General features: G+C 43.5%; 2 protein-coding genes and 1 long non-coding RNA gene across 26 annotated transcripts; 2 read left to right on the plus strand and 1 right to left on the minus strand.

Annotated features, from left to right (window-relative positions):
- Positions 1-2023: 2023 nt before the first annotated feature.
- On the minus strand, positions 2024-54249 carry LOC130372962 (uncharacterized). 21 transcript variants are annotated; one of them, XM_056579130.1, is made up of 13 exons: positions 53542-54249; positions 52777-52834; positions 52454-52504; positions 52331-52348; positions 52010-52071; positions 51843-51923; positions 51070-51282; positions 50230-50287; positions 49908-49958; positions 49793-49836; positions 49471-49534; positions 49299-49384; positions 48456-49098 (listed from the first exon to the last, which is right to left on the minus strand). In XM_056579130.1, exons 1-11 carry the CDS (start codon positions 53673-53675, stop codon positions 49474-49476), a joined length of 831 nt encoding a protein of 276 aa, XP_056435105.1. In that variant the 5' UTR covers positions 53676-54249; the 3' UTR covers positions 48456-49098; positions 49299-49384; positions 49471-49473. The 21 variants fall into 21 exon arrangements, 7 of the variants coding, with proteins under 7 accessions (XP_056435104.1, XP_056435106.1, XP_056435107.1 ...); XM_056579134.1 differs by lacking the exon at positions 49793-49836; XM_056579129.1 differs by lacking the exons at positions 48456-49098; positions 49793-49836 and adding an exon at positions 2024-2197 and having other exon boundaries at positions 49299-49534.
- LOC130372951 (uncharacterized) lies at positions 16203-31161 on the plus strand. Of its 4 annotated transcripts, none has more exons than XR_008893434.1 (6): positions 16203-23503; positions 23787-25118; positions 25706-28497; positions 28652-29617; positions 29805-30319; positions 30734-31161. XR_008893434.1 is itself a non-coding variant. In XM_056579114.1 (6 exons), exons 3-6 carry the CDS (start codon positions 28655-28657, stop codon positions 30736-30738), a joined length of 1230 nt encoding a protein of 409 aa, XP_056435089.1. In that variant the 5' UTR covers positions 16203-23503; positions 23787-25118; positions 25706-28654; the 3' UTR covers positions 30739-31161. The 4 variants fall into 4 exon arrangements, 1 of the variants encoding a protein (XP_056435089.1); XR_008893435.1 differs by having other exon boundaries at positions 16203-16464; positions 16748-23503; positions 25706-29617; XM_056579114.1 differs by having other exon boundaries at positions 25706-29617; positions 29805-29970; positions 30224-30319.
- Positions 44242-46464, plus strand: LOC130372964 (uncharacterized). Its single transcript, XR_008893452.1, has 7 exons — positions 44242-44322; positions 44449-44520; positions 44679-44723; positions 44965-45006; positions 45176-45208; positions 45333-45568; positions 46207-46464. It is a non-coding gene; the product is annotated as an uncharacterized LOC130372964 (long non-coding RNA).
- Positions 54250-72089: the final 17840 nt, after the last annotated feature.

The following is a 72089-nucleotide window of genomic DNA, read 5'->3' on the forward strand; positions in this document are numbered from 1 at the left end:
AAATTTAACTTTTTACGCTCCTACGCATGACGATTAGCCGCGTTGCCCAATCAGCGTTGAGCTTGACCCGACGTCACTGGCAGAGAGTAGTGTGCTTGGACAGAAGCATACGGCCGACATCTTTCTTTATTCTGTGTGGAAATAGTAACATAGTTGCGCCATTAAATGCGTTTATGGAAACATTTTTAGCGAGAAATGTGCATTTTACTTTCATAATGTTCGCTCGGTGAATGTAAAGGATGTTTGGTTTGATAGTTATGACGAAGAGGGAACGCTCCGTTCACTTGCATGGACAGAGTCTCTGGTTGCTAAGCAACCTCAACGTCTTGGCGGACTATATATCTGCTGATCAACACTACGAATGCTGGAAACACACCAGACACACCATGTGAAGTTATTTAACCCGATTATTGTTATTTATATCCGAGATTATTTAATCTAACCCGATCTAAACTCTATCACCCAAACACGGCGGCGTTTGGGTTTCCTACCTCGGACTCCAGCGCAGCCACGGCCGACAACTTTCTTTATTCTGGGTGGAAATAGTAACATAGTTACGCCATTAAATGCGTTTATGGAAACATTTTAAGCGAGAAATGTGCATTTTACTTTCGTAATGTTCGCTCGGTGAATGTGAAGGATGTTTGGTTTGATAGTTATGACGAAGAGGGAACGCTCCGTTCACTTGCATGGACATGGACTCATCTAGGCGCGTAGGAGCGTAGGCGCGTAGCTGCGTAGGACCATATTTGACACAAAATGGTCAAGCAACATTTTAGCTGCGTTACGCGCGTAAATCTTACGCGGGTTACGCGTTTGGTGTGTTCGTACCATTACTCGCAAATGATGATGATTGGCTCATGAGCCGATTTCGTTTCCCCAGGCCAGTATTACTGGAGCTGTGCGCAGAGCTGCGGCCGGCCCTAGAGCGCCACACAGCCATGAGCCAGGGGTTGTCCGTGCCCACACAGGTGCTGACAACGCTGGGGTTCCTGGCAACAGGGGCCTTCCAGCGGGAGCTGGCCGATCGGTCAGGAGTGTGCCAGTCCACCCTGAGCCGAGCCATGCCAGCTGTGTGGGACGGAATCATCCGAATGTCATCCAGGTACATCAAATTCCCATACAATGCTGTTGAACAGGCCAACATTAAAGCGCAATTTGCAGCAACAGCCGGTTTCCCTAATGTAATCGGAGCTGTTGACTGCACACATATTGCCATAAAGCGCCATCACAGGATGAATTTGTTTACGTCAACAGGAAACACTTTCATTCTATCAATGTCCAAGTCACATGTGATGCGCAAATGCAGCTTAACATCGTGGCAAGGTGGCCTGGTTCAACGCACGATTCATTCATTCTGACCAACAGCATGGTTGGGAACAGGCTGGAGGCTGGCACTGTGCGCGATGGATGGCTTCTGGGTGAGTAAATGCTTTATTCGTGTAATTGTCCCGTATGTATAAACCAGCGTAATGCACATCTGGGGCTTGTGCACATCCAAATATCATGTTTCTCTGACGTGTTCAGAATTCACGTCAGTAAAAGCGGGCGTAAAGTTAGAAATGACGCCCGCGGTGCACTTCTGCATTCATTCATTGTGTGGTTTTTACGTTGTGTATTGTATTCTGCCTTCATCTGACCCCAGGGGACCGTGGCTACCCCCTAAGAACGTGGCTGATGACCCCTCTTACAAACCCCAACACCGACCAAGAGAGGAGGTATAATGTGGCGTCCTCCACAATGTGGCACACCGCCATGGCATACCACTGCCAGAGCAGCACAACCCCCCACTGGAGGAACCGGATGCCGGACCCGTCAACTGCAACCAACCCCGAGGAGCCATACGGGCCCGGCAGAATGTGATTTCAAGCGTATTTATGTGTATTTATTGTATTTATTGACGCGCTTATGTCACTGAGTACATTAATAAGCCGATCAAGGCGATCATTAATGCCACCGATGGCTCTGACGATTTCTGCCTGTGACTCCAGCACAGCTCGGGTGAGGACACGGCCGGTCGGGTGGTCAGCAGATGAATTTGAGGCGCCGCGTGCAGCGGAGCCGGTGGAGAAACCGGAGTCAGCGGTGACGCTGGAGAGGCCGGGGCCGACGGAGGAGACGCCGGGGCTGGAGACGCCGGGGCCGACGGAGGAGACGCCGGGGCCGACGGAGCAATCCGTGCCCTCTCCTTGCTTGTCTATTCAAAAATAAAAAATGTAAGTTAATAAACACGAGTCAAAGTCTTTAATATCCTGGCATCTTTACGCACGACTTATGTGTATTGCAAGCAGCCAATTGTATGACCAGTATAATTACAGCATTTATGACTTCAGCATATTTACCTTGGGGATGATCGGTGTCCCCTTCATGGGCTCCCACCACTCCGGTGAGAGCTGTGTCACCGATCAAAGCGGCCACTCTCAAATCGAAGGGGGAGAGTTCCCCCACTCCCGTCCCCCCACCTGTTGCGGTCACGCTTCGGCGGTGGGCAGAAACCCTCCGCTTCACCTCCACCTTGAGGTCTGACCACTTTTTTTTAATTTCAGAGTGTGTGCGCTGCTGAGACCCCACTGCATTGACGGCCACGCAAACACGCTCCCACTCACTTCTCTTTTTTTTTGCATTTATCCCTGTTGACAGGGTTCCAAATAGCATAGGCTTGCGCATTTCTACCTCGTGGAGTAAAATCTCGAGCTCGGACTCCGTGAAGTTTCGTTTTTTGCCTCTGTTCATGGTGCCAGGTGATCGGATTAAGAGGTGAATCTCAGGTCCAGAGGCCTATTTAAATAAAATTGCATATTTAAATGAGGGCGTGGACAGGGAGGAGTTTGGCACCTCGGCATGTGCGCTCAATTCCGCGTTGATTGAGATGTACAAAAGAAACGTGCTTGGATCCATGCGTTCGCACACTTTGATACATCTGAATTTATTTGTGCGTAAAACAGTTTCTGGGTTTTGGCATACGCCAAGTTTCAGCATGAAATCCACGCAAGTCTTAGTACATGAGGCCCCTGGGGTCTCATTTATAACCGTTGCGTACGCACAAAACAGGGCTGAAATTGGCGTACGTGACTTTCCACGGCAAGGTTGTGATCTATAAAAAACCAACTTGACGGGAAAATGTGCGCAGCCCTAAGCAAACTCTGACCCATGCGTACGCATGGTTTGGAGGAAAAGGAGAATTTGCGACACAGATGGTGTGGTCACGGTGGTGAACTGAAGTCAGACTGAAGAATTGTAGAGTGAGAAGAACGATTATGTTTTATCATCGCCCTTCATAAATTTAATTTCAACCCGTATCATGCGTTAAATCGATGTAATCTGAATAATTTAAGTCAACTGCATTATTTCTCAGTTATAACTCCAGAAACATCTCCTTAGAATAGAAATAAAACGGCGCGACTGCATGGAATAAAGCTTCCGTCCAACATGTGTCAACAACATAATATTTTTATGTGACACTGTAAACACATAATCAAATGTCAATTAAATCCAAAGTGTGGAAAACCAAGCCACACTCCTCATCACAATCGTTGTCCGTTACTCTTGATGCTTTTCATGACAAATCAGGCATTAAAAAGGGGTTATGTTCAAGAACATTTTACGTGGATGATTACAAACTGATTATCCAAGGTGTTCTCGGTCAGTCTTATTACCGTAACCCTATAAATGCAGAGGTGAGCGCCATGGTTAATGCTGCACCATATGGCACTTCTGGCGGACCATGCAAATGACAGGATTCGGAGGGAGATGGTCTTTAGGGACCATAACGATTTATTGTTAGGCTACATAAAAATATGTAACTTTATGTCAGACCACTTCTTTTTTAATTCTGGGACTGTGCGCTACTGCGCTCCTTGCTACTGACAGAGTTCACTGCTGCAGCAACATGTTGCCACTCACTCTGCTTTTTGTTGTTGGCGATCCCAATCCCGTGACCGCCGAACAAAACTACTTTTCGGGCCTCCATCTCACCCACAAGTGTCTCCACTTCAACCTTTTTGCTTTTCTCAGTACTTCTGCCATTGTTTCCGACAAGACATAATACTTGCATCTGAGTCTGTTTTATATGCAGATCGAATTCATGAGGTCATTTGCATTGACCATTTATGGTTAAAAAGGGGCGTCTACAGGGCGGAACGTGAAGCTGATTCAGCTGCGCACACTTGTAGGCAGTCTGTGATTTATAAAGCAAAGATTGCGTACGGTGTGCGTACGCAGGGTTTTATAAATCTGAATATTTTTTGGCGCACGCAAAACTTGGCTTCTGGGCGTACGCACATTTTTAGTAACGATCCCACGCACAGTTTTATAAATGAGACCCCTGGGCTTAAGAGGGGGAAAGTAAAAACTAGAGAGATTAAGGTCTCACGGTGTCTTTTGTTGTTAAGGGTGGGTGAGGCCCTGGACCCAAGGCAATTTGCATACAGGGCTAGAAGAGGGGTGGAGGATGCCCAGATTACACTACTAAATCTCCTGTACAGTCATCTAGATGGTCCGGGCACACACGCCAGGCTTTTGTTTTTAGATTTTTCTTCTGCTTTTAATACTATCCAGCCACATGTTTTAGTCAGTAAACTACTATCAGAATTTAATCTTCAGAGTAATCTTGTGAGCTGGATTATGGATTTCCTAATTAACAGAACACAACGAGTAAAGGTAAATGGTTGTCTCTCAGAAAGGTGTGTCTCCTCCACTGGCTCTGCCCAGGGTTGTGTACTTTCCCCTCTAGTCAGTCCCTCCAGAAAAACGCGATTATGCGATCGCATAATTCAACGCATAATCAGCCTAAGTCCGCATATTCATGCGGGGGCCACATTTTTTCAAATATGCTGCACTTTCACCGCATAAACTGCCAATTTCCGCGAAAAAAAGCAGCCATTTCCCCCTGTTGCCATGGGAACGTTATGAAGTGACGTAAATACGCGACGTGAACGTCATCGCAAACCCCGCGACGAAGGCAAGATGAATCGGCCTCATTTGCCAACAAAGATAAGTGCAAAAGACTGTGCAGAGTAGTGGTGGATTCAATGATTAGTTTCCGTGACCCAGTTCGCGTGATTCAGTTCGCCACGAGGAGTCATTCGCGAATCGTTCGTTCGTTCGTTCGTTCAGTCGAGTTTCCGGTGAATCGAATGGTGAACGAGACGACCGAACGAACGAGAGAGACGAACCGGTTCGGGTCATTCGTTCTAAGGACCGGTTCATTTGAACCGGTTCGCGAACGAACGAGCCAACACTAGTGCAGAGCAGTTTCCCGGATTGTTACAAGACAGTGGGGGCAAATTATTTTGCACTCCGTGCAACTGCGTGTTGGACCACAGGCGGAAGTCGACGCTGGAAAACCACTTTGCCGCAGCCAAACATGCAAGGATGGTTAAAGAGATGGACGTTGAGGGAGAGGGGATGGAGGATGAGGAATGATTGGCTAGTGTTAGAGGCTGCAGTTAATTTTCATTTTCACAGTGGACTGTTGTAGTTTCATTCAATGAGTTGATTCAACTTTACAGTTGTAAGATTGCACTTTTTTGTTACTCTTCTGAAAAGCTTCCTCTGTAAAACAGGAACATTTATTTATTCATATTTTATTTATTCATTTTTACAGAAGTTTTAGCAGATTCTCTTTGGAAAGCTACAGAAGTTGTACTCAATGTTTTGTAAGTTTGAGCCATGTTTTAAGGTCTCAAATAAAACAAGACTAGAACTTAAATATTCCAATTTACAATTAGGGCATTTAGCAAATGCTTTTATCCAAAGCGACTTACATCGTTTAATACACACATTGACACACAGACGGCAGAGACAACCATGCAAGGCGACAGCCAGCTCGTCAGGTCAAATTGTAAATTGTAAATATTCAGAGCACTTTCTGTGATGTAGTATGCTTGTTTTTCGTAGAAAGTAATAAGAAATGACTCTTTACATTAAGGTAATAGCCTAGTGAGAACAGGGTGTTGGGGAAATCACTTTTTTCCCCACTTTTTCAAACCCCAATTTTCCCGCATTCCCGCATTTTTTCACGAGTTCCCACAATTTCATTGCATAAAATTGCATAAATATGCCGCATAATTCATCGCAGTTTTTAAGAAAACGTGCCGTTAACTTATATTAGCCTGTGTCTATCTCTTTGTCGTGTGTCCTTGTGTATATTGTGTTTTTTATGTGTACCTGACTGCAAGACAAGTTTCCCTTTTGGGACAATAAAGTTAACTGAACTGAACTGCCTCGCTCCCCAACAGTAAAGGTACAGTTGGGGCTACATTCTTGAGAACAGAAAGACAACTAAGGGGGGAACCAGAGTGGCAAACAGCATACACAGCCCAAGTCCACGAGATGGTTGAGAAGGGCGCAGCCATAAAACTCAATAATGATGTAATCGGCAAGTGGACAGTAACAGTGTGGTATGTAAGCCATTTGGTGGCGGCAAACCCTCAGTGACGACTCCAGTCCGGCTTGTGTTAAACAGCAGACAGAAGTGCAGGGGAGTGAGCATGAATGATCTGCTAAGGGGGCCAGATGTTCTTAACCCGATCAGAGCTGTGCTGCTGAGGTTCAGAATAGTGTGTATGCTGCGCTTGGAGACATCAAGAAGATGCATAATTCAGTGTAGCAGAGCGAGAGATGCATCTCCACAGATTCCTTTGGAGGGACAATCCAGACGAGGAGATGGGTCAATATGCCATCACAAGAGCAAACATTGGAGACAGACAAGCCGGTTGCTTTGCACAGGTAGCTATGGGAGGGACAGCAAGATTGGCCATCTTTGCTTACATGGAAGAGGAGCGCAGAGTCCTTGAAAAGGACAGTTATGCGTGGATGACATTCAAACTTCCCATAACAGCCTGGAGCAACTAGACAACATCACTGAAGGGGTTGAAAAAATTCTGAGAGCTGGAGGCTTCTTTCTGAAACCGTGGGTCCTGTCAGGCCAAAGTTGGAGGCCAGAGGCTGCAGCAAAGGTCCTGACATCAAGAGTGGAAGGGATGGAGAAGAAGAAAACCTTCATCCCCCCAAACCAAATGAGGGTTGAAGACAACAAAGCCTTGGTTATTGGTTAAAAGGTGGAGGATGACAAGCTCTACATGATGACCTCAATCAACTTTTCCAAAGGGAAAAAGAAGATGAGCGTAGGCAACGATCTTCTCAGAATGGAGGTAAAACCTGGAACGCCTAACCCGCTGACAAGAAGGGACCTGTTACTCCAAGTAGCTGGACTCTATAACCCCATCGGTTTGGTATCACCTGTGAAACAGAAGGGTGCTATCCTTGTTAGGAGAGCATTCCAGGAGGCAGGAGGAGGGAAGTTGACACTTGAGACCTGGGATGAACCACTATCAGACAGCCTCAAAGAAGAATTCCATTCCAACCCGGTATCACGCGATTGCGTGCTCCTGCGCACGAACGTTAATCTATTGAAACGTGTTCCCGAGCACGATAGTCCGACTTTTTGCGTGTCACACAAAACGAAATGTAAACCAATGCATTCTGAATGGGAGTGTTCTAAGACAATTAACGTGCTCCACAAAACGGTACGAGAGAGAGAGAAAGAGAGAGCGGGAGGGACAGAGAGAGAGAGAGAGAGCGAGAGAGAGGCTTCAGAAAGGGTGTGCGCAGATAGTACAGTGCACCCTAGTTATGTTTATGCCAAAACCTATATATATAATTAGGCTGTGGAAATTGCAATAAGTTAAGAACACAACTTCGCACGTTGAGCACACAGCCGTGTGACTCGTTTATTTTGTAAAAAAGAAAACCGGAAAACAAAGCGTGCTGAAGGTAAACAAATCCAGCATGGTCTGTGACGTCATGAGACGCACGTAATCCTTAGGGACCGCGATCCCTGAACCACCAAGAACGTAAATGACATGCAGTAAACAACAACACAATTGAAAGAACAACACATAACGAAATACTGTAGGTGAATTATGTTACGGTCACTACAAGGCTATAATTATATTATTTAGCGTGTAATGAGACAATCTATAGCCAAATTGTCGAAGATGCCCGAGAATCTTCGGGGATATCAGCATGGGAAATCGGCGAATCACACCCATGAAGGGGGGGGGGGGGGGGGGGGGGGACACACGTTATTTGAAGGGGGGGGCACGCTCGACAACGAGAGTTGGTTTTTATTGAACGCTCGACAACGAGAGTTGGTTTTTATTGAACGAGACTTCAACACGGAACAGCTGCACGAAACGATGGTCACGTCACTCTCGATGACGGTGTCGACAATAATGAACACACGAACAATGTTAATAGAACAACACACAACCACATAAAATCCCGAACCCATTAACCCCACTTAATCCTAACAACAAAACAAGTTAACAAAAGCCACATTTGTCAACTGAGAACCCCAATTCCCAGAATCCCCCGCGGCTCCGGAACACGGCGTAGCTTATATTAATCTTTATTATCTGAATGGGAAATGCAATATTTTAGGACAGATACACCATTAAACGCGTTTCTAATGACATTTCTAGCGAGAAATGTACATTTTCCTTACATAATCTTCAGTCAGTGAATGTGTATGATCTTTATTAATCTTTATTATCTGAATGGGAAATGCAATATTTTAGGACAGATACACCATTAAACGCGTTTCTAATGACTTTTCTAGCAAGAAATGTACATTTTCCTTACATAATCTTCAGTCAGTGAATGTGTATGATCTTTATTAATCTTTATTATCTGAATGGGAAATGCAATATTTTAGGACCGATTCACCGTTAAACGTGTTTCTAATAACATTTCTAGCGAGAAATATACTTTTTACTTGCATAATCTTCAGTCAGTGATTGTGTCTGATCTTTAGTTGTATAGTTATTAGGATTTGATCGGCTCGCTCGCATGTTTCAACGACGTCAGGTTGCTTTCGCTAAACTAGCAGCTCTCGTGCTTCCTGCGTTTGTGTTATTAAACTGTTACTTTATGTAACTTTTAATGATATCATCTTGTTAGAAACACGTATATCTGAGAGCCAACCCAGTCGCCAAAAGCATACGTTGACAGTGTACTTTTCGTGAACACTGGATTACGTCGCATTTCAACATAAAATAGCGTCAAATATTATTACTTACAAAACGTTGGCCAAAATCGCCAATAATATCATTTTTTATTTGGGATGCTTCTAGGACATTTTGGGTGGATTTTGAACGGTATGTGGGGGGCACGTTTTTTGCAGGACCTGGCAACCCTGCGCTGTTGCCCGAGATCTGGATCCACCCCGGCGTGGTGCCGTCTCCTTTTGACCTTTTGACCCCAGACTTCTGGGGGAATAGCTGTATCAATTCATTAGTCAATCAGAAGCATGTAAATATCTTCCCGGTGGCGTAAGAGGACGAACAAGGTGTCCTTCAAAATCTACGCTTGCAGGAGATTGCAACGAAGCCACACATAAGCATATTCGAACATGTTTAATGGTAGTAATTAGCTGTCGAAATTGGAGGCCTTAATCAATACTGAGCAGCTATTGATTTGCTTCCCGATAAAGATTTGTCACAAATTATATGTTATTTAGCATCTACACGTTGAGCTGAGTCCAATGACACCAAGAACGACACTCTAGCTAATGGTAACATGTATTTTACATGCTACACCTAGGTCTAGGACATGATCTCGGTGTAGCAAGAGGCCGAGCTTGATCTCATTGGACTCAGCTTAACGTGTAGATGCTAATTAACATGTAATTTGTCAAAAATCTCCATCGGGAAGCAAATCTATAGCTGGTCATTATTGATAAAGGCCTCCAAAATCGACAGCTAATTACTACCCCGAAACATATTCAAATATGATCATGTGTGGCACTGTTGCAATCGTCTCGAAACGTAGATGTCAAAGGACACCTTGTTTGCTCTGTTGCACCACCGGGAAGATATTTTCATACTTCTAATGGATTGATTCATATTTTAAGGTTCTCGGAGTGACACTTTAAGTGGCTGCAGCAGAAGTGTTGAGACGAAAGATGATATCAAGAGATTTATAGAATATTCACATTCACATTATGATTCTTCGTCGTAACATCCGACCAAACATCCTTTACATTCACAGAGCGAAGATTATGAAAGTCCAGGCTCAGCAAGTGCTCCATCTCGTTGCACCTGCACCCAGCGGCTCGCTTGCAAGATTTTGGCCTGAAGTTCTTCCCAGACCTACACCCTAGCCATCCAACATGCATATCTGAGAATCAGGCCTCTCTTTAATAATGACAAAAAGTTATGAGAGAAACACACATTAACTTTTTGTTATCTCATAAGCGGCGTGGTGCCGGCTCCTTTTGACCTTTTGACCCCCGACTTCAAAAACGTGGCCACAGGCCAGCTGTGTCTACACACCTTTAGCCACAAATGTACACCTCCATCCCACAAAAAATGGGGACTAGAAACTAACCGCTTTCTTATGTACATTTACTGTACTGTTGGAGGTCACGCCCCTTTGCCGACCTTTTCGAGATAGCTAGGGATGCTAAAATGTTTAGGCAGGAAGGGGGGGCCCTTCCTGCCCGAGACTTGGCCCGGTCAGACCCTTAGAGAAAAAAAGTTTTCCCAAATGGAGTGTCATTTGGACAAAGCCCCTCAGAAGCGTAGCCTGCAAGACCTGATAGTTCAGAATGTGGTGGAAAAACAGTTTTTGAGATAGGAAGGTCCTACCGCCCTGAAATTTTAATACCTTATTCTAGGGCCTAACTGGGACCTCCGCACCGAAACTTGGCCCGGTCGGACCCCGAGGGCAGGAAGGGGGGGCCTGCCCTCCAAACTTTTTTTCTAGATGTTGAAGGACACCTTGTTCGTCCTCTTACGCCACCGGGAACATATTTACATGCTTCTGATTGACTAATGAATTGATTCAGCTATTCCCCCAGAAGTCTGGAGTCAAAAGGTCAAAAGGAGACGGCACCACGCCGGGGTGGATCCAGATCTCGGGCAACAGCGCAGGGTTGCAAGGTCCTGCAAAAAACGTGCCCCCCACATACCGTTCAAAATCCACCCAAAATGTCCTAGAAGCATCCCAAATAAAAAATGATATTATTGGCCATTTTGGCCAACGTTTTGAAAGTAATAATATTTGAGGGAATATTTTTTTGTTGTTGTTTTAGCAGCGAAATGCACCGTGTGCGTGTGTGTGTGTGTGTGTTTGTCTGTGTCTGTGTGTCTGTGCGTGCGTGTGTGTGCTTGTGCGTGCTTGTGTGTGTGTGTGTCTGTGCGTGTGCGTGCGTGTGTGTGTGTGTATAACACGCTATTTTATGTTGAAATGCGACGTAATCCAGTGTTCACGAAAAGTACACTGTCAACGTATGCTTTTGGCGACTGGGTTGGCTCTCAGATATACGTGTTTCTAACAAGATGATATCATTAAAAGTTACATAAAGTAACAGTTTAATAACACAAACGCAGGAAGCACGTGAGCTGCTAGTTTAGCGAAAGCAACCTGACGTCGTTGAAACATGCGAGCGAGCCGATCAAATCCTAATAACTATAAAACTAAAGATCAGACACAATCACTGACTGAAGATTATGCAAGTAAAAAGTATATTTCTCGCTAGAAATGTTATTAGAAACACGTTTAACGGTGAATCGGTCCTAAAATATTGCATTTCCCATTCAGATAATAAAGATTAATAAAGATCATACACATTCACTGACTGAAGATTATGTAAGGAAAATGTACATTTCTCGCTAGAAAAGTCATTAGAAACGCGTTTAATGGTGTATCTGTCCTAAAATATTGCATTTCCCATTCAGATAATAAAGATGAATAAAGATCATACACATTCACTGACTGAAGATTATGTAAGGAAAATGTACATTTCTCGCTAGAAATGTCATTAGAAACGCGTTTAATGGTGTATCTGTCCTAAAATATTGCATTTCCCATTCAGATAATAAAGATTAATATAAGCTACGCCGTGTTCCGGAGCCGCGGGGGATTCTGGGAATTGGGGTTCTCAGTTGACAAATGGGGCTTTTGTTAACTTGTTTTGTTGTTAGGATTAAGTGGGGTTGATGGGTTCGGGATTTTATGTGGTTGTGTGTTGTTCTATTAACATTGTTCGTGTGTTCATTATTGTCGACACCGTCACCGAGAGTGACGTGACCATCGTTTCGTGCAGCTGTTCCGTGTTGAAGTCTCGTTCAATAAAAACCAACTCTCGTTGTCGAGCGTTCAATAAAAACCAACTCTCGTTGTCGAGCGTGCCCCCCCCCAGGGGCGGACTGGCCGTCGGGCATACCGGGCATTTGCCCGGTGGGCCGAGGTGCAATATGGGCCGATAGTCCCGATTTTTTTTAATTTTTTTTATTTTTTTCATATAATGGTCTGACCGGCTGGCCCACGAAAGTAGTTCATCAGCGGCCCTATTGACACTGGGCTGGCCCAATCACATCCCCTGGGCTGACCCAACACCAACCCCTTTCAATTTGGACCTGCCTACATAATGCATTAGGACGGTAAACAAACTCAGCGTGGCCCATGGCCTTGACATTCTTGACACGCGCACGCTAGTCTGCGGCCCATTGGCTGTCTTCTGTACTGACTAGGGGCTCGTCCAATCATATCACAAAACACCTTCTACCTTTAGCTTGGTCGGTGCACAGAAACGCACGTTTCGTGAGAATCCTCCAGTCCAAAATGGAGAGAAAGAGAAAAGGGGGTGCAGAGAAACTGCGAGACAAGAAGAGGCTTGCTCTTCAAGCCAATGCTGCCAAATGTGGCAAAATATCAGAAATGTTTGCCACGGCAGGGCCATCCTCAGCTCCCGTGGATGACAGTGATGCTGGTGGCGATACGATACAACGACCTACGGTAAGCTTACTGATCATGAATTAAAACGTCTCTAAAATATGATTGACTTAGGACCTATGTTCTATGGCCAAGTTCGTTTGCATTGTAAATACAAGACAAGTCTGTAGCTGTTGCTAGCCCTCAGCCTACTCTACTCTGAAACAGCCAGCCGTTAGCCTACACTCTAATGTTGTGTGTTTGAGTGGTGGGCTAGCCCGTTAGCCTATTGGTGCGCGGTCCAGATACCGAATTATGATAGCCCTATACTCCGTCCAGGGGTATTTTTCGGTAATATTATAAATGAGATTCACACTGTCATAATTTAGCCTTGCACATATCCAGTCTATGGTAGCCTGTGAAGTGCTAATGTTAATGCATTGCGCCCTAACGTCATGCCATGCATTATTCAGAATGTACAGTCCCGTGCGTGAAGTTGACAAGCATTTGCAGTTAAGCATAGCCTCCGTGTACTTTTGAAGTTAAATTGAAAAAATAGTCTAATGGTGGTCGCTGGGACAAAACCAGTTGAAAACACCTGTGCTAGAGAATAGCTTCTAACGCCAAATGCCAACCCTATGTTTGTGGGATGAGTCGTAGGCTCCCTTTTGACTGGGTAAGTTCACAATTTAGTGGGTACTACTCTTGATACAGTAGAGTAACATCTGATCCATCATTTATTCTCTTCTCTATTCTTTGTCTTTGTCTTCTATTTTTCGTCTTTGTCTTCTATTAAACGCAGGTACACACCCAGTCGGATGAACTCTACCCATTACTGTGATGGACGTGGAGTATACTTTTTTTGTTAATAAATAACACCTTTTGGAAGTGTATAATGCGTCCACTCTCACTGATTGATTTTAACTCATTGCATGGCTTAAGGTATGTGGAAAATAGTTGCACAGTTGGAGTCAGGCTTTTAGCTAGGATTTTTTGTACAGCACTTGATAGTTTTTAGGTAATATTACAATTACACTGATTTATTTATATGTTTAGTAATTTAATACATAATAACAGTGAGTGTAACTGAAACTAGGCAACAAGGTACAAAATTCAAGTAACAACTTTAACAAAAAGAAACAACTTTCTACACAACTTTAAAGTGTATGATGTATATTGTATTGTATTGAATTTAGATTAACTAAGACCACCACCTTAACACACAAACTCTTGTTGAACTCATAAAGTAGTAGGTTCAGTGACGTGCGGTCCCAGACAGCAATGGGGCGTCGAAAACGGGTTGATTGTTGGTTAAAATAGTCGGTTTCCGTCAGACGACTAAAATTCACCGTTGAATCAACGTGGTGGATAGTCGTTATTTCGACGGTCGGAGAATGTCGAAAATACTACGTTGTTTCAACGATGATTTGCGTGCTAATTTTCAACGTCATTTACCACACGTCGAAATGGCGTTGAATTGAGGTTGTAACGCATATTAGCAATTTTCCTGATATTTCGATTGTCATTTTGTAATGAGATCAATTAATGCTTATCCTTGTAGATAATCTGCAGGTATGGCCATTGAATGTCGCAGCTACAACTATTTCTGGCAGGAAAACTGGTCTATATACTTTTAGCAAGCTCACACAAACAGTTTTCACAAATGCAATAAAGATCACTGGTTAAGAAAACCCCATTACAACAGTAGCATTTGAGAGGGGTTAAAACACAGAAGCTGCAATTTAGAAATCCTAGTAAAGCGATGTAAACACCATGAGATCTACTCACGATTCACATTAGTTCAGATCCAAAGTTAGTCATAAGATAAGCCCCAAAGCCCACTTACCTTATTGATTTCCACGCCCCTATTCTTTGAAATAATTACTCAAGAGTTTGGCTTGACAAAGATTAAGGTTTTAGTACCCATTTGATTGTGTTTTTTGAAAACTGTTAAGGAATAAACAAACTACATTAATGGAAATGTGTTGCAAGGTTGTAATAACACAGAAAAACAAGTTAACTTGAAATAAACAAACATACATGTAATGGAGCGGGAGAGGGAATACAGTAACCAGGGGTCAGCAACCTTTTCAACATTCAGTGCCAGTTTGACATTTTCTCGTTAATATGCCATAAGAAACAATGTATTAAATATTAAGCTGAATTATGACACAGCGACCAAAAATATTTCCAACACATTAAATGTTTGTTATCTCAAACATCTCAAAGCACTACTTTCAGAAACTTATTCAAAAAACCATTTGCACTGAGAAGTGTAAATGTGGAAACGTCCGCATCAATATCTTTAAAGACATGTACAGCTTTACAAAAAATATGTGAAGGCCATGCTTACATATACAGGCCACAACTATTTTTGATATCATTTCAGAACACTGCTTTCAGTGACTAATTTAAACATCTTTGCACTGGTAGGAAATGCCCAAAAAACAGAATAAAGTGGGGGAAATAAATCTGTAGTAATGATTATGCTGCCGCATTGTAGAAGGGAAGAAATTGAATAAAATAAAAATCCCAAGTGTGCCAATGTAGTATGCAGTAAAATAAACAATGAGGCATAGCAAACACTTACGGAATGGCTTCAAATTACATTCCCCAAACATAGATGTGGACAAAGGAGATGCATGAAAGAGACAAGTAGTTGTCTTCATCTCCGTAACAAGAAATAGTGATGGCAAAATTTACACCCAAACAGCAGAGGTGCATTTAATCGATGGGATATGTGAAATGGGCTTTTTTTGTACCTAAATCAACTGTAGATGATAAAGACTGAACCAGAGGATAGCACACTGTTTTGGAGAAAAGCACATGCTGGAGCATCGCTTATAAAGGAGCACACCTTAGAGGTTTACCTCTGAAGGTTCTCTCAGCAGCTGGGTGAGATCATCGACAAATGCTTTAAGGTAGTCATACATCATACACATTGTTGGTACCCCCGTGTTAAAACAAAAACTTGAAACTGACAAAAGTAACTATACATCAATATTTCTTAGTAATGAGACTTTTTATGGAATTTTGGAACAGAATAATTAAGCAATATCACACAAGAGGGAGTGCTGTTGTACTGAATATCAGCACGGCTGTGATTCTCTTCCCAGCCGTAGTACAACAGCACTCACTCCTGAGTGATATTGCTTTTATCCAACAGTTCTACAAGCACCAATCATTAGTTAACAATAATAATTAACAACATATTATGTTCAGATTTCTTTGGTTCATTAATGATTTATTTGGCTCCGCCAACACAAATAGATCCGCAACTGGACTGAACTGTTGCCAAGCAACACAAACACATTAGCATTACATTAGGTTCCCTTGTTCCTCTTCTGGCGACCATTCTTAATTCAACTTAATTCAGCTGCAATCTAAGCTACAAAAAGATTGTTGATAACATTAACGGTTATGAGAACACCCGTAAAGCGGAGCGATACGTGGATAGTTAAAAGACCCAGTGCTGTTGTAACTGCCTCTGTGTCAGTCAGCGCGGTATTTCTGAGTTATTTATTTTGGTAGGAACCAAAGTTCTCTAAGGCGGAACCTTTGTTTTTGTATCGCCCGTTTCCGTCAGGACATACTTTAGCGTAACACTCATCAAAAAAGTCCGCTGATTTAGTACATGTTTTTCAGTGCTGATGCATCTGCAAAATAGCTCTTAGCATCAAGATAAACAATCCTACAGAGTAATGCCAAGCTACACAACTTTCCTCTTGCAATGCAGCTACTAAGGTATGTTTTGCTGACGTTTTTTGTGTGTGTTTTCTGTTCTTGTTTGTATTAAATTGTTTTTATACAGCTAAGGGCTAACACCGTTAAGGGCTAACACATGTTGGGCTTAGTTAGATTGGTCTTTGTGTTTTGTTGTATTATATGTAACCAAAGTGTATTGTGTATACAGTAGCCTAATTGAAAGTGACGACATTACCAGGACAATGTTGGGATATTACTGTATGGCTTGTTATTATTTTGACTAGTGATTATTGTATTTGTGTATTATGTTTTTTGATTACAGTTTTCACGGTCTGGATGAACCAAATAAATCCTGCCAGTAAACAAAAAGGAAACTCGTTGCTGTCGTTTGTACTGAGGGAATTATAGTGAAAACTTAGCTGCTCACGAAGACAGCACCAAAGAGCAGTGAATGACAACAGTAAGGCAAGTAAGATGTCCCGAAATGGCGAAGAGCACACAATTGCAGATGTACATTTCCCAGACATGGAGTCACACGCACCTGACAAGACAGAGTGTGTGCACGAGCACAGCTCAACCGTGCAGCCACAAGCGACTGAAGGCATCATAGTGGACAACCCCGCTTCCTCAGAAGAGTCACCATTAGGCCAAAGAGTCCGCAGAATGACGGAAAAGGGTCAAGAACAGCATGATGAGCAAGTAATAAAGGTTGCACATCGGTTCAGTGTGTGCTATGAGAAGTGGAAGGATGCCACTAAAGAAGCCAAGCAAGCGCTGAGTGGAAAGTGCTCAGACGACCTGCTAGATGGACAAATTACTAAAGTACGCAATACCTCTAGGAGTCTAAATGACGTTTATGACGATTGGAAACGCCTTGAGGTTCCTGACCTTAACACACGTCGCAAAATCGACACCTGTGAAACAGTAACAAAGAAGATGGTTAAGGATGCAATGGACCTTATAGATGCAAGGGAGGAAGCTACAGCCCATAGGCATACTACAAGTCAAAGACATGAAGAACATCGAGTCATTGAAGAGGTAATGTCTGTAGCCTCAGGAAGGACAGGCACTAGCTCTCGCCACACTAAGTGCTCCTCTGCAAGCAGGAAGAGTGCAGCTGCTGAGGTTGCTGCCAACAAAGCCACCTTAGAAGTACAGCTGGAGCAAGAGCATTATATTAAAGAGCTTCAGAGACTGGAAGTTGAAGCCGCTCAGCTAAAAGCCAAACAAGAGGCTGAAAATGCAGAGAGACAAAGAGTGCTAGAAGCCAAGCGCAGAGAACTAGATCGATTGGAGACTATTAAGAAGCTAAAGGCTGCTGAGGCACGACAGCAAGTATATGACCAGAGTATACATTCATGTCCGGCAACTAAGGGCGACGGCTCAGATGAAGAAATAAATGTTCTTCTCCATCGTGTCTCTGTGAAGAAAGAAGAAGTCAAGCCTCAAACTAGCCCACTGCGGCACCATTCTACACCACCAGCTGTAGCACAAGCAAGGCAAGAAAACAAATATGAAGATGGCACAACAGCTCTCGTCAAAGCGCTCGCAGAAGCCATCAGTGCGAGTCGCATTCCTCTACCTGAACCTACAGTGTTCAGTGGTGACCCACTCCGATTCAACGACTGGAAAGTGTCCTTTCAGACGCTCGTTGACAGGAAGAACATACCAGCTGAAGAGAAGATATATTATCTACGCAAGTATGTGGGTGGATCTGCTAAAAGGGCCATAGAGAGCTACTTTTTACTTGGCACAGAGCCAGCATATTATGCAGCATGGGACATCCTAGAAGAGCGATACGGCAATCCATTCCTCATCGCCAAGGCCTTCAGAGAGAAGCTCGACGCGTGGCCCAAGATAAGCTCCAAAGGCAGTATGGAACTTCAAGAACTCGCCGACTTCCTGCGCTGCTGTGAGGCAGCCATGTCTCAGATCAGAGGTCTTGAAATACTTAATGATTGCAACAAGAACCAGAAAATTCTCTCTAAACTCCCAGACTGGGTGACTTCAAGGTGGAATAGGAAAGTCATAGAAGCAGAAGAAGACACTCGCATGTTCCCGAGCTTCAGCCAGTTTGTCAAGTTTCTCACACGTGAAGCTAAAATCGCTTGCAGCCCAATAACATCTCTTCATGCTCTTAAGCCAAGTGAAAGGATTCCAGACAAGTGTGTAAAGAGCGGAGGTCCTGGAGCAAAGGTGTTAGCAACCACCTCAGATGAGAAAGCCGTCATCACAAGCTGTGTCTTCTGTGAGAAGGCAGGACACAGTCTACAAAGGTGTTACAAGTTTATGCAAGGGACAATCTTGGAGCGAATCAAGTTTGTTCAAGAAAATAAATTGTGTTTTGGCTGTCTCAAATTTGGCCACCGATCTAGAGATTGTAGAGAAAGAGACAGCTGCGACACCTGTGAGAGAAGACACCCAACTTGTCTTCATGACGATCGCACCAAGGAAGAAAGGATGTCTACAAGATCTGACAGAGCAAGGTACAGTGACAAAGACAAAGAAGAGTACAAAGAAAGGAAGAATGAACAGTCACAAGACCAGTCAGAGAGACCATCACGTGAGGCGACGGCACTTAGAGTCATCCAGAATGTTGGAGACACGCATACCTCCACAATAATTCCAGTGTGGGTGTCATCTACAAGTGTACCAAGTCGTGAAGTTCTGGTGTACGCACTCCTTGATACACAAAGTGACACAACCTTTATCCTCGACGAGACAGCGAAGGCTCTCAATGCTAGGAGTGAACCAGTTCAGCTAAACCTCTCCACGTTGGCTTCAAGAAACACAATCGTGTCCTGTCGGAAGCTAGCTGGTCTACAAGTTAGAGGTTTTTATTCAGACAAGATAATCACTCTTCCAGTGACTTACTCAAGAGAGTTTATCCCTGCAAACAGAGACCATATTCCCACACCAGATACGGCGAAAGCATGGCCTCATCTTGAACACATTGCAGATGAGATCGCTCCTCAGCAAAGCTGTGATGTCGGCCTGTTAATTGGCTACAACTGTGCCCAAGCCCTCGTTCCAAGACAAGTGGTGCCTGGTGAGGAACACCAGCCGTTTGCACAAAAGACAGACTTGGGCTGGAGTGTAGTGGGATATGGCAACCCGTGTCTCAACTATGGAGATGCAATTGGAATAAGTCACCAAGTCATGGTGAAGCAAGTGATGCCAGGTCTACCGTCCTCTTCAGACCTCACAAAGGAAGTGCACTATGTCTGTAGGACACAGATCAAAGAAGTTCTCTTACCTGCAGATGTCATCAAGATGCTGGAGTCTGACTTCGTTGAAAGAGAGTCGGAAACCAGCCCCATCTCTCAAGAAGATCTAAGGTTCCTGTCAAAAATGGAAAAGAGCATCAAGTTAAAGAGCGACGGTCATTACGAAATGCCGCTGCCATTCAAGAAAGAAAGACCTAACTTACCTGATAATAAGATCTGTGCTATCCATCGTCTCAGGTGCCTAGAAAGAAGGCTGAGAAGAAACGACCAGTACTACAAAGACTACAAGACCTTCATGGATGAGACCATAAGTCGCGGAGATGCAGAAAGGGTCCCGGAGGAAGACATCCACAAAGCTCCTGCTTGGTACATTCCGCATCATGGGGTGTATCATCCACAAAAGCCTGGGAAGATACGTGTTGTCTTCGATTGCTCCGCCAAGTACCAAGGAACGTCCTTGAACGACCACCTCCTGACGGGTCCTGAGTTGACAAACACCTTGGTGGGAGTTCTGTATCGCTTCCGAAGAGGTCCTGTGGCAATCATGTGTGACATCGAACGCATGTTTCACCAGTTCCATGTTAAGGCAGAAGACCAAGATTACCTGCGGTTCCTTTGGTGGGACAATGGAGATCTCGAAAGCCAACCTTCCATCTATCGGATGAAAGTCCACTTGTTTGGTGCAGCATCGTCACCTGGCTGTGCCAACTATGGGCTGAAGCATGTCGCTGCTGAAGGACAAGGAAACTTTAGTGACGACACCATAAAGTTCATTCAACGGAACTTCTACGTGGATGATGGATTGTCAAGTGTAGCATCCGAAGACCAAGCGATCCAACTGGTGAAAGAAGCAAGAGAACTTTGCAGCACAGGCAAACTCCGGCTGCATAAGTTTATCTCTAACAGCAAGAAGGTCCTAGACGCAATCCCAAAAGAAGAATGTGCTGCAGCTGCCAAAGACAAGGACATGGCACTGAGTGAACTGCACATGGAAAGAGCACTCGGTGTGCAGTGGTGCGTGGATTCTGATGAGTTCCAGTTCAGAGTAATCGTCAAGGAGAATCCACTTACTTGAAGAGGAGTCCTGTCCACAGTCGCTTCAGTCTACGACCCTCTTGGATTTGTGGCACCGTTCATCTTGTTGGGAAAGCAGATCCTGCAGCAGATGTGTCGTGACAAGCTCAGTTGGGATGACACCTTACCTGATGACCTACGACCTCTGTGGGAAAGCTGGCTTCAAGACCTGCGAAATCTAGCCGAGGTGAAGATTCCAAGATGCTACGTTCCATCAAGCTTCAAGGTCCAACACTACGAACTCCACCATTTCGCCGATGCCAGTGAGTCAGGCTATGGAGAGTGCTCGTACCTCAGAGCAGTGAGTACGTCAAGTGAAGTCCACTGTTCCTTTGTAATGGGAAAGTCGAGAGTCACTCCTACTAAGGTCACAACCATACCAAGACTCGAGCTGTCAGCAGCAGTGGTAGCTGTCCGCACCAGTGACATGCTCAAGAAAGAACTGGAAATAGAATGCCTACAAGAAGTCTTCTGGACTGATTCAAGAGTGGTCCTTGGTTACATCAATAATGAAGCCAGAAGATTTCACGTGTTTGTGGCAAATCGTGTGGAACGCATCAAGCAAAGCACAGAGTCTACACAATGGAAGTATGTGGCTTCAGAAGATAATCCAGCAGACTACGCCTCAAGAGGTCTCACAGCAGAGCAACTGGTATCCTCTAACTGGTTCACAGGCCCAGACTTTCTTTGGCAGAAGGAGTTACCAAGTGGAGATGTCAAGGTGGGAGAGATCACATATGACGATCCTGAGCTTAAGAAGGTCCAGGTTCTCGACACCCAGGCGAAAGAAGTCAAGTCGCTGCTAGATCGCCTACACAAGTTTTCAGACTGGTCTAAAATGGTGAAAGCTATCGCCAGACTCCAGCGCCATGTGAAAGAAATTAAAGGGCTTCAGCCAAAGTCCTGTGAAGCCTGCAGTTTGGAGGAAAGGAGAGAAGCGGAGTTGACAATAATCAAGATGGTTCAAGAAGCAACCTTCTCACAAGATATACAGTTACTCCAAAGTGACAAGGAGACGCCAGTCAAGGGCAAAGCCAATAAGTTGCACCGGTTAAGTCCATTCCTGGATGACCAAGGTGTCCTCAGAGTTGGAGGCCGCTTAACTCATGCTGCCCTACATCCACAGGTGAAGCATCCAGCGGTCCTTCCAAAGGACAGTCATGTGTCAAATTTACTTGTCAAGCACTATCATGAAAGAGTGTACCATCAAGGACGAGGAATGACCATGAATGCGCTCCGATCTAATGGCATATGGATACTGGGCTGCAGCAAGGCTGTATCATCCCATATCTACAAGTGCACTAAGTGCAGGAAGTTCAGAAGATGCACTGAACAGCAGAAAATGTCAGACCTTCCAGAGGACAGAATGGAAACAGCTCCTCCATTCACCTACTGCGGTATGGACTGTTTTGGACCATTTTACGTAAAGGAAGGAAGGAAAGAGCTAAAGCGTTATGGATTGTTACTTACCTGCATGTGTTCCAGAGCGGTTCACGTTGAGATGCTTGACGATATGACCACGGATGCCTTCATTAACGCATTGCGTTCATTCATCGCCATTCGTGGAAAGGTACGTCAGATAAGAAGTGATCAAGGAACAAACTTCGTCGGAGCAAGACGAGAGTTTGCTGAAGCATTGAAAGAAATGGATCAGGAAGAGCTCAAGCAGCTTGGATGTGAGTTCATCATGAACACCCCAGCTTCAAGTCATATGGGTGGCGTCTGGGAAAGACAAATTCGCACCATAAGAAGTGTCTTGACGTCCATTCTAGAACAGTCAGCTACGCAGCTTGACTGCTCCTCTCTAAGAACGTTCCTGTATGAAGTCATGGCAATAGTGAACAGTAGACCTCTGAGCACTGATTGTCTAAATGATTCATCCAGTCCAGAGCCCCTGACACCAAACCACATTTTGACCATGAAGTCCACGATACTCGCTCCACCTCCTGGGAAGTTCGTCAAGGAAGATCTATACCTACGCAAGAGATGGCGTCGAGTTCAATTCTTATCCAACCACTTTTGGACAAGATGGAAGAAGGAGTACCTCCTGAGCCTCCAACAGAGACAGAAGTGGACCAAAGATCGCAGGAATGCAAAGGTCGGCGATGTTGTACTCCTGCAAGATGATACTACACCACGTAACCAGTGGAGGATGGCAAAGGTTATCGAAGTGTACCCAGGAAAGGATGGGAAGGTGCGAAGACTCAAGTTGCTCATCAGCGACTCAACCCTTGATGAGAAAGGAAAGCGTATCTCCAAACCTGTCCACCTGGAAAGGCCCATCCATAAGACGGTGACGCTGATGGAAGCAGACTGAAGACTCCGACCTCTCTCTTTCTTTTCCTCCCCTCTCTCTCTCTATCTGTCTCACTACAGGTGCAGTCATGGTGATCGTTCTCTGGGGAAGCCAAGGACTGAAGTTTAGTTTTTTTGTTTATCCTTTCTACGCAGTATGTTGTCTCTCAATAGTTGAAGAAAATCATATACATGTGATATGTTTTGGTGGGAGTGTAACTGCCTCTGTGTCAGTCAGCGCGGTATTTCTGAGTTATTTATTTTGGTAGGAACCAAGGTTCTCTAAGGCGGAACCTTTGTTTTTGTATCGCCCGTTTCCGTCAGGACATACTTTAGCGTAACACTCATCAAAAAAGTCCGCTGATTTAGTACATGTTTTTCAGTGCTGATGCATCTGCAAAATAGCTCTTAGCATCAAGATAAACAATCCTACAGAGTAATGCCAAGCTACACAACTTTCCTCTTGCAATGCAGCTACTAAGGTATGTTTTGCTGACGTTTTGTGTGTGTGTTTTCTGTTCTTGTTTGTATTAAATTGTTTTTATACAGCTAAGGGCTAACACCGTTAAGGGCTAACACATGTTGGGCTTAGTTAGATTGGTCTTTGTGTTTTGTTGTATTATATGTAACCAAAGTGTATTGTGTATACAGTAGCCTAATTGAAAGTGACGACATTACCAGGACAATGTTGGGATATTACTGTATGGCTTGTTATTATTTTGACTAGTGATTATTGTATTTGTGTATTATGTTTTTTGATTACAGTTTTCACGGTCTGGATGAACCAAATAAATCCTGCCAGTAAACAAAAAGGAAACTCGTTGCTGTCGTTTGTACTGAGGGAATTATAGCTGTTATACTCTATATCAGCACTGGAATGCCTCTTGTCCAATCAAATTACTTGGTCGGAAGGAACTGACTTGGATAATTTGTAATAATCTTCATCTTCTGCCTCAACTTCTTGTAGTAGAGCTTCTTGGCCTCTTGTGGCACAAAGAACTGCAGCATTTCTTGGAGAGTGCATTCAGATTCCATATATAAATAGTTAAAAAAAAAAAAAATCAGGTATACAGGACCATGCGGAGGGCCGATCCAATGTGTTGGCTGAGCTACAGCCTTGACAACCTGATAGTGCTTAATTTCATAATGCATTTGATGGTGTTGCCTTTGATTCACGAATTCTCCATTCAGCCCACTGCACGCATTCTCCTTCATCTTCTGCAAGACACAAATGCAAACATAAGAAATGAATAAGAGAAATCACAACACTTAAGATTTATCTGCCAGTTTACGTCTACCCGCCTGTCCAAACAACAGTGGCGGTTGTCATATTAAATCTAGGCACTAAGGCCACATACAGCTGATGCTCATGAAGTAAGGCAGATAAGAAACTGATAACTACTGATTTCTCCTTTCCTGGCACAGTCCTTAACATATGTAATGAGGCTAAAAACGTATAACATTACATAACTGACGACCAGTCTAATGACCGTGAAATTTGCAGGCAGTATCGTATGATGTATGCACAAGCTAATATGCTTATCAGAAAATTTGGTATGTGTTCATCTTCTGTGAAAATAACACTTGCTGCTTCTTGCTACAAAAGAAGCGGCATTCAATTATGGTATGAGGCTACAACTCAAAGTGCCTAGATGGAGTAGCGCAAGCCTTCCGTTTGTGAATGTTGATGTGCCAACTTGTCCTGCTGTTCTCAGAAACCTTATGTATAGATGTATGTGTAGACTACTGTGTCTTGCAACAAGTAAGGGATAATGGACCACGTTACACTGTAAACCCGAACAGTACTACTAACTCAAAAGTATTGTGAAACAACAAACAAAATCCGCTATCAGGTCAACCCAACTTTAAGTTACTAAGTGTTCCGAACGAGGAATGCAGTTATAATTTCGTGCTACTTAAATTGTCTGAGCGATCATCACGACCTTACTCAAAACCTTTGAATGCACGGAGGCGTGCAACGTAATGACGTCATTGCGCCATTACGTTGGCGGCACCGACCGAACGAGGCAAAAATCAAACCAACATGGCGGTCGTGAAGCGAGAGGAGTGCATCGGCTGCTGAAGTTAAGAAAACTTGTAAGTATAAGGGTAAAGTCTTCCAAAACTCACTTGCATGTTGTTTAATTGAATAAATGCCACAACGAAATAGTTTTTGTTTGTCTGCGCTTTATTTTACACATTCAGCGTAACACGCAGTCAGTTACCGCTCTTTGGCGAGGACGTGTTGCGAACTGAGTGCAATAATGACGATAAATATTTTCAGTCGACGCTATTTTTATTCTTTATAATTGTGTTTCTGCTGGTTAAGTTAACATTTGGTTGAAAATAAGCCGGTATGGTCCGGTAAAGCCGCCTCCCCCTCGAAGTAAGAAGACGGTGTGTGTGTGTGTGTCTGTGTGTGTCGCCCGTTTCGGCTTCGTGTGGACTGGGCCTCAGTGAGCAGTTTTTGCACTTAACACGTGAACACGCGGTCACAGTTATCATTACCTTACCACCGGTCTTTGGTGAGGATGTGTTGCATGAACTGACTGGAAAGGGTTCACAATCTGTGTTTTAAAATGTATAAATTACTTTATTTATTTCTAGCTAAAATATTCTAATTAGAAATTTGGACTGCATTGTTTGAGTGGTTTCAGAGTGCTATTTTTTATGTCATCCCACAGGATCAAACACCTGAGACCAGAGAAGAGCACTGAGCAGTGAATGGCACAGAACCTCTGGTAAACATCTATCTTGAAAGACACTGAAGATGACTTTTGTTTGAGTAATGGAGTGGAAGTGCAAATTGTGTATTGTGTCTGCAGACACCCAGGCAGTTATTCCGGCACTATCGCTTGAAACACAGCCATTACTCTAGAGTTAGCCCTCTACCATGTCTCCATGACTCTTGTATTTGTACATTTCTGTCCTTTAATGCCTTGAAAATTCATTTGTCACGGTTTCACAGAGATGTGTGTAGACCCAGTGCAAGTCACACAGCACAAGCAGAAAGGGCAGCTTTTACCTGTTCTGTGTGTAACTTGAAACAGCCCTTCTCACAAGAAACATTGTTCACTCATTTAAGGGGCCATTTAAAAAAACGTGAGACAATAACATGCCCATTTAAAAACTGTAACTACAGCACTAATGTGTATTCTTCTTTTAATACACACAAAAGTAGGATACATGCAAATAGTTCAGACTTTAGTGATGAGATAGTTTCAACAGAAAATGCTACTGTAAATGCTGCTGACCTTGATTATGAAGATAATTTCCTTTCCCAGCATGCAGACTCATTTGATAATCCTGAGGATGACAGTGTATGTGACTCCAGTCAGTTGAGAGCCCAGTTGCGCCATAATCTCTCCTCATTATTCCTTAAGATGCAAACTGTTCTCCACGTTTCTGACATGGCAACTCAGGAAATAGTTGATCATCTCAGTCAGATATTTTCCTTGTCTCAGCCTCTCATCAGGGATACTGTAAAGGAGACACTACAGAGGCATGATATCTCTATTACTGAAGCTACACTGAATGATTTAGTAAATGAGGTTATGAACACAAATATTTTTGTCAGTGCCACAACTAAAGGGGAGGAGATGTCAACCAAAAAACGAAGAAAAACATTTGTTGAAAAAAATTTCCCTGTTGTGAAGCCAGTGCAGTATGAGTTGGAGCCTGGATGCAGAGTAGCCTATGTCCCTATTCTCCAGGTGATCCAGGAAATGTTTAAACACACAGACATCCTCGAAAGAATAAAGGAAACAAAGGTGTCACAAAAAGGCCATTACACGAGCCACCAAGATGGTTTATATTTTCAAAAGAATAATTTGTTGTCTTCCTTAGAACTCTCACTGCCAATTGTATTGTACATTGATGATATTGAAATTGCTAATCCTTTAGGCACTTCAAGAAAAATTCACAAACTGTGCTCAGTTTACTGGGTGCTTGCAGATCTTCCACTTAAATACAGATCAGCGCTGCATGTTATTCAGCTAGCAGCCATTTGTAAGGTCCCTGATGTCCAGAAGTATGGATACAAAACAGTTCTCCGTCCTTTGTTACAAGACCTTTGCACTCTTGAACAAGACGGTGTGTTCATCGAGTCTCTTGGCCAGTCAGTTCAAGGTACTGTTCTTTGTGTTGTGTCTGACAACCTGGCAGCACACGCATTAGCAGGCTTCATGCAATCCTTCCGTGCAGGACACATTTGTCGTTTTTGCAATGCCACACGAGACCAGATTCTGTCTCATGAAGTTGGAGACGGTGAATTTTGTCTGAGGACCAAAGCTAGTCATGACCGTAATTTGCTGACTGTTATGCAAGGGGATCAGAGTCACAGTGTAGTTGGTGTCAAAGGGGATTGTGTCTTGAATGAGAGTTTACAGCATTTTCACACAACCACTGGCTTCCCACCAGATATTTTACATGACCTTTTTGAGGGCATTGTGCCGGTAGAATTGGCCCTCTGCATTCAGGAGATGATAAGGCTTAAATACTTAACTCTCGAGGGACTAAACAGAAAAATCATGTCATTCCAATACGAAAAATCGGATAAAGTTAACAGATCACGGCCAATTTCAAAGACCTTTGCCAGAAAGCGGTCAATTGGTGGTAATGGTCATGAGAACAGCACATTGTTGCGACTACTGCCATTGATGATAGGCCATACAGTTCCTGATGGAGATGGGGCGTGGACTATATTGATGGATTTAAAAGATATTGTCGAACTAGTCCTGTCCCCAACATTTGATGATGAATCTATTGACTATTTGAAGACCAAGATTCAGGATCACAGACGACTGCTTCAGGAGGTTTTCCCTGAGTTCAGACTGCTTCCTAAGCATCACTATTTAGAGCACTACCCGGATCTCATACGTTGTTTTGGACCCCTTGTCCATTTGTGGACTATGAGATTTGAAGGAAAGCATAGGTTTTTCAAGCATGTAATACACGATACACAAAACTTTAAGAATGTGGTGAAAACCCTAGCAACACGGCATCAGCACATGGTAGCATACTACCTCAGTGCACCCTCATTCTTTAAACCACACCAGCAGGCATCAAATGTCTCTTCAGTCTTGGTCTCAGTCCTTCCAGATGTTGCTCAACAGTACATTAGACAAAAAACAGACAGCAGTGTCATATACAGCACATCAAACATCACTTTGGATGGCACCATGTATGATGTTGGGAGGTTTGTATCTGTGGGACAAGAGGGAGGACTGCCTCAGTTTAGCAGGATTGAGCAGATCCTACTTGTTAACAGTGATGTAATGTTTCTATGCAGGGAACACAAGTCATGTTACATTGAACACTTGAGATCGTACAAACTGTACCCTGGAAATTTAACAGTCAACAACATATTAGAGCTTAATGACAGCTTACCGCTCTCAGCGTACCATGTTGAAGGACAACTTCTGTTGACACCCAAGCGCTTCATACAGCTGAACAGAAAGTAATTCATACCAAAACAGTGAGTTGATTTTGAGATGAAAGGAAATGTCTAAATTCTTTCATTTTAAGTTTTTGACTGTGTAAATGAATGTGTAAAGATGATTTTTTTAGACTAAGTTTTGTTGTTTCATTCCCTACAAAATTTGATAACTGTTCTCTCTCTTGATTTTCAGCTGATGGCCATGCCCCCAAAGTACCTTCTTCGTGTCTACATAGCTACTGATGTGGCTGTGAAAGTGACTTTGAATGAGAGGCCAACATCAGTTGATGAGCTCATCGGCATCTTGAAAGACAAAGCTAAGCCAAGGCTGGACTTTGAATTCACGTTACAGTATGAGGATCCGGACTTCGGAGGAGAGCTCTGCTGTTTGGTTGATGTAGAAGACCTGCCAGAGAAGGGCACGCTTAGAGTTGTTAGATCAGAAAGTGACCTAAGTTCATGTGGTAGTTCAGACACAGATATCCTGCCTCACGTGCCTGTAAGCCAACGGCAAAAAACATGGCCTGATGTTTTCCCTGTCCCAACTTTTTCGTATGAAGTTGAACATGTCTTGCAAGAGGGGAACAGTGTTTTTGAGAGCTCTGGAAAGACTCTAAAATTAAGCAGAGCACAAAAACACAACATTATAGAGAACATGGCCTCCTTAATGTACTCTTTTAAACCGTACCCTAGCGACAGGGATGTAGGCATGGCAGCAGACGCCCTGATTAACGCTCACCCATGTCTGAAAGAGCTGGGGTCTGCGAGTGGGTGGTACGGATGGAAAATTAGCCTGAAATTTAAAATGGGAAATTACCGTACTAGGCTGGCAAGAGCTGGATGCAAGGAGGTGTCCGTAAATACAGGGAAAAGAAGCAGGAATAATCCAGAGAAAGCACATCCCCACTCGAACATTAAAAAAGCCAGAAGGGCTGAAGTAAACTTTCTCCCAAACTTCCCAAGAGGACAAAACGAGGACAGTTTGGAGGAAATGAGAATAGAGATGAAAGCTGAAGTTGATAGAGCCAACAGAAACCTACAATCAATAGAGAAACTCATGCAGACAACCTTTGCACTTCGTCGTCAGGAAATTGTTCAGGGAGACCCATTGGTGAAGGACTTTCTGGAGAGATGGCCTGCCCTTCAGGTCCAATCACAGGTAAAAATAATAATAACAAAAAAATAATACACAGACTCAAAGTGTTTTCTGCTCATCTTCAACTATTTTTATTGTACTGGCTATTCATTTTAAAAAGATAGTGCACCCATCAAATGTGACTATGATGTGTTTCCCTTTGGTATTTTACTGTCTTTCACATACTTTGTGTGTCCATGTTATTTTTTAGGTCTGTGCTGAGTTCCACAGGATCACCAATATAAATTTACGGAACCAGTTTTATTGTGAACTAGATCGGCACATTCCACAGCTCATAGAACTTTACAGACAGAAGGCAGCTCGTACTGGAAGGGTGGCAGGAGCACTGCGAGACATCCTACAGTATTATGAAACAGGTGAGTTGAAAAAAAGCTAAAATGGACTTTGTCTAAATTTTATCCACATGGGACAGCTGGCTGCCAGGATTGTCAGCATTTACTACCACTTCATTACTATATACTACTACTATACAAGGGGCAGTCCTTCACTTTTAACTTTAAATCAATTAGTTATCCTGTAACATGTACATATTTAGTAAAGTAACTCATACTTTGTCGGCAGCAAAGGGCCCCTGTTTTTTTTCTCATGTGTCTTTGTTTATCCACCCAGGATGTGAAGGATATCAACATGAAACGCACTGTGGCCCTTCGTGCTCTCTCAGTATACCTGCGGGAAGAGGACACACAGTTTTTCAAGACTTGGAACGTAAGTCTTAATATATTTATATAAAAGATCTCATCACTAATCACCTTTTACCATTGGAGCTCTTTTGAAGTGCCTTGGTGTTGTAAGTAGGGCCCTAAGGCTTCTTTTTCTCACCATCACATACTCACTCACTCACTCACTCACTCACTCACTCACTGACTGACTGACTGACTGACTGACTGACTGACTGACTGACTGACTGACTGACTGACTGACTGACTGTCAGTCAGTCAGTCAGTCAGTCAGTCAGTCAGTCAGTCTGACAGTCTTAACCTTAATTGGGGGGGGGAGTAGTGGAAGGGGTTAACTTATCTTTGTTGTTATTGTCTAATACTTAGTTGTATACTTAATTTTTGAATGGGCAGCTGTATAAGTATTCAGAAATAGTTACCAGTGTACTTTTGCATTTTCCAGACTGAGGAATCAGAGGAGCCAGACATCGAGGACACACCCATTGGTATTGTCACGATGATCAGAGAAAGAAGTGCATCTCCCGTTCACTTCAGTCCCGTATCCACAGCCATTGTGGTGGAAGATGAATTCATCATGAGGGACATTGCCACGTTTGCCGATGCATATGTGTTACTGTTTGGGCTGGTGTATGTGTTACATCTCGACTACCCAAAGAAGCTTGTTGGCACCTTCACTTTCATACAAAAGGTTCTAATGGGGTTGGATGACGGTGCACCCCTGAAACCTGCTCTGCTCTCTTTGAAAAATGACCTGCTTACAGTGTAGACGTTACCTGTATGATGCATGTTTGTTGTTACATTGATTTATGTTCCTTTTTGGTTATTTATTTGATTTATTTTTTATTCATGTTCAATGACTTGATATCTGATATCCTGATATTTACTTTTTGGTTATTTATTTAATTAATTTTTTTATTCATTTCAAATTATTTCCTTGAATGGCCATAGATGTAAAAAAAACTTGAAGATGCTGTTTTGAAAGGCCATACCTTTACACTGAGCACAAGTTCCCAATGCTTTTATACAAACATTTAAACATTTGCAGTGATTTATACACAGCCATACAAATCTGTTTTTATATAATGTATGTGTGGATGTATATGTTGACGGTTCATGATGTGCAAGGTATCCTTCAACCAAACGGGGTGTGTTTACATTTTCAGATTGTGCATTTGTTGGCCTTGTTTTACTGACCTGGTTTTACAAGTTGGATGTCCATGGTTAACATACAGATGTGTGTATGTGGTGTTTGTATACTTACAGCTCTGTTGCTGTGACTAAAGTGGTTTGGAGAAAAAGAATAAAATCTGAATAAAAACATTGAAATATTCTAAGTTTATTTGAGTATTCTGAACTTAAAAAAAATAGTAGTTTATGAGCTTTGTAAAATTGTCTTTTTGGTTACTAACCAGTATATTTTTTGAGTTTAAAGATGTTGAATAATTAAGTACAATATCATCATAACAAGTCATTACCAAAAAATTAAAACGCATATACAAATTAAAACAAATGTTTTAAGTACAGTACACTCACAATTATTTTTTATTAATAAGTAATATTTGAGTAAATGATGTAAAAATATTTAAGTACAGACTTACTTAAATATTCTAATTTACTTACTCAAAAACTTTGAGGTAATCGGTTTCCACAAAAGTTTTGAGTATTCTGAACTTATTCGGGTTTACAGTGTAGACTATCAAAAGTTAATACACGTCGGCCCCAAAGCGGAGGGCCGATCCAATGTGTTGGGGGCGCCCTCTGGAGGCGCCCTTAATTAATTAAAATATACGAAACAAGCGAAATTAAACCAAACATGTTCCCAAATGGAACGGAGAAGGGAGGGGGCGGGGGATTAAAATTAGGGCGCACTGAAACCCTCACCGTAGTACGCAGGACAATGCGACAAAGCCATCTATCCCATTCTATAGAAAATATTGAGATATATATCGTATATCGCGAGTCAGCCAAAAAATATCGGGATATGATATTTAGCCCATATCGTGCAGCCCTAATCTGAATACAGACGTCGCAAAACCTCTACATCCAGCTCTCCAACAAGAAGTTGACAACGAAGACCTTACGGATGGCACAAGCAGGCGATTTGTTCACTGATGCATTTCCAATGCAAAAACCCCGACAACCAATTGGAATACAGACGCTGCAAACCCTCTCCATCCAGCTCTCCGAGAAGCAGTTGACAACAACGGAGACCCTATAACACAAGCCCGTGATTGTTTCACTTGCTCCAAATTAAACGGTAAGGGAACTAATTTCAGACAAAGCATCTTTGCACTTTTGTTTTTTTCAAAGGTATCTGATGGGTTTGCACAAATAGGAAGTAGGCTAATTATATTTGAGGTTATCTGGCACAACATTGTATTGTTATTGTTGGTGGCATCATTGAATTTTTTTTTTACAAGCAGTCGCAATTGCAAGAACTAAAATATTACTGACTGGCTATGCAAACTGCAGCTTACTGATGTTTCATGAATGGTCTTAGTGAGTTAATATTTCTTTTTATGGAGTTTCTACAGAATTGGCCTGTTAAGAGCTACCTTTGCCCTTAAGAATTCAATACACGTCAACACAAAATAACCTTGTTGTCCTGGAGATGTTTTGAACAGGCATGCCAGTTTCAAGGCCCTCGGTCAGGACTCGAGTGTGAGACACTGCTTCAGAGACTAAAAGGGAAAGTTGCAAGAGTAAAAGAAAAACATCAGTTACACCAAATATGTCAAACCACTTGGGTGTCTTGACCACAGTACACATAATCATGTCTTTTATTTTCTCTCTTACTACAGGCTTTTTACAATGTACTGCACAACTAAATTGCCCAAACAAGTTCTAGCTTTTGTGAGGGAAAATAACCTTGAAATGACGGGTACATGAATTGATCCTGGCAAAAACATAAAAATGGCACCCAAGCAAAATACACAAATAAGGTAAAACGAACATTAACCTTGACGTTCCAGTTTCTGGGGAGCCTCGAGCGTCAGGTTCAAGAGCAGTTGACTGCTCGAGCTATACACTGCTCCTGAACCAGGCGCACGAGCCTCCCCAGGGAAGATGCTCATCTTCCGTTGATGTAGTTGGCAACTACGGTCGTACTGACATTTACAGCAATAACCTATTAATTATTTCATATTATATACAACTCTTGGTAAGTAGAATAACACGAATGGCGATCATGTTTGACTGTCGGTCTGTTAGCAACTTTAGTTCGACCATATTCGTTCATAGATGACTAACTAGATATACTAACTAACGTTAGCTTTATCATCAATGACATTCAGCTAAACTCTGTGCCAAATTGCTTATGGCTACTGCTATGCCAGGATAAGTTATTGCGGTTATCACAGCTGTGTATATTTACTTCACATTAACGTAGTCTATGTTTATATTAGACTAGGTTCATATATGAGTAACATTAAGAAACAACATTGCTCATATGGCCAACTTAAAATGTCAAATTGCCAAAGAATAGCAGCTAAATGTCCGTTATATCAGAGACATCTATTGCGCTCGAGACATCGTTTGATTTGATTATCAAAGTTCATGACAGATTCTAGAAGGACATTGATAAATTATTAACGATTTCATGTTTACAAAATTGTTCGTTTGCTGTACTACAAGTAATGGAATTGTTATACCAATAATACTATGAATGTCATCCATTATATTCGTTTTAGTCCCATTTCCCAATAAATAACGTTGTCACGGTCACGCGCTGCGTCCCTGACTAGCAGCTGAATCCCGCGAAACCGTCGCGGGGAAATCCAAATCATTAAAAATGATCAATATACTACGGGAAATCGACCTGTGGACATGTCGGCCCAGCTACATATTGTACCATAATACTAAATAAAACCAAATATTAATGACCCTTCACCCAAGCCTCCAGAAGGGCAAGAAAAAAAATCGAATATATGCAGTAACGCGCTCACACTTACTAGACTTCTTTATGTAACTTAACTGCGTGCTGAATCCAACGTATCGTAATATTATTTCCTGAAAGAAAGGACAGCACTGTTGCATTCAAAACTTTTAATCGCCAACAACGGACGTTTCCCTTTTTCAGCGTGTAATGGCCGTGAAGAAGCCATAACACGCTGAAGGGCGCGCGGCCCGAAACGTCCGTTGTTGGCGATTCAAAGTTTCGAAAGCAACCGAGTGCTGTCCTTGCTTTCATGAAACCATAATACTCAACTCCATTTCTAAATTACGCTTAATTTGGAAACAATTCTGCTGCTTACCTTGCTATGCCACATGTAAATCCCTTGGCTGTCGGGTGCAGCCTGCTGGCAACGACGACTAATGTCAGAGCCCGTCTACGAAGAGCCTGGGCACTCCCTATACGCCCCATTGTACCGATTTTGGTTGTAGTTCCATGAGACATCCACTGGGGGTGATCGCGGGCGAGTCCAGATTGAATGGGAGTCTATGGGGCTAAACGGCTAATTATGCCTCTTTCACCTGCTTGTCGTTGAAATATCGCAAATTTTATTGCAGATTCCGCAAGTTCAATATAGATTATGGTTCAAAAGTCAAATGAGTGAGTACTTATGTCCTTTCGATTTCTTACAGTTTGGGCCGTTGTTGGCCATACACGCTAGCATTCTGCTAATGAACGCTGATTGGTCAGGGACGGACTTGCGACTGATTACGACCAGAGAACCCTCTTGACGGCATCTGAAGCTGAAGAGCATTCAGAAACGTGTTAACTCAATTTTTGCGTACTGTATTTATATTTTCCTGCAGGCCCTTTTATTTTTTAGATAACCTCTCTCAATTTCTCTCTCGTTTCGTACCTCTAATAAGAACCTCATTGTGGAAAAGGATTGTTTTTTGTATTTTGCGTTGGACAAGTAAACCCTTTAAAAACATCATGTCGTGGTCCGGTGGATTATTATCGTGGATAGTGGATGAGGTATGCGAAGAAGGGAAAACGGAGCGTCAAGCTGAAGCTTCACATTAGAAACATTGTTGGCCGTACATTAGTCAAAAAAGGTATGGTGAAAGTACATGGGCATAAATGGAATTTCTTCAATTTCTTGTGTTCAATGTTCAATGTGTTATATACATGGTAGGTACGGTTATGACCACCTTAAATAATAGTCAATATCATTTAATCCATCATTGTCTATTTTTCGAAAATAAAAATAGTTTAAAAAAGAAATGCCTCGTAAATGTGCAATGATAAACTGCACTTACAGTGGAAACGGATTGTCCGTCTTTTCGTTTCCCAAGGACAGAAAAAGGTAACGTTCTTGCTTGCTCCTGTATGAATGGTCCTAGGCTACCTGAGGCTTCACCTGGTAAGGAAAGTGGCGCTGGAGCCTGGGTAATATCGTGGCTTATTCAAGTTGCGCGCTAGGCTAATGACCTTGCACAGAGGGAAAACCATCTACACCACTTGTCATTGATTTCTATGCATTCACTGATCTTTACAGATGGGTTTGTTTTAAGCCATTGAATATAATTGCTCTGCCATGCAACACATTATAAGCTACACATGTTTGTTAACTGAGAAATATGGTCTGGGTCACATTGAAACAGTAACAGTTGTATAACAGTAATTATACAAACATACCAACATTGCAACAGGCAAGTTTATTCAAACATCACACTAACAAGAACACAATAAGAACAGTAACTAATAAAAAAAAAAGAGAAATGATTTAACAACACTGAACATACTGAACAGAGGCAGGGGAAAAGGACAGAGGAAGAAGACTTGTCCGTTGTCACAGCATCAAGGTCCGACTGTAGAGATCAAGAAAGGAAGAGGCATGAGGAGAACAACAGAACACTGCTCTCTAACAGATTGTTTACTGATGTAAACTAAATTGATGCAGTCTTAAAATTATGATTCTAATCCAGGTTTATATTTTAGGAGAAAGAAATGGCTCATAATCGTTGCGGGAAAAGGGAAGTGCTTTAGAAACTACCGTAAAGCAGTACCTCTGACAGTATTACAGTGTGTGACGTCATCGCATGTTTTTAACGCCTTTTTAGAACAGATACGTGACCTTAAAAAATGCAATATTCAGCTGAGTTTATTATCTTAGCCCCACCCTTTGATAGAAACTTTCAAATTACTTGACAAAAAATTACATCGTGAGAAAAGTGGATTCTGAGGATAAAACCCCGTTGGCTCCCATTCATTCTGGACTCGCCTACGAGCGCCCCGCGTGGTCAAAGATTATTACTGCAACCAGTCCAGAAAACCGGAACTAACCCGCGAGTGCCAGTTCTCCTCATATTAGACATTCTCTGCTAATGTGCACACTGCACAGAAGTGCGGCCCCTCATTACAAATGCATTGAACCGGAACTGAAATCACACGCAGCCTCTTTTTTTTTAACCAATCTGATCACAGTTGATTTACTAGTACGCCAGGTGTGGCCATAATAAGAATGCATTTACTTTTTCAACTTGAAGTGACTTTCAAATGATTACATAACTAAAAACGACATGTTATTAAATGTTAACATTCAAATACACATTCACACAGAATGCACGGTTTTAATCCTGTCAGATAAGCACACTGCAAGCCATCTCATAAATAGTATATCTTAGTTTATTACAGCTGCCTGTAGGACCTTCTACACTTCAAAGTGAATGTATTTGTATATTTATCCTGAAATAGGTCCTTAATAGGCTATACATTATTAGAAGGGGGATTCTTCACTTGCATGTGAAAGGGTTAAATGCAACTATTCATTGTTGTCACACTATGCCATCAAAACTAACTTTGTGTTTTTTTTTCTTCTTCATTTGCATATTTATGGGACACTGAAGACCATTCAAAGCTCACGGCAGAAAAGGTATCAAACTTGCATTTCAAAATTGTATCCGATACACACAGAGATGGCCTCTTATTGGAGTAAAAGGAGGCGAGTCTTGTCCAACGCAAGGGAGACAGAGAACGAGATTTTGCAGCAATTACATTTAAGTACAGTTAATCAGGCTGAAAATCCTCCTCCTAGCTTACCAGATCTAGCACTGTGTGGGGCAACAGTGGCAAACAGTCCTGACCAAAACACTACAGACAGTGATGCCAGTGAAAGAGAGGATTTTAGTGGGTTATCCAGCTCTGATGAAAGTGAGCCTGAGGAAATGAGTTTACAAGCTAAACTAAAGCAATGGGCATCAACTTTTGGCATTACTCTTGTTGCAGTTACCGCTCTTCTATCAATATTGAGAGTACACCACTCTGAGCTGCCTAAAGATGCCAGGACACTTCTTGGCACACAAAAGAAAATAGCTGTGCATGCATTAGGTGGTGGTGAATATCACCATTTTGGATTGGCTAAGGGAATTTTATCAAAATTGAATTCAATCCATTTGCCTAGCTGCCTTCAGACAATTCGGTTACAATTCAACATCGACGGTTTACCCATTTTTAAGAGTTCAAAAGTTCAGTTTTGGCCAATTCTTGCGATGCTCGATTGTGATTACACAAAAAAACCTTTTATTATTGGTTTGTTTTGTGGAAGTGGAAAACCATCTAGTGTGTATGACTACCTCAAAGAATTTGTCAATGACCTTACCCAGCTACTGAGGAATGGATTGACCTTCAGAGGTAAACCTCTAAAGGTGATGGTGTGCTCCTTCATTTGTGATGCTCCAGCATGTGCTTTTGTGAAACAGATGAAGTCCCACAATGGGTACTCTGGGTGTGACAAGTGCAATCAAGTTGGCGTGTGGCAAAATAAAATCTCATCTCATCTCATTTTCTTCCGCTTATCCGGGGTCGGGTCGCGGGGGGAGCAGCTCAAGCAGGGGGCCCCAGACTTCCCTTTCCCGGGCCACATTGACCAACTCTGACGGGGGGATCCCGAGGCGTTCCCAGGCCAGTGTTGAGATATAATCTCTCCACCTAGTCCTGGGTCTTCCCCGAGGTCTCCTCCCCACTGGACGTGCCTGAAACACCTCCCAAGGAAGGCGCCCAGTGGGCATCCTTACCAGATGCCCGAACCACCTCAGCTGACTCCTTTCTAAGTAAAGGAGCAGCGGCTCTAATCCGAGTTCCTCACGGATGGCTGAGCTTCTCACCCTATCCCTAAGGGAGACGCCAACCACCCTTCTGAGAAAACTCATCTCGGCCGCTTGTACCCGCGATCTCGTCCTTTCGGTCATCACCCAGCCCTCATGACCATAGGTGAGGATAGGAACGAAGATCGACCGGTAGATCGAGAGCTTTGCCTTGCGGCTCAGCTCTCTTTTCGTCACAACGGTGCGGTAAAGCGAACGCAATACCGCCCCCGCTGCTCCGATTCTCCGGCCAATCTCACGTTCCATAGTACCCTCACTCGCGAACAAGACCCCGAGGTACTTGAACTCCTTCACTTGGGCTAAGGACTCATTTCCTACCCGGAGTAAGCAATCCATCGGTTTCCTGCTAAGAGTCATGGCCTCAGATTTAGCGGTGCTGATCCTCATCCCAGCCGCTTCACACTCGGCCGCCAGCCGATCCAGTGAGTGCTGAAGGTCACAGGCCGATGATCCCATGAGGACCACATCATCCGCAAAAAGCAGTGACGAGATCCTCAGACCACCGAACTGCAACCCCTCCCCACCACGACTACGCCTCGATATCCTGTCCATGTATATCACAAACAGGATTGGTGACAAGGCGCAGCCCTGGCGGAGCCCAGCACCCACCGAGAACGAAACTGACTGGCTGCCGAGGACGCGAACACAGCTCTCGCTTTGGGAGTACAGGGATTGGATGGCCCTGAGGATAGACCCCTTTACCCCATACTCCCGCAGCACCTCCCACAGTTTCTCCCGGGGGACCCGGTCATACGCCTTCTCCAGATCCACAAAACACATGTAGACCGGATGGGCATACTCCCAGGCCCCCTCCAGGATCCTTGCGAGAGTGAAGAGCTGGTCCGTAGTTCCACGTCCGGGGCGAAAACCGCATTGTTCCTCTTCAATCTGAGGTTCGACGACCGGCCGAACCCTCCTTTCCAGTACCTTGGAGTAGACTTTACCAGGGAGGCTGAGAAGTGTGATACCCCGGTAATTGGCACACACTCTCTGGTCCCCCTTTTTGAACAGGGGAACCACCACCCCGGTTTGCCACTCCTTTGGCACTGTACCCGACTCCCACGCGATGTTGAATAGGCGTGTCAACCATGACAGCCCCTCAACACCCAGAGCCTTTAGCATTTCTGGCTGGATCTCATCAATCCCTGGGGCTTTGCCACTGCGGAGATGTTTGACTACCTCAGTGACCTCCACCAGGGAAATTGACGACGAAACACCATCAACCTCGAGCTCTGCCTCCAACATAGAGGGCGTGTTATTCGGGTTCAGGAGTTCCTCAAAGTGTTCCTTCCAACGTCCGACGACCTCCTCAGTTGAGGTCAACAGAGTCCCCTCCTTACTGTACACAGCTTGGACGGTTCCCCGTTTCCCCCTCCTGAGGTGCCGGATAGTCTTCCAGAAACACTTTGGTGCCGACCGAAAGTCCTTCTCCATGGCCTCTCCGAACTTCTCCCACACCCGCTGCTTAGCCTCCGACACGGCAGCAGCTGCAGCCCTTCGGGCCTGTCGGTACCCTGCAACCGAGTCAGGAGTCCTCCAGGATATCATATCCCGGAAGGCCTCCTTCTTCAATCGGACGGCTTCCCTGACCACCGGTGTCCACCACGGTGTCCGAGGGTTACCGCCCCTTGAGGAGCCTAAGACCCTGAGGCCACAGCTAGCCACCGCAGCTTCAGCAATGGAGGCTTTGAACACAGCCCACTCCGGCTCAATGTCCCCAACCTCCACAGGAATGCTAGAAAAACTCCGCCGGAGGTGTGAGTTGAAGATACCTAGGACGGGGGCCTCCTCCAGACGTTCCCAGTTCACCCGCACTACGCGTTTGGGCTTAACAGGTCTATCCGGAAATTTCCCCCATTCCCTGATCCAACTCACAACCAGATGGTGGTCGGTTGACAGTTCCGCCCCTCTCTTTACCCGAGTGTCCAAAACATGCGGCCTCAGATCAGATGACACGATCACAAAATCGATCATTGATCTTCGGCCTAGGGTACTCTGGTACCAGGTACACTTATGAGCACCCTTATGTTCGAACATGGTGTTTGTTATGGATAATCCATGACTAGCACAGAAGTCCAATAACAAACGACCGTTCGGGTTTAGATCAGGGAGGCCGTTCCTCCCCACCACGCCTCTCCAGGTGTCTCCATCGTTGCCCACGTGGGCGTTGAAGTCACCCAGCAGAACTACGGAGTCCCCTACTGGAGCCCCATACAGGACTCCATTCAGGGTCTCCAAGAAGGCCGAGTACTCTGAACTGCTGTTTGGTGCATACGCACAAACAACAGTCAGAGTTTTCCCCCCTACAACCCTTAGGCGCAGGGAGGCGACCCTCTCGTCTACCGGGGTAAACTCCAACACCGCGGCGCTCAGCCGGGGATTTATGAGTATCCCCACACCCGCCCGGCGCCTCACGCCCTTGGCAACTCCGGAGAAGAATAGAGTCCAACCCTTATCCAGGAGTACGGTACCAGAGCTGAGACTGTGCGTGGAGGTAAGCCCCACCAGATCTAACTGATAGCGCTCCACCTCCCTCACAAGCTCCGGTTCCTTTCCCCACAGCGAGGTGACGTTCCACGTCCCCAGAGCTAGCTTCTGCCGCCCGGGTCTGGTCCGTCGAGACCCCTGACCTTCGCTGCCACCCATGTGGCTGCGCACCCGACCCCAACGGGTCTTCCCACAGGTGGTGGGCCCATGAGATGAAGAGAGGGGGGGTGCCACGTAGTTTGTTCGGGCTGTGCCCGACCGGGCTCCGTGGCAAACCCGGCCACCAGGCGCTCGCCATCGAGCCCTCCGTCTGGGCCTAGCTCCAGACGGGGGCCCCGGGCTTCCTCCGGGCCGGGTCACATCTCCTCTTTTTTCGATATTCATTGAGGATTTTTGAACCATTCTTAGTCTGGCCCACTCTGCCATGAGAGACCCTACCAGGAGCACAAGGCTCCAGACAACACAGCCCTCAGGTTCACAGGGACACGCAAACCTCTCCACCACGATAAGGTGACGGTTCCAGGAAAATGACATATCCTGAAATAAATGCCAGGCTTAGAACAGACGAAGACTTTGCTTTAATGTCAGACACAGATCACCACCTGCGACCTAGTCCCCTTACTGGCATTGTTCAGATGGTAACCCAGTTTCCCATTGATTACATGCACCTCTGCTGTTTGGGTGTAACAAAAATACTCATTCTTTTCTGGATGAAGGGCAAAAACCTGGCCATAAGACAGCCATCTAATGTCATCTCAGCTATATCATCTAAACTGATTGCTCTCCGTCCCCATATTCCATCTGAATTTGCCCGAAAACCACGAGAGCTGACAGAGATCGAAAGATGGAAGGCTACAGAACTAAGGCAGTTCATGATTTACAGTGGACCTGTGGTCCTAAAGCACAATCTACCAGAAGAGATTTTTGAGAACTTCCTGTTGTTTTCCGTGGGTGTGTTCTTATTACTCAGCCCCAACCTCTCTGCACCCATGATTGATTTTGCCAATCGAGTCCTAACAGCATTTGTTAAAAGCTTTGGAGATTTATATGGTCAAGGAGAAATTGTATTTACAGTTCATCAGGTGATACATCTAGCTGATGTGTACAAACAGTTTGGTGCCCTTGACCGTGTCTCTGCATTTCCTTATGAAAACTTCCTTGGAAAAGTAAAAAAAATGTTGCGAAAGCCTCAACTACCATTACAACAGGTAGTCAAGAGACTGTCAGAGGTGCCTCAAACTGTAACTCCACCTCCAAGTAAGCAGCCCCTTTTGTACGAAATGCACCAGGATGGTCCTTTGCCTCTGCAATTCAGTACTGCCAAACAGTACAGAAAGGTAGTAACAACAGATTTCTGCCTGTCAACAAAGACTGGGAACAACTGCATAGCAGTAGGACAGGATATTGGACTGGTCCAAAACATTGTGCTATCCTCTGGTTCAGTCTTCATCATCTACAGACGATTTGGGTACAAGGAATCCCATTTCACATATCCCTGCCCCTCCTCTCGAATAGGCTGTTTTCAGGTCCATACGTTGGTAGATGATCTTGAGGTTGAGCTCCTTGGGGATGTCAGCAGAAAATGTGTGCTTTTTCCAGACCAAGACCATTATGTTGCCATCCCTCTTCTTCACCAATCCTAATTCCTTGTCTTCTGCAATCCAAAAAAGAAAAAAAAAAAGATTTTTTTGTTATTGAACTTTGTCTTTATATAAAATACACCAGTCCTAAAATCGAATTAATGAATGAAAAAAAAAAAAAAAAAACGACAAATAGCCAAAAAATATATATCTGAGTGGTGACAAACTGCTGTAAATCAGCTGTGAATGATCTGAGTAGTTAGAGTGCTTCAGGTGAGTAGCATTGTATACTCTTCCTGCGAAGTGCTTTTTTTTTTTTTCTTTTTTTTTTGGTTTTTGAGAAGGTAATTCTGGGGAGGGGGCATTTGCCTCGAGCCCGGCAAGCCTTTGAAGATAGTTAGGTTGTAGATAGTTAGGCTTAGATAGTAGTTAGAGACGACAGGTTTCAGAGTACGTCTTCACCCAAGTTAAGCTGGTGTATGCAGTTCTCTCACCACTTATGATAGTGATTCAATTTTCAATTAAATTTTATTTGTATAGCCCTTAATCACCATTACAGTCTCAAAGGGCTTAACAGGCCAAATATTTCTGAGACTGTGATCAACTGTGATCACTGTTGATCTTGCAACATACACACTATGTTATATATAACAACAATGACTGATATATAGGCCAAATATATTTCTAAGGCTTATTTTTCACACTCAAAACACAGCGATTTTTTATTTTCTTTCATTCACCTCATTGACAGATGGCACAGGTGTGGAAGGTCGTCAAATTCAAAGATAGGAGCACTACCATAGTGCCAAGCAGCGAGGAGGAGGCAGGGGAGTCATGGAATTGTTTCTGGCCTCCTAGTTCTTACGATCATAACCGCCTCCAGAAGGCAGTCGCGCACCACCTTCCTCCAGGTGCAGCGTGGGACGTGCACGGTGACGTGAGGGTCTTGGTTAGCTGTGGTAAGGAAAAATGCTGCATATGAAAACGTTTCTATAAGATTCAACTTGCTAAATTTCACTAATGCATGCCATTCACTTTCAGCAACATATGTTAAGGCAAAGGACTACCTGAAAAAGTCCTTACAGTGTTTAACATCAGACATACAGTCAGAGGCTGAAGACCCTATCAGAAGGAAAAAAAGGTAAAAAACAAAAAATGTTCTCCTCTCCAGAGGTGAATTGGGCCACACATTCCCGCTATCCATCAGACCCTCCCAACCCTCTAAGCCCCTTCCTTGGATAAACGACTCCCTTCAATCGATGCGCTCTAACCTCATGGGCTGCTGAGAGAGAATGGCATAAAACTAACAACCTATCAGATTTAACACAATACCAGTAACTATTATCATCTTTTGCTTACAATGTCACAGCAGCGAAAAATTCTTGTTACAATGACAAGATTCACAATACAACTGACACCCGGAAACGGTTCTCTACTTTCAAATACTAAACCTTTCCCATCTTGCTACAAACCTCACAGCAGACCCTTATGCTTCATTCTTTACTGACAAAGTGGCTGCTAATAGCAGGCAGTTCTCTGAACCATCCACAGGCAACTTATCATCCCTCACTACCTTCGAAAAGCTCCTGAAAACTCAGCTCTTCCTAGAATGACTCTTGTCCTAACACTTTCAGTGTCAGGCGACTAGTGGCACTTTTTGGCACTCTTAGCAAGGTGTTAAAAATAGTGTTGTAGCTTAAATGTTAGTCCTCTTGTTGTAAATCGCTTCAGCTCAAAGCATCTGCTAAATGCATAAATGTATATGTTCTCTGTTAATATTTCTGGTGTTACCCACTGACTGCCATGACTGTCCTTGCTTTGTTCCAAAGGCCAAACTCACGCTACCTGCAGGAGCCAACTGGAAGAGCCCAGACCACTAGGGGCCCGCCGCAACACTATTTTGAAGGTGCAGACCTTTAGAGTTAAACTGAACAGCAATGAAACATTTTAGAAATTAAAATATAAATATTTCAGAAACGGCTGTTTGACTGCCCATTTAGTCTGAAATTAAACTGGCACTTACTATGCTAAGGTGTGGACACTGATGACGAGGCACCACCCCCCCTAAGGAAAACAGCACGACAATCTGTAGATGTAGGGCCAGGTAGGAGGGGCTAAAAAATATGTTGTATGTGTTTACTGGTTAATGCCGGTACAAATGGTACTTTGAAGCACCATTTGAAACAACACCATGTTTAACACAAATGTTAGAAATACCATTTGGCTCTCTTATTCAGTTTTGAAGTGTTTCATTTTTTTCAGACATCAATAGTGAGTGGCTATTTGGGCCATCGACCACCCAAAGAGGTAATAACACACACACACACACACACACACACACACACACACACACACACACACACACACACACACACACACACACACACACACACACACACACACACACACACACACACACCTCTGTTGTTGGCATCCCAGGACCAAGCCAAACTTCCTCGATATCAGGCGAACTGATGGTTGAACAAGTAAAACTTAAAATATTTTAACTTACACACAATTACATGATTTTTTTTTTTTTTTAATCCAGCTCAATCAAATGGCAGCCAGAGACTTGAGCTACTACATCTAGGTAAGTGTTGGCGTCAGTAGAATACCTAATTTCAACATGTATTGATTGAACATGTATTTATATTAATTTCTTACAAGGTAAATCTTACAAACTCTTCCTTAAATACACTACTTTGAAAAAAATATATAATCATTGGCACTTGACACTAATCAATGACTTTTGAATATAGATACAGTCCAACCAAGCCACCAGCTATTGCATGGTAAGTCGAGGAGACAAACATTCTAACCATTGTTTATCATTATCATACACATTATAATTAAGATGAAATGGGAAAGTACACCAAACCCCAGAAAACCTTTCTAATAAGTAACTTACATGAACAGATATGGGAATATCTAAAGTCGTGGAGCTGCTTTCCAAAGTGCTGGAAGAAAATAAATTGATGAAAGCGGAAATTACCAACCTGGGGAGTGAAGTGAGGGCGCTTAGGAGAGAGATGGTGAGGCCGGTAGCACCAGAAGCTGCCGCTTCGTCCATCAAGCTGCCTCTGAGGACAATGGAGGAGTTTCAATTAGCAGAGGCTGTTATGAGAGAAACCCCCTGCGAAAAACAAAAGATGGTAGGTACAAATCTGCACTACCCAAAAGCTAGTCAAAGTATATGTGTAAATTAATAAAACCATACCTCTTCTTTCCAGCCATCCACTACATCACTCAGTATTTGTAGGAAGTATCTTTCAAAACAAAATTAACGCATTACTCATTATGTGAAACAGTGAGGAGTTCACCTAACCTAAATTGGTACATACAGTATCTCACAAAACCCTATGCCATTTTTTCAAATGTTTTAATGTATCTTCTCATGGGATAACTCCATATACACAAAACTTTGATGTAACTTAAAGAAGTCAGTGTAGAGTTTGTAGATTACGATAGATTTATTGTCACTATGGGCGCAATGGTCATGTTCATAATTAAGTGTACTCAGTTATGTGGCCAGCTGTTTAGTTGTTAATGGATGTGTTTTTAGTCATATTCTGAGGACAATAAATCTATAGTTCTCTACAATATGTATAATGACTAGTTTAACTTATAATAAAGTTTCATGCCAAGGGTTATCCTATGAAAAGAAACAATAAAATATTTGCAAAAATGGGAGGGGTGTAGGCCTATTCACTTTTGGGAGATATTGTAATTATACATGTTATAATAATCAATGTTTCACTTGTTTGTTTGTTGGTTTATTATGTCTTGTCAGATCTTAACATTCAGTCTAATTGGAGGGCACACTGCAGAAGAGGCCGTAAGAAGGATGTTGCAGAGTGGCCTAACCAATAACCTGGCGTGTCGCTTCAACTGGGCAGGGAAAGGCTTCAAGGAAGCCTTCAAAAGCACTGTCCTTAGTGATGTACTGTTCGGTATGTTTGTCAAAACTCAGTCACAACACACAAGCATTAGACACAGATACCACTGATTAAAATAAATGCTTTTAAAACAGCAAGTCGATTTTTTAATATGCCCTATGGGTAGTCTTCTGAGCTATGCTTATTTCATGTAAAATCAGAAAAAGTCAATTTATAGGCTACTATGCGATCTCAGTTTTGTGTCCAGATGCAGCAATGCTTTTAACACTGACAATATTCTGCACTGCACTCTTGGACTATCCGTCAGCACTAGAACACTTTAGTTTGACGTTATTTTACTTTTACTATCTAGCTATCTTGCACCGAAAGCCTACATTCACATAAGAATGTAACAACGCGCTACTCCGCTAGCCTTGGCTACTCGTGGTATGTCGGGCTACGGGCATGCATGCCCGTAGCCTACCAATTTAACCCTGCATGCATGCATTCTGTAATCAAAGAAGTAACTGGGATGGAGTCGATGTGGTAACCCATAGTGCAGTAAAATGAGACCGAGAGGACAGTGAAACCACTGCACTGCGCACCAGCGTAACGCCCCGTGCCCACTACATGCGTCCGTTGCGTGATCCCCATTGACTTTAATGGGGACGGACGCGCAATGCATTGTGGATCCGTACGTTCCGTTGGAGCCTTCGGCTCCGTCAGAAAGTTGAAAAATGTTCAACTTTTTGGCAGCGACGGATCCGTCATCCAATCAGATCGCTGTACGGTTGCTGATTGACACCCCGCCCTCATGAGTAAACCCTCAGTTTGTCGATGCTCATGCTAATGATCATGTGTTTTTCCCCGCGTGTGATTTGTTGACCATTATGTTAATTTTGATGTGCCTGTCCCCGGACGTGATTGGCTGCTGCATCGGAGGGCCGAGGATCCGGGAGGATAAAGCACGGGGGAGCTCAACATCCACGGCAGCTGGCCTTGGATATGAAGCTTGCCATATTGGGTCTTCGAATGGTTATTTGTTGGTTGATCGAGGTTCTTGTTAATTGCTACACGGGAACTTATCCCATGCTCTGGGCTAAATAAACAAATAAACAACTTCCAGTTAACCAAAGACATCTGGTTTTATGTTGCCACCCCTTCCCCTAGCGGGGGACGTAACAATCGCGTAAGCAAATTTAAGCACTGTGACGCGACTCGGCCTCTGACGATACTGCATGGAAAGCGGGTCATCTTGCATCGCAACAAGCAGGAAGTAGCGGGAAGAACCCGGCGAAGCGATTTGATTGGCTGACGGATGCATCTGCAAAGACTACTCCCCCATCAGTCAGCCACGCCTTCCCACATCAGTCAACGGACGCATGTAGTGGGCACGGGGCGTAACGCCTCGTGCCCACTGCACCGTCAGTCAACGGACGCCAGAAGGCGTGGCTGACGGATGGGGGGGTAGTCTTTGCAGATGCATCCGTCAGCCAATCAAATCGGTTCGCCGGGTTCTTCCCGCTTCTTCCTGCTTGTTGCGAGGCAAGATTACCCGCTTTCCCGCTTTCCAGTATCGTCAGAGCCCGAGTCGCGTCACAGTGCTTAAATTTGCATACGCGATCTGATTGGATGACGGATCCGTCGCTGCCGAAAAAGTTGAACATTTTTCAACTTTTTGACGGTGGCGAACGCTCCAAGTCAACGGACGGATCCACAATGCATTGCGCGACCGTCCCCATTCAAAGTCAATGGGCAACGGACAACTGACGGAGGTAGTGGGCACGGGGCGTAACGCCCCGTGCCCACTACATGCGTCCGTTGCGTTATCCCCATTGACTTTAATGGGGACGGACGCGCAATGCATTGTGGATCCGTACGTTCCGTTGGAGCCTTCGGCTCAGTCACGAAGTTGAAAAATGTTCAACTTTTTGGCAGCGACGGATCCGTCATCCAATCAGATCGCTGTACGGTTGCTGATTGACACCCCGCCCTCATGAGTAAAATCCTCAGTTTGTCGATGCTCATGCTAATGATCATGTGTTTTTCCCCGCGTGTGATTTGTTGACCATTATGTTAATTTTGATGTGCCTGTCCCCGGACGTGATTGGCTGCTGCATCGGATGTTTTCAATAAAGACAAAATACAGTAATTGCTCTGTAACAATTAACCTTACAACATACATCGTAGGCACAAATGTATGTTACATGCATCGTATAGCATTTGTCACAAAAACAAAAAAGAAAGGAGTAATAAAATACCAGCATTTCTGGGCAGATACATTTACTACAGTAGTATGTACATTTACAAATGAAAGGGATTGCAAAAAAAGACGTCCCAAATAAAACGAAAAAGGAGTAATAAAAGAACATTATGCTAGGCAGACATCTTTTATGACAAACCTGGCATATGCAACGTGCCTCAGTACCAGGGGTGCGCTAGGCCAATTCTTCTTTTTTGAGAAGCCTTTGAGGCGTAGCGCAAGGCCACTGACACAGCCTGCATTGTTGTACATCTTTCTAACCGTTATGTATATGAGATTGTCTTTATTAAGCTTAATGTCCCCTGCCAAATTGTCATTTATATATATGGAATGATGGAGAGGCTTGATAAGTTCTCGGAATGTGTTTGAAACCCTGTTGAACACGCCAAGCATCGCCATGTCCAGTCTCAGCGTCTCTTGTACAAATTGCTGAAGGACTTCGGGTGGTAAGAATGGCCTGTCCTCTGTTGTGCCAGATTGGAGCGTGTGGCTGAGATGGGGAGATGGAGAGGGTGAGCTTGGTGTGCCAGCTAGTCCTGCAGGGCTAGAGAGAGCGAGAGAGCCGAAAAAGAGTGAAGGAGAGCGAGAGAGAGGGAGAGAAACAGGGATTATGATCAACCTTCAATCACACAAGCCCAGACCAACACCATTAAACAAAAAGGCAATCACTGATCGATCAAAAGTCTGAGAAAGAGCAAGAGAGAATATAAGTAAATAGAAAAGTATGGACATAGTATGTAATACCTTTCACTGCTTAGTGATTGGAAGGTGTGACTGAGATGGGGAGATGGAGAGGGTGAGAAGGAGCCAGCTAGTTATGCAGGGCTAGCCTAGAGACGGAGAGACAAGTGTATTGGCTACGATCTTCGTGAGCACCAAAAATAAGTAAATAGCAACATGGACACAGTATATAAACCTTTCAAGCATAAAGGTCTCCAACAGCTGTCAAACCACCACCTCCTGATAGAGAGCATGTCCCCCTGAAAAGTAAAATTATGCTTTAAATGACTTCATAGCCCAATACAAATCCATGTTACAGTACTGTTTAGCAGTGTACTATGGCAGTGTAAATTATTGTGAAGATGTAGCCATCTCCTCCCGTAAGTGCAGTACCTGAAGACAAAGTAATGTGTATGACCTATGATGCATGTTAATTGTAGCCTCCAGTAAGGATGACTAAATTATTAAAAGCCTTATATTTCATGCTACACATCTGATTGAGATTAGAAAGAACTCACCTCACTGAAATCATATTGCTTTTGAGGGTAGAATACATTGCGTACTGAAATTAACATGCAAATGAGTTAGTTGTTTTGCAAACTAGTCATCATTTCTGAAAATAATGCATCTCACCATCAGCATAAACACCCCACAGCTGTTGCTCTGATACTGGTGAGGTACGTCCTGTGGTGGTAAAAGGGGAATGTGATTTGTCAATGATTCTTATTAGTATATAATGCCTATAAACTATAAAGTGATATCCACCCTCATTTTGTAGCTACATACAAAAAGTGCACAATGCACTTTCAACAAGCATTTAGCAGCAACCAGGGCCCATGAGCGTCACATAGGAACACTTCATTAAATCATAATAAACAATCTAGAGGCCTGCCTGTCTACCAGTGAATGCTACTCTACGAGATGCAATGAATCGTGCGCCAGCCACACGTTTTACCTCGTCAGCCAAGTAAAGTCCCTTCCATGGTCCATTGGACAAAGCATGTGCCAGGGTACTGAAAAGGTTTGGAAGACGTGTAAGTTGCAATTCATATGCATCATCATCAACACGCATTCAGTACACACTACGCTTCGATTTCACCCAAGGGTGAATTAAAAGTACATGTTTTCCTAAACGTTGGTCATCAACGAGGTAATAAAGTAGTAACTGAGGGCACATCTGTCATCTGTTTTTCAGAGTGCTAACGATCTTTATTCATTCGTTGCGCCGCGACCGAACTGACAGAATTCTCTGATATGCCATGCATGTAAACATACTAGTTAGTTTAGACGTACTAGTACGTTTACATGCACAGTTTAATCCGATGCGTGTGTCACCACAACGAAGCAGAGTGGCCGCGATTTCATGCCTCTTACCATGCCAGCTGACACCTTAACATCCAACTTAACAATGTACTTTGGTAATGTTAACCTCACAGTAAAATAATCGGCAAAGCCTTCGCTGCAAACTTTACCCTACCTACAAACCGTCTTAAACGTTGCTGATTTCTGAATAGTATATTCAACGTTTATGGACGATAGCATAGCATTCGCTGCCACCGAACCATGCTTGTCACGAGTATTTATATCCGATTCGAATTCGGATACAACGATACCACAGCTTATCAGTGATTTAAATGAGAATACTTCACAGCCAATGTTGTCAATTAAACAATATCATACTTACTGACATAATCTCTGATCATAACCCTTTCGTTTTTCTGGAAAGTTACTACGAGGTAAAACCGCCAAAAAAGGAAGGGTAGCATACCCAGCATGCCTTGCGAAACTCACTCACCTCTTCTTGAGTGATCGATGAAACGCTACAGGAACGCCTGATGGGCGTTTTTGTGTCATGACGGGAACGCCCGATGGGCGTTTTTGTGTCATGACGGGAACGCCCAAGCCTGCAGCTGGACCCTTCTCGTCCCCACGCCAGCTCCAGAGCTGTCGTACGCACGTTTCTACAGCTATAGTTCCTTTGGCGACACTTAGAGGTGACGCTGGGAAACTGGGAAAAAAGGTGAAAACAATGACTCAGAGTGATTTGCACATCAGAGACACACTAATGAACAATTAACACACCTTGCAATTATATGGGTGGCTATAAAAGCATGCGCAATGGATGAAGATTTTCTTTTTTAAAAATGGCTGCGTTAGCGTTGTTAGAGGACATCGCAAATGGTCAAATCCGAAGGGCGCTGGAGACGCCGGGACCGACGGAGGAGACGCCGGGGCCGACGGAGCAATCCGTGCCCTCTCCTTGCTTGTCTATTCAAAAATAAAAAATTTAAGTTAATAAACATGGGTGGGGAGATGGAGAGGGTGAGCTTGGTGTGCCAGCTAGTCCTGCAGGGCTAGAGAGAGCGAGAGAGCCGAAAAAGAGTGAAGTAGAGCGAGAGAGAGGGAGAGAAACAGGGATTATAATCAACCTTCAATTCAATCACACAAGCCCAGACCAACACAACCCACACCATTAAACAAAAAGGCAATCACTGATCGATCAAAAGTCTGAGAAAGAGCAAGAGAGAATATACGTAAATAGAAAAGTATGGACATAGTATGCAATACCTTTCACTGCTTAGTGATTGGAAGGTGTAACTGAGATGGGGAGATGGAGAGGGTGAGAAGGAGCCAGCTAGTTCTGCAGGGCTAGAGACAGAGAGACAAGTGTATTGGCTACGATCTTCGTGAGCACCAAAAATAAGTAAATAGCAACATGGACACAGTATATAAACCTTTCAAGCATAAAGGTCTCCAACAGCTGTCCAACCACCACCTCCTGATAGAGAGCATCCCCCTGAAAAGTAAAGTTATGCTTTAAATGACTTCATAGCCTGATACAAATCCATGTTACAGTACTGTTTAGCAGTGTACTATGGCAGTGTAAATTATTGTGAAGATGTAGCCATCTCCTCCCGTAAGTGCAGTACCTGAAGACAAAGTAAGGTATATGACCTATTGATGCATGTTAATTGTAGCCTCCAGATAGGATGACTAAATTATTAAAAGCCTTATATTTCATGCTACACATCTGATTGAGATTTGAAAGAACTCACCTCACTGATATCATATTGCTTTTGGAGGGTAGAATACATTGCGTACCGAAATTAACATACAAATGAGTTAGTTGTTTTGCAAACTAGTCATCAGTCATCATTTCTGAAAATAATGCATCTCACCATCAGCATGAACACCCCACAGCTGTTGCTCTGATACTGGTGAGGTGCGTCCTGTGGTGGTAAAAGGGGACTGTGATTTGTCAATGATTCTCATTAGTACATAATGCCTATAAACTATAAAGTGATTATCCACCCTCATTTTGTAGCTACATACAAAAAGTGCACAATGCACTTTCAACAAGCATTTAGCAGCAACCAGGGCCCATCAGCGTCACATAGGAACACTTCATTAAATCATAATAAACAATCTAGAGGCCTGCCTGTCTACCAGTGAATGCTACTCTACTAGATGCAATGAATCGTGCGCCAGCCACACGTTTTACCTCGTCAGCCAAGTAAAGTCCCTTCCATGGTCCATTGGACAAAGCATGTGCCAGGGTACTGAAAAGGTTTGGTATACGTCATCAACACGCAAGTACATGTTTTCCTTAACGTTGGTCACCAACGAGGTAATAAAGTAGTAACTGCGGGCACATCTGTCATCTGTTTTTCAGAGTGTTAACGATCTTTATTCATTCATTGCACCGCGACCGAACTGACAGAATTCTCTGATATGCCATGCATGTAAACGTACTAGTTCGTTTAAACGTACTTTACATGCACAGTTTAATCCGATGCGTGTGTCACCACAACGAAGCAGCGTGGCCCCGATTTCATGTCTCTTACCATGCAAGCTGACACCTTAACATCCAACTTAACAATGTACTTTGGTAATGTTAACCTCACAGTAAAATAATCGGCAAAGCCTTCGCTGCAAACTTTACCCTCTACCTACAAACCGTCTTAAACGTTGCTGATTTCTGGCTAGTATATGCTACGTTTATGGACGAGATAGCATAGCATTCGCTGCTACCGAACCATGCTTGTCACGAGTATTTACATCGGATTTGAATTCGGATACAACGATACCACAGCTAAATCAGTGATTTAAATGAGAATACTTCACAGCCAATGTTGTCAAATAAACAATATCATACTTACTGACATAATCTCTCATCATAACCCTTTCGTTTTTCTGGAAAGTTACTACGAGGTAAAACCGCCAAAAAAGGAAGGTTAGCATGCCCAGCATGCCTTGCGAAACTCACCTCTTCTTGATTGATCGATGAAACGCTACAGGAACGCCTGATGGGCGTTTTTGTGTCATGACGGGAACGCCCGATGGGCGTTTTTGTGTCATGACGGAAACGCCCAAGCCTGCAGCTGGACCCTTCTCGGTCATCTTGCATCGCAACAAGCAGGAAGTAGCGGGAAGAACCCGGCGAAGCGATTTGATTGGCTGACGGATGCCTCTGCAAAGACTACTCCCCCATCAGTCAGCCACGCCTTCCCACATCAGTCGACGGACGCATGTAGTGGGCACGGGGCGTGAACCATGGATGGACAGGTCTGAACGGACGGACCCAAAATGCATTTCGAGAGCGCAATGCTATGGAGCCAGTTTCCTGCCATAATTCCAACCTGAAAAAAAAAGTTTCAAAGGCTTATAAATTCAAACTAAAATTCAAACATCTGTAAACATGATTTTGCGTTCCATTTTATCTTCATAATTTTCACCAACACATTTTCAAAGTTCTAACAATATCACCAGCGCATTTGCAGAGTTTCAAATCTGGCACTGTTCGAACAGTGTATTTCATTGTTTCCCGGTTTTGAAACCTTGTAAATGGGAACAGGTGTTAAAAACATGTAAAGGTGTACGTTTACGCCATTGCAATGTCTTTTTTCAGAACTGACTTTTCAGAGATTTGAACATGCAGGCGCAAGCTTTGAGTCACGTGAATATTGGCAGCGTTCTGTCGCGCATTCGTTTTGAAACTCCTGACAGTCTGAAGAAAAATAAAACGTTCCTGGGGACGGGACCATTTAGCTCTAAACCTATTGGTTGCTCTCGGCTGACGTACATTCCAATCACATGTGCCGATCACCGGCCTGTGCGTGATTGACAATGCTCTGCCAATGACAAGAATGTGATTGGAATGTACGTCAGTACATTCCAAGCGGTCAGACCACTATCATACCGTCGCAGTACACAGCCCAGACTCCCCCATCCGCGCCAACACCCGCATGGGGAGGGACGATATGGAAAGCCAAGAAGGCCACAATCCGGACCTAGAATGGCGCGGTAAAAGTGCAAAACCGCACGGAATCCGTACGGAATCCGTACGGAAACCGTACGGAAACCGTACGGATTCCGTACGGATTCCGTACGGTTTGGCAAGAATTCCGTACGGATTCCGTACGGTTTCCGTACGGTTTTGAATGACTAATAGCCGCGGCTATTAGTCATTCACTCCGGCTATTAGTCATTCACTCCGGTCACTCCGGCTATTAGGTATGCAGAACGAGCCCCTCCCTCTTCTTTGCTTGACCGCTAAAAGTTTGAAGGCTGTCTAACCGATCAGAGCTGCAGTGCCTCGATGTTTCGCTGTAACATAAAGCTGTGTTGTCTTTACTAGTTTCACTACAATGTAAGGACCACCATTAGCTAGTGGAAAATACATTTGTGTCTAGTAGCCTACAGTGATATAATTGTATATGTTAGGCTATATTGAGATGGCAGTGTGCGAAATACCCGACAATATTCGGGGATGTCCTCATCCCCAGATTGTTCTCGATATGCAGTCGCCTGCTAGGCCATAACATTACATAACATGAACTGAATAAATGCCAGGTATATAGCATATCGGAGACGGGCACACAATCAGTGCATTTGCAAATGAGAGCCTGCAGTATGACCGATCTTGTGACATGTGGTCGGAGAGAGTCGTGTGTGTGTGTGTGTGTGTGTGTGTGTGTGTGTGTGTGTGTGTGTGTGTGTGTGTGTGTGTGTGTGTGTGTGTGTGTGTGTGTGTGTGTGTGTGTGTGTGTGTGTGTGTGTGTGTGTGTGCGTGTAGAGCAAGTTGTTGAAGGAAGTGTTTCTATTTGACGTTACAATATTTCATGGATGCAAGCAAGCCAAGACGATCAATCTCTATATCTATAGCCTATACATGACAACACACACACACACACACACACACACACACACACACACACACACACACACACACACACACACACACACACACACACACACACACACACACACACACACACACACACACACACACACACACGACACGCACACACTTTAAACACACTGGTAAAGCAATAGGAGCCTGCATTGGCTAAAGTTGTTGCGATGCGCGTTATTTTATAACAGGGAGGGGCAAAGTTGTGCATTACAATGCAAACACGACAATAATTGGCACCGTTCTTGCGCACTCAGAAGAACATGAACTGAATAAATGCCAGGTATATAGCATATCGGAGACGGGCACACAATCAGTGCATTTGCAAATGAGAGCCTGCAGTATGACCGATCTTGTGACATTATTTAACCATCCATCTACAGCTAATACGATCAGACAGATACATCATTGATCACATATAAGCCCATTACAAGCCCAACATCACCACGGCAGGTGCGCTCTCTCTCGCACATTCACACAATCACTCCAACTTCTCCAACTCCAAGGCAAGACTGTTTCAATAATACGACCACAAACAACCACAACTAAACAGCCTACATATCCACAACAATGCACAAAAATCAGTTCATTGCGTCTATCTTCTGTTTGCCGCACATGGCTAATTTGCATACTTGCACATGACGATCGGCTCCGCTTGTCAAAAAAATAGAACGTAGGCCTATTTGTGAATAAATGCTTTTCATTCTGAATACTGGACTTGGTGAGCTTAAATATGCGACAATTAAGTGACCTTTAGTGAGATGGCCTAAAACGTAATACAAATGAATTATTCTAGGACATAGGCTTTCAGGATCAATGTAATGCACAACTTTGCCCCTCCCTGTTATAAAATAACGCGCATCGCAACAACTTTAGCCAATGCAGGCTCCTATTGCTTTACCAGTGTGTGCGTGTCGTGTCTGTGTGTGTGTGTGTGTGTGTGTGTGTGTGTGTGTGTGTGTGTGTGTGTGTGTGTGTGTGTGTGTGTGTGTGTGTGTGTGTGTGTGTGTGTGTGTGTGTGTGTGTGTTGTCATGTAGGCTATAGATATAGAGATTGATTGTCTTGGCTTGCTTGCATCCATGAAATATTGTAACGTCAAATAGAAACACTTCCTTCAACAACTTGCTCTACACGCACACACACACACACACACACACACACACACACACACACACACAGACACACACACACACACACACACACACACACACACACACACACACACACACACACACACACACACACACGATCTCTCTCCGACCACATGTCACAAGATCGGTCTCTCATTTGCAAATGCACTGATTGTGTGCCCGTCTCCGATATGCTATATAGGCTACCTGGCATTTATTCAGTTCATGTTCATGTTATGTAATGTTATGGCCTAGCAGGCTACTGCATATCGAGAACAATCTGTGGATGAGGACATCCCCGAATATTGTCGGGTATTTCGCACACTGCCATCTCAATATATAGCCTAACATATACAAATATATCACTGTACTAGACACAAATGTATTTTCCACTAGCTAATGGTGGTCATTACATTGTAGTGAAACTAGTAAAGACAACACAGCTTTATGTTACAGCGAAACATCGAGGCACTGCAGCTCTGATCGGTTAGACAGCCTTCAAACTTAGCGGTCAAGCAAAGAAGAGGGAGGGGCTCGTTCTGCATACCTAATAGCCGGAGTGAATAACTAATAGCCGGAGTGAATGACTAATAGCCGGAGTGAATGACTAATAGCCGCGGCTATTAGTCATTCAAAACCGTACGGATTCCGTACGGAATTCTTGCCAAACCGTACGGAATCCGTACGGGATTCCGTACGGATTCCGTGCGGTTTTGCACTTTTACCGCGCCATTCTAGGTCCGGATTGTGGCCTTCTTGGCTTTCCATAGGACGAAGGATGTACATGTGCCGTTCACCGGCCTGTGCGTGATTGACAGTGCTCTGCCGATGAAAAGAATGTGATTGGAATGTACGTCAGCCGAGAGCAACCAATAGGTTTAGAGCTAAATGGTCCCGCCCCCAGGAACGTTTTTTTTTCTTCAGACTTTTGACTGTCAGGAGTTTCAAAACAAATGCGCGACAGAACACTGCCAATATTCACGTGACTCAAAGCTTGCGCCTGTGTGGTCGAATCTCTGAAAAGTCAGTGCTGAGAAGTCACTTCTGAAAAAATACATTGCAATGGCGTAAACGTACACCTTTACAAGTTTTTAAAAATAAATATTCAACCTTTCAAAACTTATTTCTCAATGTATGAACACCTGTTTGCAGAATCCCATTTACAAGGTTTCAAAACCGGGAAACAATGAAATACACTGTTAGAACAGTGCCAGATTTGAAACTGCAAATGCGCTGGTGATATTGTTTGAACTTTGAAAACATGTTGAATTTTTTTCAGGTTATAATGTCTTTTTTCAGTGTTGCAAAACCTTTTTTACAAGGTGTTGAGTTTTGAAACCCAGACTTACAAGCCTTTGAAACTTTTCTTTTCAGGTTTGAATTATGGCAGGAAACTGGCTCCATACAATGCAAGTCACGGGCGCATGGCGTAGTTTGAAACAAACCTCATTCAGTCGTATTGCTGGACTCATTTTGTATAGCGCTTATGTTAATATTCCTCTATTTATTTTCAGGCGCCGCAGGATCCTCGACCATGAATGAATGTGTGTGTGTAAATATAGTTTATATTCGTTAGAATAAGTAGGGTTAATTGGGTTTGGGTTGTTCGTGTTCGGTTATCACGTTGTGTTGTTCATTATTGTCGCCACCGTTGTTGTGTCATGTTTGTTTGTTGGGTGCTCTATGTGAGATGAATTTAATAAAAGTAGTCTGCGTCGAGGGGTGTACGGGGCGCAGAACTACAGTTAAATAAAGCCTGACTGTGCGTTTCTTGGCCGCCGCTACAATATGTTTGACAACAATAGCCTATGTTCTGTGTATTCATATATTCATTAGAGCCTTGAAGGAGATTCAGTAGCCTTAAAATCCTAATTTAATTGTAGAGTCATATCATGATGTCCTTTAAATAAATCAGTGAGTGAAGAACCAACATCGACCACAATATTCGACCATAATCATTAGTTGAATAAAGGTTGAAAAGGGATTGACGTGCCGTCGTCGGTCGCCTTCCATTCAACGTTGAATCGACCTGGAACAGTATGAGCAAACTGCCGTTGAATCGACCAAAATTCGACCATAATCGTTGAATAAAGGTTGAAAAGGGATCGACGCGCCGTCGTCGTTCGCCTCCCATTCAACGTTGAATCGACGGTGGACAGTATGAGCAAACTGACGTTGAATCGACGTCCGGTCTCAACGCTGATTCAACATGTTTTGGTTGAAAATGCGGAGGTTGATTCACCGTTGATTCAACGTTCTTTTGCTGTCTGGGCGTGAGACAGCTGTCTTCTGTAGCTTCTGCGAGCCCGTGAATCAATGTTTCGTTGGAATCATGATGTAACGTTGTTGTAGCGGGAATACAGCAATGCTATTTTCTAATTGGCAGGGCATATGTATGATTCTAGACTTCGCTAGGGCACTGAAGCGACTGAAACGGTGAACTTTGATCACATTCAGACAAGTTAACAGGTAAAACGGGAGAAAAATAGGGCGTCTTTAGGGCGGCCGTCCTGCCTAAAAGTAGGGCGTCCCATTTCTTCTTATTTTTTAGTAGACTATAGGGCAGACGCCCTGCTAGCTAAAAGCCTGGTTGGTGTAGACATTCGAGAGACCAAAAAGACTGAAAAGGTGTGTTATCGAATTTAGTGGGCCGGTCTGGTTCAAAATGCCCGGGCCGATTTTTTGTCCCAGTCCGCCCCTCCCCCCCCCTCAACAAACGTGTCCCCCCCCCTCTTCAACTAACGTGTCCCCCCCCCCCCCCCCCCCTTCATGGGTCTGATCGCCGATTTCCCATGCTGATATCCCCGAAGATTCTCGGGCATCTTCGACAATTTGGCTATAGATTGTCTCATTACACGCTAAATAATATAATTATAGCCTTGTAGTGACCGTAACATAATTCACCTACAGTATTTCGTTATGTGTTGTTCTTTCAATTGTGTTGTTGTTTACTGCATGTCATTTACGTTCTTGGTGGTTCAGGGATCGCGGTCCCTAAGGATTACGTGCGTCTCATGACGTCACAGACCATGCTGGATTTGTTTAGGCTACCTTCAGCACGCTTTGTTTTCCGGTTTTCTTTTTTACAAAATAAACGAGTCACACGGCTGTGTGCTCAACGTGCGAAGTTGTGTTCTTAACTTATTGCAATTTCCACAGCCTAATTATATGTATAGGTTTTGGCATAAACATAACTAGGGTGCACTGTACTATCTGCGCACACCCTTTCTGAAGCCTGTGACATGTTTTAGTTGGAATCACATCATGTTTTAGTGGGACTCATTTCAACATGAAAATCTGGATCAAGATTAAAATGATTTGAATGTTTTGTATGCCTAATGTGTAGGAAACAGTTGCACACATGCATTATATTCGTTTTATTATCAGCCGATTATTTAGGATTGTAATATAGCTAGAGTTACAACCTTATTGGAGACTAGGGAATCAATATTTATAATGGCAATACAATGTGCTACAACACAAATTTAAATGGAACTTGGATGCATTAGAAAACCTTAAAAAATGTGTTGGAAAAAAGGTGTGGGAATGATCAGTGTCTATGCAGTGTCCCTGTGACAATCCCAGCCTGCACAACACACGGTAAATCGTTCACTGTGCAATCCTCTTAAAGTGCGACTGAATCCAAAACACTTAATTTTATCTCAGTGTTCGGATCCCTACAGAAACTGAGTTGCAGGAGCAGTGGTTGGTCGAAAGGACTTTAGGGCTGTTTAGGGGTTGCCGGACGTTGAAGCTGATTTCCTGGTTTTGAACGCTTCCATGACAAAGTGGTGAACTCCCACAAGCAGCCACCGGAGGGAGTGCGGGGCGTTGCCACGCTGTGTCAAAGATGGAGAGCAGCCTTTGATAGGGCCGAGCCGAAAAGCGGGATGCAAACCGTGCTGCTGCGGTCCGGGCCCACTTGGCAACACCCCCATTCACTTTGTATTGGATCCCATATCGCATATAGGAATTATTAACAATATGTATTCAGCACCCTGACACGTTTATATTGTAATGTCAATATATTTGTGTTTCTTAAGAAAAAAATGCTAATATTTGAGCATTAGTGTGAACAGCCACCTGCCTCGGACATATTTTATGTAACTTTGGTTATATATGTTGCTCATTATTGTTTGGCATTGTTTTATTTCTAATTATGTTAAATTCATTGCTTGTCAGTGCCTTTTCCTCCGTGTTATCACATTGTTTTCCGCCACGGTTTTCTGTGCTTTATGAGGACGCTACAATAGCTCTGAGAGCATAATCCTCCACACCGTTTCTCCTCCCCTATGAGCCCACATGAAAAAATTCTATAGTTTACTATAGTAAATAAACTATAGTATACCCTATATATACTATAGTAAATATTGTATTGTTTTTTAACCTTACTATAGTAGTTTTACTACAGTAAACTATAGTATACTACAGGAAATTCTATAGTTTACTATAGTAAATAAACTACAGTACACCCTATATGTACTATAGCAAATATTGTAGTGTTTTTGAACCTTACTATAGTAGTTTTACTACAGTAAACTATAGTATACTACAGAAAACTGCAGTTTTATTACTACAGTATACCACATATATACTACTACAGTAAACTATAGTATATTACAGAAAACTGCAGTTTTATTACTACATATACCACATATATACTACTACAGTAAACTATAGTATACTACAGAAAACTGCAGTTTTATTACTACAGTATACTACATTATATACTACTACAGTTTACTTCATAAAATCTACTGAAGTAAATTACAGAACTTTTATTATACTTTTATTTTGCTATAGAATACTACAATTACGATACCATAGTACTATATATACTGCATTGCGCAGTATTTTGTTGTTCTTTTAACTATGTCATTGTACTTTACCTAATGGATATTTTCAACTGTATCACTTTTTGTTGTTTCCATTTTTAACCATAGTGCTGTAACAATAATTCACTGCACATAAATTAGGCTTACAACCACCATTAACACAGTGTTTTCTACAGACTGCTAAAATACAAAAAAAATAGAAAAAAAGTTTAACTTTCTTTAAAGAGTTGATAATTTATTGTTTCTGAAATTTGACAGCATTGTTTAGCTTTTGTCGTATAAATGCTTTTATGTTCGTATCAGTTACGTAGGTGAACTTCAACTTTGCAGCATCTGTGGGAATACACACACACACACACAAACACATACACGAAAGATGAGCATGAGAATGAGGGTATCACTCAACCAACATCTTTTCTCATTTCTATATACCTAGGCCTACTTGTTATTTCAACAAGGTCCTGTTTGGCTAGGCCAGGTTTTCCTTCTGTGCAGCTGCAGGATGACTGGCCAGTCACTGAAAGGCCTGCCATATATTCCCTGGTATACGTCCCATGTAGGAGATCATTTATGAACTTCTGGGGGCTTTGGAAGGAAGCCGCACCCCACACCACCCCCACACTTCCCGCGCCTCACATTATAGGCCTCGAGCTAGGGGGCCTTACCGTGCCTTACCGTTGCGAGCTTAACAATTAACAACGTTTTTGAAACGAAAACGTTTACCGTGATATTTGAAATATTACCATATGTATGTAGTTATGCACATATTTTATATAAACATAGTCGAAGGAGAAAAAAACTTGTCTTACTTACCACTGACTGATATAATCCGTCCTGGACATGACACAATCCTTCCCTTGTTTGGCCAATTAACTTTATACGTTACAAAAGGATCTTTTAAATGTACTTCCCCTACCACCCATGATATTTCGCCTATGTCCACAGCCCCTTCATCCGGAAAGTCAAATAGTGCATATTTTGCCATTTTCTTTATTTTTCCGTAGCAAACTCACGACTAAAACTCACGACTCGACTGTCAAATATTCAACGGACGTCTCACGCGCTGCGAATGCGTAGCATATTACAACCGCATTCGCAGCGTGTGAGACGCTCGCGGGTTTACAGTTGTCTTTTTCAGTTGTTCAGTTGTTGTTTTCAGTTTACATTTGTCTGCATTGACCGTCGTCTAACTGCAAAATGTCACGAAATTATAAACGATATTTGTCCGATTTTTCTATACCTGTGCCAAAAACTACAAGATGGTACAGAAGTCAATTGAGAACAGAGGAACGGCAAGCAAGTTCGACCGAGGAGGTAAGAAAAACTGGAATAAGAGCACCTCCTTGCGACACTTTGTCGAAGTAATTCCCTACAGCTAGGCTAACCTCTATTTGTCCACTGGCTTCCAGATTGATTCAAGGCCTTCATTTGAAGCTGAATTCTCTGATGACGGAGACCTTGACGATCAAATGAATACACAATCTATGGTGTGTACACACTTAACACAAAGTTAATTAAGAGAATGGATGTTAAGAAATTATAACTGTACAATTGTAATTTAAGTTTAAGCTGCCACAAACAGCTACTTTCTATTTGCTGTGGCTATCCTAATCTCATTGGTAAATTTGCGTTTTCCAGATTGACTCTTCAGATGAAGCTGAATTCCCCTGTGATGATCCACCAGACATGTTGAGCAAGTGTGTACACACACAAAACGCAAACACACCTAGTTGAAATAGGGAGAACGGAGTGGCATATAAGACTTTATGACAGAATTTTGCATTGATGATTGAGTAGCCTAGTTTATAAGTAATGTTAATTGTGTGTCCAACCTAACCTACTAAAATTAGAAATATAGGCCTAACATATTTGTATGTAATACAATATAGGCCTATCGTAATCAGCACTCGAGTTGAGGGGGGATGGCATCCCCCTTTGGAATTAAAATGATCAAAATCATCAATCTGTTATTTTATCAATTAATGTGGAAATATTAGGCTACCGCTATTTCATTATAGCGGTTTCCTTTTTCAATTCGGCGCAACGTAGGGTTGCCGCGGTGTGGACATTTCACACCGAGTAATACACTTGTGTTAACACCGGTATTACCGAGTATAAACGTTATAAACTTTGAAACTATAGGTCAACCGCCATCTTCTCCGTCAACTCTCCTCTCACACTCAGTGACAGTGTCTGGCAGCGCGCGAGCTCTCGTAGAGATTGGGCTTCGCGGGGTTTATTTACCGGCGTTGCTATGATTACCGGTCTTGTGTGTTCCAACGGTTTATTAGGTAGCCTATCTATTTTCATATCTATCTATTATCATAAAATTTGTATTTTCTTAATTATAATTATATTATTAATTTCTACTGATTTCTTTTTTATTACTGGAAAAAATAAATAAAAATAACTGTGTTGCCGGTGTGTCCTCAACACCGCTAACATCAGTAATACTGTATACCGCGGCAACCCTAGTGCAACGATATACTTTTCCCAGGGACAGATTTGACAGCGATACTGCCTTGTCGGGCAGTATGCTATTGCGCAAGCACGCAGGCGTACTTGCGCAATAGTGCCTTCACGAGCTCTCATTCCACACCGTACGAGACAGACACTGATAGCGTGAACCTGTCTCTGCATCTCAGACATCGCAATCAGTTTTAATATCCTTAAATGTGATGTATGCCTCCGAATCGTGTGATGCGTCCGATCAGCTGCGTTTTTGGGGATAAAATGAGAGCGATGACATGACAGTAGTCATCTCTCTTATTTTAACCCCAAAAATATATAATAATATTGTTGGTGACAGGTATAGGCAGACTGACAGGTGGTGTTGGGGCTACGTCAGTCAGGATCAGTGGTAAAAGTCAGCTGTTCACGCGCGGGTTTGGCTTGAATGAAATGTTTGAGATGAGAGGGGGTGGACGGGGGAAGTCCAACTTTGCTGACCGCACAATCTATTAACATTTAACGCACTTTAGCACCGATCACTTTAGGACTATGCTACTATGGAATGTTTTTAACTTATCTCTAATAAAACCAACAAAACGCAGTACCCATTTTTAAGTGATTCTTTGAACAAGCAGCGCGTCTGGCAAAAACATATTTTCCCGATCTAGCATCTCGGTGACTAAATAAGTGGTTCGATAGTCGCCATACATTTGTCAGCAAAACTGTGGCTCCAATCCATGTGGTTGTGTCACAGTTTTGCTGACAAATGTATGGCGACTATCGAACCACTTATTTAGTCACCGAGAGGCTAGATCGGGAAAATATGTTTGCTGATATTGTGACCTTTATTGAGCGTGAAGTTAGGATCACTACAGACCCTGTATTCAGAGACATACAAGATGCTCCAGTCATAGGGGCCTTCAAAGAAAGTGGTAGAGCTAAACCTGTGCCTCGTCCTAAGGCTAGAGGAAGCAGCTTTGACACAACTTTCACTACTGTGGAAAGAGATGCTCATTGGGAGAACAGGGTTAAAGATGGACCCGAGAAGACCTGCCTTTTCTGCAAAAAGGGTAGACACACACTGGAGTCGTGTTTTCTATTGGAGAAGAAAGCTCACAGTGAGAAGATGGAGTTCCTGAAGAAAAATTGACTTTGCTTCGGCTGCTTGTGCACTGGGCACATCAGCAAGGAGTGCAGGAAACGTCTGTCTTGCAAGACATGTGGCTCACGACACCCCAGCTTGCTCCATATCCACTCTAAGGAGAATGGAGATCCAGAGAAAGGCAGGAGCAACTCTGACAGAGCAGTGGACAGTGCTCTAGTCGAAGTCCAAACCGGTGGTCTTACTGGGGCCGGTGAGCAAGATTGTAAGCTTGCTATCGTGCCAGTCAAGGTTAAGTCCAGTAAAGGTCAAAGGTCAGTCGAAACCTACGCCTTTCTGGACCCAGGGAGTTCAGCGTCCTTCTGCACAATGGTTCTGATGGATAAGCTGGGACTCTCTGGGAGAAGAACAAGGATTCTTTTACGTACCATGGGCCAAGAGAAGGTGGTTGACAGTTGCATTGCATCGGACTTGGAGGTCGCTGGATTGGACAGTGACTGGTACTGTGAAATGCCGAAGATCTTCACCCAACATCAAATGCCTGTTAACAGAGGTAACATCCCACGACAGCAAGATCTGGAAAGATGGCCACATCTGAAGCCTGTCTATCTGCCACAGATAGATGCAGACGTGGAGATGTTAATTGGCTTGAATGTTCCCAGAGCATTGGAACCACTGGAAGTCATCCGAAGTGTGGATGGAGGGCCATATGCGGTCAAAACAATGCTTGGATGGACTGTAAATGGACCCCTTGGAGGAGAGGGCAGTGACGATCCTGTGACTCAGTCTGCAGTTAGCATCAACAGGATCTCTGCTGTCACTCTTGACGAGCTCTGGAACCAACTATTCAAGACTGACTTCCCTGAAAACAGCCAGGATGGGACAGACCGCTGACACGCAGAGGAATCCTTTCTACTGTCAGCTCTTTCTACGACCCTCTTGGAATCTTGTCCCCTGTGGTTTTCACAGCCAAGAGGATCATTCAAGACCTATGCTGGCAGGGGCTAGGATGGGACGATGTCATACCAACATCTGTAGCCCAGGAGTGGGTCAACTGGCTCAAGGAGTTACACCTGTTGGAGGGCTTCAGCGTTGGACGATGTTTAAAACCGCCCAACTTTGGAGAAGCAACCAGTGCCCAGTTGCATCACTTTGCTGACCAGGGGCGGAGTGGGACACTAATAGCCACCGGGAGAATCCTCCCCGGTCCGGCCCTCCCTCCCCCCGCCAACAACATTTTTTTTTTTTTTTTTTCAGTAATAAAAAAAAATCAGTAAAAATTAATGATATAATTATAATTAAGAAAATAAAAATGTGTAAAATAGGCCACAGTTCTGCTCTGTGCGGAAGAGAATTGGCACTCCGAGAATTGGCGCACTTCCTTACAAGACCGGTAACCATAGCAACGCCAGTAAACAAAAGCAAGCAACCACGAACTTGCTCGCCTTCTCTGTCTGACGTGTCTTTAGGGTCATGCCATTAGACGTGGGGCCGCTCATATATCCCCCTACATTTCCGAAATGGACTTGCCCTGCAAGCTGTTTATTGGATAAACGCATTTCCCAATCCCAGGAGTCTTTGCTCCATTCTACGTCAATTCAAGAACCAACAAATCAAAGTAAACTGTAGTTCGTATTATTTATTTATGGCTATGAAAGTTCTGTAACGCCTGAATAATGAAGAATTAAATGAAGTAAAAAAAAATAAGATAAAAAAAAAAACATGAATGAGACATAGAGAGTAAGCAAGTGGTATAAATATTGGTTGGATGTTCCCGATACATATATTGTTTATTTCGGGGTTTTTCACGGCGTCTCGACGGGGAATAAATTATGTTCAGGGCCGGCTTGCAGACGCTCCTCGGCCGCTCACAACTGTGGGCCGGTGCAACTGACTTCGCAGGCCGCTACACAATTGCGGGCCGGTCCACCTGACCTCGCTGGCCGGCCGGCCGACCGGGAAATCTCCCGATCGTCCCGACGGCCACTCCGCCTCTGTTGCTGACGCAAGTGAGGAGGGATACGGTACCGTCACCTACCTGCTGTTGCACAATGACTGTTCTCAGATCCACGTTGCCTTCATAATGGGAAAATCCAGGGTGACACCTTTAAAGCCTGTGACGATCCCATGTATGGAGTTGATTGCGGCTGTGGTGGCAGCTCGCATGGACACGCTATGGAGGAAGGAGCTGAGACTGCAGCTGCAAGACAGCGTTTTCTGGTCAGACAGTGCATCGGTGCTGAAATACATCAAGAACCAAACATCAAGGTTTCGCATCTTCGTAGCGAACAGAGTCACAGAGATCCTCAAAATGTCTGAAGCATCACAGTGGAGGTATGTGAGTACCGCACACAACCCTGCAGATCTTGCCTCCAGAGGCATGAGAGCGGAGCTGTTCCTCAAGAATGAGACATGGATATCTGGACCTTCATTTCTCATGCAGGAAGAGGAGACTTGGCCTGTTAACCCAGACAACTTGGGAGAACTTCCACCTGGGGACCCAGAGGTCAAGGTGTCGGCTGCCGTTGTCTCTGTGGAACAAGAGGAGGATGCTGTGCTGAGACTGATCAACCGCAGCTCATCTTGGAAACGTCTCACGAGAGTGATGGCATGGATCTTGAGACTCAGAACCTTACTTTGGAACAACAGGAAGAGGAGAGAAGTCACTGCATGTGATTCTCAGCCAGCATTGAACCTAACTAAACACAAAGATGTTCTTGACAAGGAGATTTGCCTCTCATTGGAGGAGATCAAAGGAGCTGAACTGGAGATAATCAAGATCTGTCAAAGAAGAAAGTTCTCTGAAGAGTTATCTTGCCTCCAAAAGGGAGAGTGTGTGAAAGGGAACAGTCACATTTACAGACTCAGTCCGATACTGGAAGAAGGTGTGTTGAGAGTTGGAGGCCGACTTAGTAAGGCTGCCATGCCCGAAGAATCTAAACATCCAGCCATAATAGCAAAGGATCTCCACATCTCAGACCTCATCTTACGCCAGATACATCGAGAGGTAGGCCATGGCGGTAGGAACCATATGCTGTCAAGGCTGCGTCAGCAGTACTGGATTCCTGCTGCAGGCGTTGCCATAAGGCAGATCATTTCCAGATGTGTCATCTGTCGTCGGCTGCACGGAGCTGCAGGTCAGCAACAAATGGCAGACTTGCCTAGTGACAGAACCTCCGTTCACTTATGTCGGAGTTGACTATTTTGGACCATTTGACATCAAGCGTGGCCGGAGTCTTGTGAAAAGATATGGAGTTATCTTCACATGTTTGACAATAAGAGCTGTACACATTGAAGTTGCCTAATCTTTGGACACAGATTCGTTCATCAATGCTTTAAGGCGCTTCATCGCAAGAAGAGGACAAATCAAAGAGCTGCATTCTGATAATGGCACTAATTTCATTGGTGCAGAGCGTGAGCTGAGAAGAGCTGTTGAAGGATGGAATCTGGAGAAGATCAATGATGTGCTCTCATTGAAAGGAATCAAGTGGACGTTTAACCCTCCCACTGGATCACATCACGGCGGAGCATGGGAGAGGTTAATACGTTCCATCAGGAAGATTCTCAATTCCACTTTGAGGACCCAAAGTCTGGATGAGGAGGGACTCAATACAGTACTCTGTGAGGTGGAGTCAATTCTCAACAGTAGACCTCTCACGAAGGAATCCACAGATCCGAATGACTTGGAGGCTTTAACACCTAATCATCTTCTGCTGCTTAAAGTCAAGCCCAGCTTACCACCTGGTCTGTTTCTCAAGGAGGACAACTATGCACGCCGGAGATGGAAGCAGGTGCAATACATTTCGGACCTGTTCTGGAAAAGGTGGATTAAAGAGTATCTGCCACAACTACAGGAACGACAGAAATGGACAAAGATCAAGAGGAACTTTGTCCCCGGTGACATAGTGATCATAATGGACGATTCTGCCCCTCGCAATTCCTGGATCATTGGGAGGATTACAGAGACAATGCCAGACAGGAACGGACTGGTGCGACAGGTCCGGATCAAGACCCGCACCAGCCTTCTCTGCAGACCTGTGACAAAGATCTGCCTTCTTCAGGAGTCGACGGAGTCGTGAAGGCTTCCCTTCTTTTCCATGGATTTGGATTATATTGACTATTGCCTGACATGACCTTTTTTCGTGACTTTGGATTGACTTTACTTTGGGGCGGGTTCGGTTCAAGAAGGATGAAGACCTGCAATGGCCATATGAACTATGAACTCTCTCCTTGCGCACAAAAAAATCGCAAAAAAAAAGACAAAAAAATGTGAAAAATTGGAATTGTATTGTTTTTCTATTATGAATTTATGCGTTGGTAATTATTACTACTGTGTAATAACATGTAATAATTAGGGGCCGGAATGTTGGTGACAGGTATAGGTAGACTGACAGGGCACGTGGTGTTGGGGCTACGTCAGTCAGGATCAGTGGTAAAAGTCAGCTGTTCACGCGCGGGTTTGGCTTGAATGAAATGTTTGAGATGAGAGGGGGTGGACGGGGGAAGTCCAACTTTGCTGACCGCACAATCTATTAACATTTAACGCACTTTAGCACCGATCACTTTAGGACTATGCTACTATGGAATGTTTTTAACTTATCTCTAATAAAACCAACAAAACGCAGTACCCATTTTTAAGTGATTCTTTGAACAAGCAGCGTGTCTGGCAAAAACATATTTTCCCGATCTTGCCTCTCGGTGACTAAATAAGTGGTTCGATAGTCGCCATAAAAATATAATAATTATTATTATTATTATCACACCGTTGGTCTCCCACCATATGCTGTCATCATCACAAATGATCTGTCCCTAAAAGTTAATATCCACCATCCCCCCTGGCTTTCTTTTACAACTCGACCACTTATCGTAATAACTCGAGAACTTTGGTCTGGGTCTGAACATGCACAGAACTTTGACGCTCATTTTCAATTTAACACAGCCCGACTTGACACCAGAGGATGGAACAAATGAAACAGAATCCGCTGAAATGGATGATGATGAGCAGTGTTTCACAGTGAGTATTTTTCTGATTGGAGATGTTATTCTGTGTGATGAATTGACGACAATAAAATCATGAGTTACGAAATGCAATGCATTGTTTCTGTCTGCATCTCTTTGCACAGAACATCTTCAACGATCCTGAAATCCAAGAGCAATTCCATCTACTCTGGTGCATCAATTAACCGTGGACAGCTACTGTGCCACATTCTGGCCTTCATCTTGAAGCACAGCATTAGTGGCAGTGGATTAAAAGATTTGTTGGATCTTTTAAATATTGTAGCACCTGGATGTGCCCCCACAAGTAAATACTACTTTGACAAATCTTTCTTTAATTTGGCAAAACAATTCGAAATTCACCATTACTGTAAAGTTTGCTCGCAATATATAGGTAAGTTGTTTACCCCTTGCTGCAGTGACGGAAATGTTGATGAAAGAGTAAACAAAAATGAAGGGTATTATTTTCTCGTAATGCCCTTACGGCAACAACTGAAGGAGCTCTTCCAAAACACTACATTCTACAAGTTCTTAAACGACAACAAAACAAATATGGGCATGGGGGACATTTACAGTGGAAGTATGTACACCTCAAAACTTTTGTTGATACCCTTGACAACATTTCACTTTCATTTAATATTGATGGGGCTTCAGTTTTTAAATCATCCAATTACTCAATTTGGCCAATTATCTGCACAGTCAATGAACTTCCATCAACTATCCGTGGAAAGTATGCTCTTCTACATTCCCTTTGGTTTAGTTCTAAACCCGAAATGCCAACACTGTTAAGGCCATTTGTCAAGGAATTACAAGAGCTATTCACAGAAGGGTTTTCTTGGCATGACAACACTGGTCATAAACACACCACAAAAGTTGCCCCAGGTGACTGCATATGTGATGCGCCAGCCCATGCCATGGTACAGGACATGAAAAAATTTAACGGCAGATATGGGTGTGGGTTGTGTCTGTATATGGGAGAAATAGAACCAAAGGGAAAAGGGTTTACACGTGTATATCCTCACTCTACTGAGTATCCTCAACTAAGAACACATGATCAGACTAACCATCAGGCATCTGCTGCAATACAATCAGACACAGATGTTAATGGGGTTAAGGGACCTAGTCAACTGCTGCTACTTCCTAATTTCGACATTATCAAACATTTTGTCCCAGACTATATGCAAAGTGTTTTCCTTGGTGTAACAAAACAATTTGTCAGTATTTGGTGTGATTCAAAAAACTCTGCTTTGCCATTCTATTTACAACCGAAAATAATCCAACAGATTGACAGTTGGAAGTCAAAAGATGTCCAAGGTCATTGTCCGAGAGACACTATTGGAAGGCATCTGAATGTAGGGCATTTCTTTTCTTTTATTCCCCCATTCTTTTGAAAACAGTTTTACCCCCGGTTTATTATAATCACTGGCTATTACTTGTCTTCTCCATCTACACACTCCTCCAGGATAATATCCAAAAAGCTGATCTTTTGCATGCTTCTTCTTGTCTTACGCGTTTTGTTGTCGAGGTACAAGAGCTTTATGGAAAATGTTATGTATCTTATAATGTTCACTGCTTAACCCATCTTAGCAACGCAGTTGACATGTGGGGTCCGCTGTGGGCCAACTCTTCGGGCCCTATTTTAACGGTCTGAAACGCAAGTGCGAAGCGCAAAGCGCAAGTAGCTTTGTGGGCGGTTCTACGGCGCTATCGCTATTTTACAGGCGGATAAATGACGCTTGCGCCGTGGCGCAAGTGTCAAAAGGGTTGGTTTGAAGCAGCCTAATTACCCGTAGGTGTGGTTTGGGCGTAACGTGCAACAAACCAATGAGAGTGCCAGCTACCATCCCCTTTAAGAGCCATGAGCGCATTTGAATCGGACGAGTTGATATTTTGACAGCGCGTCTGCAGTCTCCGATGAGACAGATGCACATGCATTTCAAACTGCAAATGGCTTAGTTTATTGCCAAATAATATGGCCTAATTCACAAATGGAATAAGGGGGTTTCTTCCACAACTTCAGAAATACTGAGTCCTCAAATAAATTTCGTCAAAGAAAACGTATGATAGGCTTTAACATATGATATGCGGTAACTGTGGTTCTATTTAAT

The sequence above is a fragment of the Gadus chalcogrammus genome, chromosome 20, assembly GCF_026213295.1.
Source record: "Gadus chalcogrammus isolate NIFS_2021 chromosome 20, NIFS_Gcha_1.0, whole genome shotgun sequence".
Lineage (NCBI taxonomy): Eukaryota > Metazoa > Chordata > Actinopteri > Gadiformes > Gadidae > Gadus > Gadus chalcogrammus.

Excerpts from the sequence above, each read along its gene's own strand:
- LOC130372951 (XM_056579114.1), top strand. The coding sequence starts at position 28,655 with ATGGCCATGCCCCCAAAGTACCTTCTTCGTGTCTACATAGCTACTGAT. Across the intron at positions 29,618-29,804 it reads CCCTTCAGGTCCAATCACAG|GTCTGTGCTGAGTTCCACAG; the intron begins GTAAAAATAATA and ends GTTATTTTTTAG. Across the intron at positions 29,971-30,223 it reads CCTACAGTATTATGAAACAG|GATGTGAAGGATATCAACAT; the intron begins GTGAGTTGAAAA and ends TTATCCACCCAG.
- LOC130372962 (XM_056579129.1), bottom strand. The coding sequence starts at position 53,675 with ATGACCGAGAAGGGTCCAGCTGCAGGCTTGGGCGTTTCCGTCATGACA. Across the intron at positions 52,505-52,776 it reads GACTTTACTTGGCTGACGAG|GACGCACCTCACCAGTATCA; the intron begins GTAAAACGTGTG and ends TTACCACCACAG. Across the intron at positions 51,924-52,009 it reads GAGACCTTTATGCTTGAAAG|CCCTGCAGAACTAGCTGGCT; the intron begins GTTTATATACTG and ends CTCTGTCTCTAG.